We start from the raw sequence: 72089 nt of genomic DNA on the forward strand, positions 1-72089 counted from the left end.
TTTACCAAGATTCAACTGCTGAATTGCAAGAAAACAGCAGAATTCTGCACGAAATCATCAAAATTCTTAGAGAAAACCGCATATTTCGATGCAAAACGATGATTTCTCGCTGATTTTCGTTGTTTTCTGTCTTGAATTCGCAAAGAAGGGCACGAAATCTACAAAATCATGACTTTTCACCAAGATTCAACTGCTGAATTGCAAGTAAACAGCAGAATTCTGCACGAAATCGTCAAAATTCTTAGAGAAAACCGCATATTTCGATGCAAAACGACGATTTCTCGCCGATTTTCGTTGCTTTTTGGCTTGAATTCGCAAAGAAGAGCACGAAATCTACAAAATCATGACTTTTTACCAAGATTCAACGGCTGAATTGCAAGAAAACAGCAGAATTCTGCACGAAATCATCAAAATTCTTACAGAAAACCGCATATTTCGATGCAAAACGACGATTTCTCGCCGATTTTCGTTGTTTTCTGGCTTGAATTCGTAAAGAAGAGCACGAAATCTACAAAATCATGACTTTTTACCAAGATTCAACGGCTGAATTGCAAGAAAACAGCAGAATTCTGCACGAAATCATCAAAATTCTTAGAGAAAACTGCATATTTCGATGCAAAACAACGATTTCTCGCCGATTTTCGTTGTTTTCTATCTTGAATTCGCCAAGAAGAGCACGAAATCTACAAAATCATGACTTTTTACCTAGATTCAACGGCTGAATTGCAAGAAAACAGCAGAATTCTGCACGAAATCATCAAAATTCTTACAGAAAACCGCATATTTCGATGCAAAACGACGATTTCTCGCCGATTTTCGTTGTTTTCTGGCTTGAATTCGCAAAGAAAAGCACGAAATCTACAAAATCATGACTTTTTACCAAGATTCAACGGCTGAATTGCAAGAAAACAGCAGAATTCTGCACGAAATCATCAAAATTCTTACAGAAAACCGCATATTTCGATGCAAAACGACGATTTCTCGCCGATTTTCGTTGTTTTCTGGCTTGAATTCGCAAAGAAGAGCACGAAATCTACAAAATCATGACTTTTTACCAAGATTCAACGGCTGAATTGCAAGAAAACAGCAGAATTCTGCACGAAATCATCAAAATTCTTAGAGAAAACCGCATATTTCGATGAAAAACGACAATTTCTCGCCGATTTTCGTTGTTTTCTGGCTTGAATTCGCAAAGAAGAGCACGAAATCTACAAAATCATCACTTTTTACCAAGATTCAACGGCTGAATTGCAAGAAAACAGCAGAATTCTGCACGAAATCATCAAAATTCTTAGAGAAAACCGCATATTTCGATGCAAAACGACGATTTCTCGCCGATTTTCGTTGTTTTCTGGCTTGAATTCGCAAAGAAGAGCACGAAATCTACAAAATCATCACTTTTTACCAAGATTCAACGGCTGAATTGCAAGAAAACAGCAGAATTCTGCACGAAATCATCAAAATTCTTACAGAAAACCGCATTTTTCGATGCAAATCGACGATTTCTCACCGATTTTCGTTGTTTTCTGGCTTGAATTCGTAAAGAAGAGCACGAAATCTACAAAATCATGACTTTTTACCAAGATTCAACCGCTGAATTGCAAGAAAACAGCAGAATTCTGCACGAAATCATCAAAATTCTTACAGAAAACCGCATATTTCGGTGCAAAACAACGATTTCTCGCCGATTTTCGTTGTTTTCTGGCTTGAATTCGCAAAGAAAAGCACGAAATCTACAAAATCATCACTTTTTACCAAGAGTCTACGGCTGAACAGCAGAATTCTGCACGAAATCATCAAAATTCTTACAGAAAACCGCATATTTCGATGCAAAACGACGATTTCTCGCCGATTTTCGTTGTTTTCTGGCTTGAATTCGCAAAGAAGAGCACGAAATCTACAAAATCATAACTTTTTACCAAGATTCAACGGCTGAATTGCAAGAAAACAGCAGAATTCTGCCCGAAATGGTCAAAATTCTTAGAGAAAACTGCATATTTCGATGCAAAACAACGATTTCTCGCCGATTTTCGTTGTTTTCTATCTTGAATTCGCCAAGAAGAGCACGAAATCTACAAAATCATGACTTTTTACCTAGATTCAACGGCTGAATTGCAAGAAAACAGCAGAATTCTGCACGAAATCATCAAAATTCTTACAGAAAACCGCATATTTCGATGCAAAACAACGATTTCTCGCCGATTTTCGTTGTTTTCTCGCTTGAATTCGCAAAGAAGAGCACGAAATCTACAAAATCATGACTTTTTACCAAGATTCAACGGCTGAATTGCAAGAAAACAGCAGAATTCTGCACGAAATCATCAAAATTCTTACAGAAAACCGCATATTTCGATGCAAAACGACGATTTCTCGCCGATTTTCGTTGTTTTCTGGCATGAATTTGCAAAGAAGAGCACGAAATCTACAAAATCATGACTTTTTACCAAGATTCAACGGCTGAATTGCAAGAAAACAGCAGAATTCTGCACGAAATCATCAAAATTCTTATAGAAAACCGCATATTTCGATGAAAAACGACGATTTCTCGCTGATTTTCGTTGTTTTCTCGCTTGAATTCGCAAAGAAGAGCACGAAATGTACAAAATCATGACTTTTTACCAAGATTCAACGGCTGAATTGCAAGAAAACAGCAGAATTCTGCTCGAAATCATCAAAATTCTAACAGAAAACCGCATATTTTGATGCAAAACGACGATTTCTCGCCGATTTTCGTTGTTTTCTGGCATGAATATGCAAAGAAGAGCACGAAATCTACAAAATCATGACTTTTTACCAAGATTCAACGGCTGAATTGCAAGAAAACAGCAGAATCCTGCTCGAAATCATCAAAATTCTTAGAGAAAACCGCATATTTCGATGCAAAACGACGATTTCTCGCTGATTTTCGTTGTTTTCTATCTTGAATTCGCAAAGAAGAACACGAAATCTACAAAATCATGACTTTTTACCAAGATTCAACGGCTGAATTGCAAGTAAACAGCAGAATTCTGCACGAAATCGTCAAAATTCTTAGAGAAAACCGCATATTTCGATGCAAAACAACGATTTCTCGCCGATTTTCGTTGTTTTCTGGCTTGAGTTCGCAAAGAAGAGCACGAAATCTACAAAATCATGACTTTTTACCAAGATTCAACGGCTGAATTGCAAGAAAACAGCAGAATTCTGCACGAAATCATCAAAATTCTTAGAGAAAACTGCATATTTCGATGCAAAACAACGATTTCTCGCCGATTTTCGTTGTTTTCTATCTTGAATTCGCCAAGAAGAGCACGAAATCTACAAAATCATGACTTTTTACCTAGATTCAACGGCTGAATTGCAAGAAAACAGCAGAATTCTGCACGAAATCATCAAAATTCTTACAGAAAACCGCATATTTCGATGCAAAACGACGATTTCTCGCCGATTTTCGTTGTTTTCTGGCTTGAATTCGCAAAGAAAAGCACGAAATCTACAAAATCATGACTTTTTACCAAGATTCAACGGCTGAATTGCAAGAAAACAGCAGAATTCTGCACGAAATCATCAAAATTCTTACAGAAAACCGCATATTTCGATGCAAAACGACGATTTCTCGCCGATTTTCGTTGTTTTCTGGCTTGAATTCGCAAAGAAGAGCACGAAATCTACAAAATCATGACTTTTTACCAAGATTCAACGGCTGAATTGCAAGAAAACAGCAGAATTCTGCACGAAATCATCAAAATTCTTAGAGAAAACCGCATATTTCGATGCAAAACGACGATTTCTCGCTGATTTTCGTTGTTTTCTATCTTGAATTCGCAAAGAAGAGCACGAAATCTACAAAATCATGACTTTTTACCAAGATTCAACGGCTGAATTGCAAGTAAACAGCAGAATTCTGCACGAAATCGTTAAAATTCTTAGAGAAAACCGCATATTTCGATGAAAAACGACAATTTCTCGCCGATTTTCGTTGTTTTCTGGCTTGGATTCGCAAAGAAGAGCACGAAATCTACAAAATCATCACTTTTTACCAAGATTCAACGGCTGAATTGCAAGAAAACAGCAGAATTCTGCACGAAATCATCAAAATTCTTAGAGAAAACCGCATATTTCGATGCAAAACGACGATTTCTCGCCGATTTTCGTTGTTTTCTGGCTTGAATTCGCAAAGAAGAGCACGAAATCTACAAAATCATCACTTTTTACCAAGATTCAACGGCTGAATTGCAAGAAAACAGCAGAATTCTGCACGAAATCATCAAAATTCTTACAGAAAACCGCATTTTTCGATGCAAATCGACGATTTCTCACCGATTTTCGTTGTTTTCTGGCTTGAATTCGTAAAGAAGAGCACGAAATCTACAAAATCATGACTTTTTACCAAGATTCAACCGCTGAATTGCAAGAAAACAGCAGAATTCTGCACGAAATCATCAAAATTCTTACAGAAAACCGCATATTTCGGTGCAAAACAACGATTTCTCGCCGATTTTCGTTGTTTTCTGGCTTGAATTCGCAAAGAAAAGCACGAAATCTACAAAATCATCACTTTTTACCAAGAGTCTACGGCTGAACAGCAGAATTCTGCACGAAATCATCAAAATTCTTACAGAAAACCGCATATTTCGATGCAAAACGACGATTTCTCGCCGATTTTCGTTGTTTTCTGGCTTGAATTCGCAAAGAAGAGCACGAAATCTACAAAATCATGACTTTTTACCAAGATTCAACGGCTGAATTGCAAGAAAACAGCAGAATTCTGCCCGAAATGGTCAAAATTCTTAGAGAAAACTGCATATTTCGATGCAAAACAACGATTTCTCGCCGATTTTCGTTTTTTTCTATCTTGAATTCGCCAAGAAGAGCACGAAATCTACAAAATCATGACTTTTTACCTAGATTCAACCGCTGAATTGCAAGAAAACAGCAGAATTCTGCACGAAATCATCAAAATTCCTACAGAAAACCGCATATTTCGATGCAAAACAACGATTTCTCGCCGATTTTCGTTGTTTTCTGGCATGAATTTGCAAAGAAGAGCACGAAATCTACAAAATCATGACTTTTTACCAAGATTCAACGGCTGAATTGCAAGAAAATAGCAGAATTCTGCTCGAAATCATCAAAATTCTAACAGAAAACCGCATATTTCGATGCAAAACGACGATTTCTCGCCGATTTTCGTTGTTTTCTGGCATGAATTTGCAAAGAAGAGCACGAAATCTACAAAATCATGACTTTTTACCAAGATTCAACGGCTGAATTGCAAGAAAACAGCAGAATCCTGCTCGAAATCATCAAAATTCTTAGAGAAAACCGCATATTTCGATGCAAAACGACGATTTCTCGCTGATTTTCGTTGTTTTCTATCTTGAATTCGCAAAGAAGAACACGAAATCTACAAAATCATGACTTTTTACCAAGATTCAACGGCTGAATTGCAAGTAAACAGCAGAATTTTGCACGAAATCGTCAAAATTCTTAGAGAAAACCGCATATTTCCATGCAAAACAACGATTTCTCGCCGATTTTCGTTGTTTTCTGGCTTGAGTTCGCAAAGAAGAGCACGAAATCTACAAAATCATCACTTTTTACCAAGATTCTACGGCTGAATTGCAAGAAAACAGCAGAATTCTGCACGAAATCATCAAAATTCTTACAGAAAACCGCATATTTCGATGCAAAACGACAATTTCTCGACGATTTTCGTTGTTTTCTGGCTTGAATTCGCAAAGAAGAGCACGAAATCTACAAAATCATCACTTTTTACCAAGATTCTACGGCTGAATTGCAAGAAAACAGCAGAATTCTGCACGAAATCATCAAAATTCTTACAGAAAACCGCATATTTCGACGCATAACAACGATTTCTCGCCGATTTTCGTTGTTTTCTGGCTTGAATTCGCAAAGAATTGCACGAAATCTACAAAATCATCACTTTTTACCAAGATTCTACGGCTGAATTGCAAGAAAACAGCAGAATTCTGCACGAAATCATCAAAATTCTTACAGAAAACCGCATTTTTCGATGCAAAACGACGATTTCTCGCCGATTTTCGTTGTTTTCTGGCATGAATTTGCAAAGAAGAGCACGAAATCTACAAAATCATCACTTTTTACCAAGATTCAACGGCTGAATTGCAAGAAAACAGCAGAATTCTGCACGAAATCATCAAAATTCTTAGAGAAAACCGCATATTTCGATGCAAAACGACGATTTCTCGGCGATTTTCGTTGTTTTCTGGCTTGAATTCGCAAAGAAGAGCACGAAATCTACAAAATCATCACTTTTTACCAAGATTCAACGGCTGAATTGCAAGAAAACAGCAGAATTCTGCACGAAATTATCAAAATTCTTAGAGAAAACCGCATATTTCGATGCAAATCGACGATTTCTCGCCGATTTTCGTTGTTTTCTGGCTTGAATTCGCAAAGAAGAGCACGAAATCTACAAAATCATCACTTTTTACCAAGATTCAACGGCTGAATTGCAAGAAAACAGCAGAATCCTGCACGAAACCATCAAAATTCTTAGAGAAAACCGCATATTTCGATGCAAAACGACGATTTCTCGCCGATTTTCGTTGTTTTCTGGCTTGAATTCGCAAAGAAGAGCACGAAATCTACAAAATCATGACTTTTTACCAAGATTCAACGGCTGAATTGCAAGAAAACAGCAGAATTCTGCACGAAATCATCAAAATTCTTACAGAAAACCGCATATTTCGGTGCAAAACAACGATTTCTCGCCGATTTTCGTTGTTTTCTGGCTTGAATTCGCAAAGAAGAGCACGAAATCTAGAAAATCATGACTTTTTACCAAGATTCAACGGCTGAATTGCAAGAAAACAGCAGAATTCTGCACGAAATCATCAAAATTCTTACAGAAAACCGCATATTTCGATGCAAAACGACGATTTCTCGCCGATTTTCGTTGTTTTCTGGCTTGAATTCGCAAAGAAGAGCACGAAATCTACAAAATCATGACTTTTTACCAAGATTCAACGGCTGAATTGCAAGAAAACAGCAGAATTCTGCACGAAATCATCAAAATTCTAACAGAAAACCGCATATTTCGATGCAAAACGACAATTTCTCGACGATTTTCGTTGTTTTCTGGCTTGAATTCGCAAAGAAGAGCACGAAATCTACAAAATCATCACTTTTTACCAAGATTCTACGGCTGAATTGCAAGAAAACAGCAGAATTCTGCACGAAATCATCAAAATTCTTACAGAAAACCGCATATTTCGATGCAAAACGACGATTTCTCGCCGATTTTCGTTGTTTTCTGGCTTGAATTCGCAAAGAAGAGCACGAAATCTACAAAATCATGACTTTTTACCTAGATTCAACGGCTGAATTGCAAGAAAACAGCAGAATTCTGCACGAAATCATCAAAATTCTTACAGAAAACCGCATATTTCGATGCAAAACAACGATTTCTCGCCGATTTTCGTTGTTTTCTGGCATGAATTTGCAAAGAAGAGCACGAAATCTACAAAATCATGACTTTTTACCAAGATTCAACGGCTGAATTGCAAGAAAACAGCAGAATTCTGCACGAAATCATCAAAATTCTTAGAGAAAACCGCATATTTCGATGAAAAACGACGATTTCTCGCTGATTTTCGTTGTCTTCTCGCTTGAATTCGCAAAGAAGAGCACGAAATGTACAAAATCATGACTTTTTACCAAGATTCAACGGCTGAATTGCAAGAAAATAGCAGAATTCTGCTCGAAATCATCAAAATTCTAACAGAAAACCGCATATTTCGATGCAAAACGACGATTTCTCGCCGATTTTCGTTGTTTTCTGGCATGAATTTGCAAAGAAGAGCACGAAATCTACAAAATCATGACTTTTTACCAAGATTCAACGGCTGAATTGCAAGAAAACAGCAGAATCCTGCTCGAAATCATCAAAATTCTTAGAGAAAACCGCATATTTCGATGCAAAACGACGATTTCTCGCTGATTTTCGTTGTTTTCTATCTTGAATTCGCAAAGAAGAACACGAAATCTACAAAATCATGACTTTTTACCAAGATTCAACGGCTGAATTGCAAGTAAACAGCAGAATTTTGCACGAAATCGTCAAAATTCTTAGAGAAAACCGCATATTTCCATGCAAAACAACGATTTCTCGCCGATTTTCGTTGTTTTCTGGCTTGAGTTCGCAAAGAAGAGCACGAAATCTACAAAATCATCACTTTTTACCAAGATTCTACGGCTGAATTGCAAGAAAACAGCAGAATTCTGCACGAAATCATCAAAATTCTTACAGAAAACCGCATATTTCGATGCAAAACGACAATTTCTCGACGATTTTCGTTGTTTTCTGGCTTGAATTCGCAAAGAAGAGCACGAAATCTACAAAATCATCACTTTTTACCAAGATTCTACGGCTGAATTGCAAGAAAACAGCAGAATTCTGCACGAAATCATCAAAATTCTTACAGAAAACCGCATATTTCGACGCATAACAACGATTTCTCGCCGATTTTCGTTGTTTTCTGGCTTGAATTCGCAAAGAATTGCACGAAATCTACAAAATCATCACTTTTTACCAAGATTCTACGGCTGAATTGCAAGAAAACAGCAGAATTCTGCACGAAATCATCAAAATTCTTACAGAAAACCGCATTTTTCGATGCAAAACGACGATTTCTCGCCGATTTTCGTTGTTTTCTGGCATGAATTTGCAAAGAAGAGCACGAAATCTACAAAATCATCACTTTTTACCAAGATTCAACGGCTGAATTGCAAGAAAACAGCAGAATTCTGCACGAAATCATCAAAATTCTTAGAGAAAACCGCATATTTCGATGCAAAACGACGATTTCTCGGCGATTTTCGTTGTTTTCTGGCTTGAATTCGCAAAGAAGAGCACGAAATCTACAAAATCATCACTTTTTACCAAGATTCAACGGCTGAATTGCAAGAAAACAGCAGAATTCTGCACGAAATTATCAAAATTCTTAGAGAAAACCGCATATTTCGATGCAAATCGACGATTTCTCGCCGATTTTCGTTGTTTTCTGGCTTGAATTCGCAAAGAAGAGCACGAAATCTACAAAATCATCACTTTTTACCAAGATTCAACGGCTGAATTGCAAGAAAACAGCAGAATCCTGCACGAAACCATCAAAATTCTTAGAGAAAACCGCATATTTCGATGCAAAACGACGATTTCTCGCCGATTTTCGTTGTTTTCTGGCTTGAATTCGCAAAGAAGAGCACGAAATCTACAAAATCATGACTTTTTACAAAGATTCAACAGCTGAATTGCAAGAAAACAGCAGAATTCTGCACGAAATCATCAAAATTCTTACAGAAAACCGCATATTTCGGTGCAAAACAACGATTTCTCGCCGATTTTCGTTGTTTTCTGGCTTGAATTCGCAAAGAAGAGCACGAAATCTACAAAATCATGACTTTTTACCAAGATTCAACGGCTGAATTGCAAGAAAACAGCAGAATTCTGCACGAAATCATCAAAATTCTTACAGAAAACCGCATATTTCGATGCAAAACGACGATTTCTCGCCGATTTTCGTTGTTTTCTGGCTTGAATTCGCAAAGAAGAGCACGAAATCTACAAAATCATGACTTTTTACCAAGATTCAACGGCTGAATTGCAAGAAAACAGCAGAATTCTGCACGAAATCATCAAAATTCTTAGAGAAAACCGCATATTTCGATGCAAAACGACGATTTCTCGCTGATTTTCGTTGTTTTCTATCTTGAATTCGCAAAGAAGAGCACGAAATCTACAAAATCATCACTTTGTACCAAGATTCAACGGCTGAATTGCAAGAAAACAGCAGAATTCTGCACGAAATCATCAAAATTCTTAGACAAAACCGCATATTTCGATGCAAAACGACGATTTCTCGCCGATTTTCGTTGTTTTCTGGCTTGAATTCGCAAAGAAGAGCACGAAGTCTACAAAATCATCACTTTTTACCAAGATTCAACGGCTTAATTGCAAGAAAACAGCAGAATTCTGCACGAAATCATCAAAATTCTTACAGAAAACCGCATTTTTCGATGCAAATCGACGATTTCTCACCGATTTTCGTTGTTTTCTGGCTTGAATTCGTAAAGAAGAGCACGAAATCTACAAAATCATGACTTTTTACCAAGATTCAACCGCTGAATTGCAAGAAAACAGCAGAATTCTGCACGAAATCATCAAAATTCTTACAGAAAACCGCATATTTCGGTGCAAAACAACGATTTCTCGCCGATTTTCGTTGTTTTCTGGCTTGAATTTGCAAAGAAAAGCACGAAATCTACAAAATCATCACTTTTTACCAAGAGTCTACGGCTGAACAGCAGAATTCTGCACGAAATCATCAAAATTCTTACAGAAAACCGCATATTTCGATGCAAAACGACGATTTCTCGCCGATTTTCGTTGTTTTCTGGCTTGAACTCGCAAAGAAGAGCACGAAATCTACAAAATCATGACTTTTTACCAAGATTCAACGGCTGAATTGCAAGAAAACAGCAGAATTCTGCCCGAAATGGTCAAAATTCTTAGAGAAAACTGCATATTTCGATGCAAAACAACGATTTCTCGCCGATTTTCGTTGTTTTCTATCTTGAATTCGCCAAGAAGAGCACGAAATCTACAAAATCATGACTTTTTACCTAGATTCAACGGCTGAATTGCAAGAAAACAGCAGAATTCTGCACGAAATCATCAAAATTCTTATAGAAAACCGCATATTTCGATGCAAAACAACGATTTCTCGCCGATTTTCGTTGTTTTCTCGCTTGAATTCGCAAAGAAGAGCACGAAATCTACAAAATCATGACTTTTTACCAAGATTCAACGGCTGAATTACAAGAAAACAGCAGAATTCTGCACGAAATCATCAAAATTCTTACAGAAAACCGCATATTTCGATGCAAAACGACGATTTCTCGCCGATTTTCGTTGTTTTTTGGCATGAATTTGCAAAGAAGAGCACGAAATCTACAAAATCATGACTTTTTACCAAGATTCAACGGCTGAATTGCAAGAAAACAGCAGAACTCTGCACGAAATCATCAAAATTCTTACAGAAAACCGCATATTTCGATGCAAAACGACGATTTCTCGCCGATTTTCGTTGTTTTCTGGCTTGAACTCGCAAAGAAGAGCACGAAATCTACAAAATCATGACTTTTTACCAAGATTCAACGGCTGAATTGCAAGAAAACAGCAGAATTCTGCCCGAAATGGTCAAAATTCTTAGAGAAAACTGCATATTTCGATGCAAAACAACGATTTCTCGCCGATTTTCGTTGTTTTCTATCTTGAATTCGCCAAGAAGAGCACGAAATCTACAAAATCATGACTTTTTACCTAGATTCAACGGCTGAATTGCAAGAAAACAGCAGAATTCTGCACGAAATCATCAAAATTCTTACAGAAAACCGCATATTTCGATGCAAAACAACGATTTCTCGCCGATTTTCGTTGTTTTCTCGCTTGAATTCGCAAAGAAGAGCACGAAATCTACAAAATCATGACTTTTTACCAAGATTCAACGGCTGAATTGCAAGAAAACAGCAGAATTCTGCACGAAATCATCAAAATTCTTACAGAAAACCGCATATTTCGATGCAAAACGACGATTTCTCGCCGATTTTCGTTGTTTTCTGGCATGAATTTGCAAAGAAGAGCACGAAATCTACAAAATCATGACTTTTTACCAAGATTCAACGGCTGAATTGCAAGAAAACAGCAGAACTCTGCACGAAATCATCAAAATTCTTACAGAAAACCGCATTTTTCGATGCAAATCGACGATTTCTCACCGATTTTCGTTGTTTTCTGGCTTGAATTCGTAAAGAAGAGCACGAAATCTACAAAATCATGACTTTTTACCAAGATTCAACGGCTGAATTGCAAGAAAACAGCAGAATTTTGCTCGAAATCATCAAAATTCTTACAGAAAACCGCATATTTCGAAGCAAAACGACGATTTCTCGCCGATTTTCGTTGTTTTCTGGCATGAATTTGCAAAGAAGAGCACGAAATCTACAAAATCATGACTTTTTACCAAGATTCAACGGCTGAATTGCAAGAAAACAGCAGAATTCTGCACGAAATCATCAAAATTCTTACAGAAAACCGCATATTTCGATGCAAAACGACGATTTCTCGCCGATTTTCGTTGTTTTCTGGCATGAATTTGCAAAGAAGAGCACGAAATCTACAAAATCATGACTTTTTACCAAGATTCAACGGCTGAATTGCAAGAAAACAGCAGAATTCTGCACGAAATCATCAAAAATTCTTAGAGAAAACCGCATATTTCGATGCAAAACGACGATTTCTCGCTGATTTTCGTTGTTTTCTCGCTCGAATTCGCAAAGAAGAGCACGAAATGTACAAAATCATGACTTTTTACCAAGATTCAACGGCTGAATTGCAAGAAAACAGCAGAATTCTGCTCGAAATCATCAAAATTCTTACAGAAAACCGCATATTTCGATGCAAAACGACGATTTCTCGCCGATTTTCGTTGTTTTCTGGCATGAATTTGCAAAGAAGAGCACGAAATCTACAAAATCATGACTTTTTACCAAGATTCAACGGCTGAATTGCAAGAAAACAGCAGAATTCTGCACAAAATCATCAAAATTCTTAGAGAAAACCGCATATTTCGATGCAAAACGACGATTTCTCGCTGATTTTCGTTGTTTTCTATCTTGAATTCGCAAAGAAGAGCACGAAATCTACAAAATCATGACTTTTTACCAAGATTCAACGGCTGAATTGCAAGTAAACAGCAGAATTCTGCACGAAATTGTCAATATTCTTAGAGAAAACCGCATATTTCGATGCAAAACGACGATTTCTCGCCGATTTTCGTTGTTTTCTGGCTTGAATTCGCAAAGAAGAGCACGAAATCTACAAAATCATAACTTTTTACCAAGATTCAACGGCTGAATTGCAAGAAAACAGCAGAATTCTGCACGAAATCATCAAAATTCTTACAGAAAACCGCACATTTCGATGCAAAACAACGATTTCTCGCCGATTTTCGTTGTTTTCTGGCTTGAATTCGCAAAGAAGAGCACGAAATCTACAAAATCATCACTTTTTACCAAGATTCTACGGCTGAATTGCAAGAAAACAGCAGAATTCTGCACGAAATCATCAAAATTCTTACAGAAAACCGCATATTTCGATGCAAAACGACAATTTCTCGACGATTTTCGTTGTTTTCTGGCTTGAATTCGCAAAGAAGAGCACGAAATCTACAAAATCATCACTTTTTACCAAGATTCTACGGCTGAATTGCAAGAAAACAGCAGCATTCTGCACGAAATCATCAAAATTCTTACAGAAAACCGCATTTTTCGATGCAAAACGACGATTTCTCGCCGATTTTCGTTGTTTTCTGGCATGAATTTGCAAAGAAGAGCACGAAATCTACAAAATCATGACTTTTTACCAAGATTCAACGGCTGAATTGCAAGAAAACAGCAGAATTCTGCACGAAATCATCAAAATTCTTACAGAAAACCGCATTTTTCGATGCAAAACGACGATTTCTCGCCGATTTTCGTAGTTTTCTGGCTTGAATTCGCAAAGAAGAGCACGAAATCTACAAAATCATAACTTTTTACCAAGATTCAGCGGCTGAATTGCAAGAAAACAGCAGAATTCTGCACGAAATCATCAAAATTCTTACAGAAAACCGCATATTTCGATGCAAAACAACGATTTCTCGCCGATTTTGGTTGTTTTCTGGCTTGAATTCGCAAAGAAGAGCACGAAATCAACAAAATCATCACTTTTTACCAAGATTCTACGGCTGAATTGCAAGAAAACAGCAGAATTCTGCACGAAATCATCAAAATTCTTACAGAAAACTGCATATTTCGATGCAAAACGACGATTTCTCGCCGATTTTCGTTGTTTTCTGGCTTGAATTCGCAAAGAAGAGCACGAAATCTACAAAATCATGACTTTTTACCAAGATTCTACGGCTGAATTGCAAGAAAACAGCAGAATTCTGCACGAAATCATGAAAATTCTTAGAGAAAACTGCATATTTCGATGCAAAACAACGATTTCTCGCCGATTTTCGTTGTTTTCTATCTTGAATTCGCCAAGAAGAGCACGAGATCTACAAAATCATGACTTTTTTCCAAGATTCAACGGCTGAATTGCAAGAAAACAGCAGAATTTTGCACGAAATCATCAAAATTCTTACAGAAAACCGCATATTTCGATGCAAAACGATTATTTCTCGCCGATTTTCGTTGTTTTCTGGCTTGAATTCGCAAAGAATAGCACGAAATCTACAAAATCATGACTTTTTACCAAGATTCAACGGCTGAATTGCAAGAAAACAGCAGAATTCTGCACGAAATCATCAAAATTCTTACAGAAAACCGCATTATTCGATGCAAAACGACGATTTCTCGCCGATTTTCGTTGTTTTCTGGCTTGAATTCGCAAAGAAGAGCACGAAATCTACAAAATCATGACTTTTTACCAAGATTCAACGGCTGAATTGCAAGAAAACCGCAGATTTCTGCACGAAATCATCAAAATTCTTACAGAAAACCGCATTTTTCGATGCAAATCGACGATTTCTCGCCGATTTTCGTTGTTTTCTGGCTTGAATTCGCAAAGAAGAGCACGAAATCTACAAAATCATGACTTTTTACCAAGATTCAACGGCTGAATTGCAAGAAATCACCAGAATTCTGCACGAAATCATCAAAATTCTTACAGAAAACCGCATATTTCGATGCAAAACGACGATTTCTCGGCGATTTTCGTTGTTTTCAGGCATGAATTTGCAAAGAAGAGCACGAAATCTACAAAATCATGACTTTTTACAAAGATTCAACTGCTGAATTGCAAGAAAACAGCAGAATTCTGCACGAAATCATCAAAATTCTTAGAGAAAACCGCATATTTCGATGCAAAACGATGATTTCTCGCTGATTTTCGTTGTTTTCTGTCTTGAATTCGCAAAGAAGAGCACGAAATCTACAAAATCATGACTTTTTTCCAAGATTCAACGGCTGAATTGCAAGAAAACAGCAGAATTTTGCACGAAATCATCAAAATTCTTAGAGAAAACCGCATATTTCGATGCAAAACGATGATTTCTCGCTGATTTTCGTTGTTTTCTGTCTTGAATTCGCAAAGAAGAGCACGAGATCTACAAAATCATGACTTTTTTCCAAGATTCAACGGCTGAATTGCAAGAAAACAGCAGAATTTTGCACGAAATCATCAAAATTCTTACAGAAAACCGCATATTTCGATGCAAAACGATTATTTCTCGCCGATTTTCGTTGTTTTCTGGCTTGAATTCGCAAAGAATAGCACGAAATCTACAAAATCATGACTTTTTACCAAGATTCAACGGCTGAATTGCAAGAAAACAGCAGAATTCTGCACGAAATCATCAAAATTCTTACAGAAAACCGCATTATTCGATGCAAAACGACGATTTCTCGCCGATTTTCGTTGTTTTCTGGCTTGAATTCGCAAAGAAGAGCACGAAATCTACAAAATCATGACTTTTTACCAAGATTCAACGGCTGAATTGCAAGAAAACCGCAGATTTCTGCACGAAATCATCAAAATTCTTACAGAAAACCGCATTTTTCGATGCAAATCGACGATTTCTCGCCGATTTTCGTTGTTTTCTGGCTTGAATTCGCAAAGAAGAGCACGAAATCTACAAAATCATGACTTTTTACCAAGATTCAACGGCTGAATTGCAAGAAATCACCAGAATTCTGCACGAAATCATCAAAATTCTTACAGAAAACCGCATATTTCGATGCAAAACGACGATTTCTCGGCGATTTTCGTTGTTTTCAGGCATGAATTTGCAAAGAAGAGCACGAAATCTACAAAATCATGACTTTTTACAAAGATTCAACTGCTGAATTGCAAGAAAACAGCAGAATTCTGCACGAAATCATCAAAATTCTTAGAGAAAACCGCATATTTCGATGCAAAACGATGATTTCTCGCTGATTTTCGTTGTTTTCTGTCTTGAATTCGCAAAGAAGAGCACGAAATCTACAAAATCATGACTTTTTTCCAAGATTCAACGGCTGAATTGCAAGAAAACAGCAGAATTTTGCACGAAATCATCAAAATTCTTAGAGAAAACCGCATATTTCGATGCAAAACGATGATTTCTCGCTGATTTTCGTTGTTTTCTGTCTTGAATTCGCAAAGAAGAGCACGAAATCTACAAAATCATGACTTTTTACCAAGATTCAACGGCTGAATTGCAAGTAAACAGCAGAATTCTGCACGAAATCGTCAAAATTCTTAGAGAAAACCGCATATTTCGATGCAAAACGACGATTACTCGCCGATTTTCGTTGTTTTCTGGCTTGAATTCGCAAAGAAGAGCACGAAATCTACAAAATCATGACTTTTTACCAAGATTCAACAGCTGAATTGCAAGAAAACAGCAGAATTCTGCACGAAATCATCAAAATTCTTACAGAAAACCGCATATTTCGATGCAAAACGACGATTTCTCGCCGATTTTCGTTGTTTTCTGGCTTGAATTCGCAAAGAAGAGCACGAAATCTACAAAATCATGACATTTTACCAAGATTCAACGGCTGAACTGCAAGAAAACGGCAGAATTCTGCACGAAATCATCAAAATTCTTAGAGAAAACTGCATCTTTCGATGCAAAACAACGATTTCTCGCCGATTTTCGTTGTTTTCTATCTTGAATTCGCCAAGAAGAGCACGAAATCTACAAAATCATGACTTTTTACCTAGATTCAACGGCTGAATTGCAAGAAAACAGCAGAATTCTGCACGAAATCATCAAAATTCTTACAGAAAACCGCATATTTCGATGCAAAACGACGATTTCTCGCCGATTTTCGTTGTTTTCTGGCTTGAATTCGCAAAGAAGAGCACGAAATCTACAAAATCATGACTTTTTACCAAGATTCAACGGCTGAATTGCAAGAAAACAGCAGAATTCTGCACGAAATCTTCAAAATTCTTACAGAAAACCGCATATTTCGATGCAAAACGACGATTTCTCGCCGATTTTCGTTGTTTTCTGGCTTGAATTCGCAAAGAAGAGCACGAAATCTACAAAATCATGACTTTTTACCAAGATTCAACGGCTGAATTGCAAGAAAACAGCAGAATTCTGCACGAAATCATCAAAATTCTTAGAGAAAACCGCATATTTCGATGCAAAACGACGATTTCTCGCTGATTTTCGTTGTTTTCTATCTTGAATTCGCAAAGAAGAGCACGAAATCTACAAAATCATGACTTTTTACCAAGATTCAACGGCTGAATTGCAAGTAAACAGCAGAATTCTGCACGAAATCGTCAAAATTCTTAGAGAAAACCGCATATTTCGATGAAAAACGACGATTTCTCGCCGATTTTCGTTGTTTTCTGGCTTGAATTCGCAAAGAAGAGCACGAAATCTACAAAATCATCACTTTTTACCAAGATTCAACGGCTGAATTGCAAGAAAACAGCAGAATTCTGCACGAAATCATCAAAATTCCTAAAGAAAACCGCATATTTCGATGCAAAACGACGATTTCTCGCCGATTTTCGTTGTTTTCTGGCTTGAATTCGCAAAGAAGAGCACGAGATCTACAAAATCATCACTTTTTACCAAGATTCCACGGCTGAATTGCAAGAAAACAGCAGAATTCTGCACGAAATCATCAAAATTCTTACAGAAAACCGCATATTTCGATGCAAAACGACGATTTCTCGCCGATTTTCGTTGTTTTCTGGCTTGAATTCGCAAAGAAGAGCACGAAATCTACAAAATCATCACATTTTACCAAGATTCTACGGCTGAATTGCAAGAAAACAGCAGAATTCTGCACGAAATCATCAAAATTCTTACAGAAAACCGCATATTTCGATGCAAAACAACGATTTCTCGCCGATTTTCGTTGTTTTCTGGCTTGAATTCGCAAAGAAAAGCACGAAATCTACAAAAGCATCACTTTCTACCAAGATTCTACGGCTGAATTGCGAGAAAACAGCAGAATTCTGCACGAAATCATCAAAATTCTTACAGAAAACCGCATATTTCGATGCAAAACGACGATTTCTCGCCGATTTTCGGTGTTTTCTGGCTTGAATTCGCAAAGAAGAGCACGAAATCTACAAAATCATGCCTTTTTACCAAGATTCAACGGCTGAATTGCAAGAAAACAGCAGAATTCTGCACGAAATCATCAAAATTCTTAGAGAAACCCGCATATTTCGATGCAAAACGACGATTTCTCGCCGATTTTCGTTGTTTTCTGGCTTGAATTCGCAAAGAAAAGCACGAAATCTACAAAAGCATCACTTTCTACCAAGATTCTACGGCTGAATTGCAAGAAAACAGCAGAATTCTGCACGAAATCGTCAAAATTCTTACAGAAAACCGCATATTTCGATGCAAAACGACGATTTCTCGCCGATTTTCGTTGTTTTCTGGCTTGAATTCGCAAAGAAGAGCACGAAATCTACAAAATCATGCCATTTTACCAAGATTCAACGGCTGAATTGCAAGAAAACAGCAGAATTCTGCACGAAATCATCAAAATTCTTAGAGAAAACTGCATATTTCGATGCAAAACAACGATTTTTCGCCGATTTTCGTTGTTTTCTATCTTGAATTCGCCAAGAAGAGCACGAAATCTACAAAATCATGACTTTTTACCAAGATTCAACGGCTGAATTGCAAGAAAACAGCAGAATTCTGCACGAAATCGTCAACATTCTTAGAGAAAACCGCATATTTCGATGCAAAACGACGATTTCTCGCCGATTTTCGTTGTTTTTTGGCTTGAATTCGCAAAGAAGAGCACGAAATCTACAAAATCATCACTTTTTACCAAGATTCTACGGCTGAATTGCAAGAAAACAGCAGAATTCTGCACGAAATCATCAAAATTCTTAGAGAAAACCGCATATTTCGATGCAAAACGACGATTTCTCGCCGATTTTTGTGGTTTTCTGGCTTGAATTCGCAAGAAAGAGCACGAATTCTACAAAATCATGACTTTTTACCAAGATTCAACGGCAGAATTGCAAGAAAACAGCAGAATTCTGCACGAAATCATCAAAATTTTTACAGAAAACCGCATATTTCGATGCAAAACGATTATTTCTTTCCGATTTTCGTTGTTTTCTGGCTTGAATTCGAAAAGAAGAGCACGAAATCTACAAAATCATGACTTTTTACCAAGATTCAACGGCTGAATTGCAAGATAACAGCAGAATTCTGCACGAAATCATCAAAATTTTTACAGAAAACCGCATATTTCGATGCAAAACGATTATTTCTTGCCGATTTTCGTTGTTTTTTGGCTTGAATTCGAAAAGAAGAGCACGAAATCTACAAAATCATGACTTTTTACCAAGATTCAACGGCTGAATTGCAAGATAACAGCAGAATTCTGCACGAAATCATCAAAATTCTTACAGAAAACCGCATATTTTGATGCAAAACGACGATTTCTCGCCGATTTTCGTTGTTTTCTGGCTTGAATTCGCAAAGAAGAGCACGAAATCTACTAAATCATGACTTTTTACCAAGATTCAACGGCTGAATTGCAAGAAAACAGCAGAATTCTGCAGGAAATCATCAAAATTCTTACAGAAAACCGCATATTTCGATGCAAAACGATTATTTCTCGCCGATTTTCGTTGTTTTTTGGCTTGATTTCGCAAAGAAGAGCACGAAATCTACAAAATCATGACTTTTTACCAAGATTCAACGGCTGAATTGCAAGATAACAGCAGAATTCTGCACGAAATCATCAAAATTCTTACAGAAAACCGCATATTTCGATGCAAAACGACGATTTCTCGCCGATTTTCGTTGTTTTCTGGCTTGAATTCGCAAAGAGGAGCACGAAATCTACAAAATCATGACTTTTTACCAAGATTCAACGGCTGAATTGCAAGAAAACAGCAGAATTCTGCACGAAATCATCAAAATTCTTACAGAAAACCGCATATTTCGATGCAAAACAAAGATTTCTCGCCGATTTTCGTTGTTTTCTGGCTTGAATTCGCAAAGAAGAGCACGAAATCTACAAAATCATCACTTTTTACCACGATTCTACGGCTGAATTGCAAGAAAACAGCAGAATTCTGCACGAAATCGTCAAAATTCTTAGAGAAAACCGCATATTTCGATGCAAAACGACGATTTCTCGCCGATTTTCGTTGTTTTCTGGCTTGAATTTGCAAAGAAGAGCACGAAATCTACAAAATCATCATTTTTTACCAAGATTCTACGGCTGAATTGCAAGAAAACAGCAGAATTCTGCACGAAATCATCAACATTTTTACAGAAAACCGCATATTTCGATGCAAAACGACGATTTCTCGCCGATTTTCGTTGATTTCTGGCTTGAATTCGCAAAGAAGAGCACGAAATCTACAAAATCATGACTTTTTACCAAGATTCAACGGCTGAATTGCAAGAAAACAGCAGAATTCTGCACGAAATCATCAAAATGCTTAGAGAAAACTGCATATTTCGATGCAAAACAACGATTTCTCGCCGATTTTCGTTGTTTTCTATCTTGAATTCGCCAAGAAGAGCACGAAATCTACAAAATCATGACTTTTTACCAAAATTCAACGGCTGACTTGCAAGAAAACAGCAGAATTCTGCACGAAATCATCAAAATTCTTACAGAAAACCGCATATTTCGATGCAAAACGATTATTTCTCGCCGATTTTCGTTGTTTTCTGGCTTGAATTCGCAAAGAAGAGCACGAAATCTACAAAATCATGACTTTTTACCAAGATTCAACGGCTGAATTGCAAGAAAACAGCAGAATTCTGCACGAAATCATCAAAATTCTTACAGAAAACCGCATATTTCGATGCAAAACGATTATTTCTCGCCGATTTTCGTTGTTTTCTGGCTTGAATTCGCAAAGGAGAGCACGAAATCTACAAAATCATGACTTTTTACCAAGATTCAATGGCTAAATTGCAAGATAACAGCAGAATTCTGCACGAAATCATCAAAATTCTTACATAAAACCGCATATTTCCATGCAAAACGACGATTTCTCGCCGATTTTCGTTGTTTTCTGGCTTGAATTCGCAAAGAAGAGCTCGAAATCTACAAAATTATGACTTTTTACCAAGATTCAACAGCTGAATTGCAAGAAAACAGCAGAATTCTGCACGAAATCGTCAAAATTCTTACAGAAAACCGCATATTTCGATGAAAAACAACGATTTCTCGCCGATTTTCGTTGTTTTCTATCTTGAATTCGCCAAGAAGAGCACGAAATCTATAAAACCATGACTTTTTACCTAGATTCAACGGCTGAATTGGAAGAAAACAGCAGAATTCTGCACGAAATCATCAAAATTCTTAAAGAAAATCGCATATTTCGATGCAAAACGACGATTTCTCGCCGATTTTCGTTGTTTTCTGGCTTGAATTTGCAAAGAAGAGCACAAAATCTACAAAATCATGACTTTTTACCAAGATTCAACGGCTGAATTGCAAGAAAACAGCAGAATTCTGCACGAAATCATCAAAATTCTTACAGAAAACCGCATATTTCGATGCAAAACGACGATTTCTCGGCGATTTTCGTTGTTTTCTGGCATGAATTTGCAAAGAAGAGCACAAAATCTACAAAATCATGACTTTTTACCAAGATTCAACTGCTGAATTGCAAGAAAACAGCAGAATTCTGCACTAAATCATCAAAATTCTTAGAGAAAACCGCATATTTCGATGCAAAACGACGATTTCTCGCTGATTTTCGTTGTTTTCTATCTTGAATTCGCAAAGAAGAGCACGAAATCTACAAAATCATGACTTTTTACCAAGATTCAACGGCTGAATTGCAAGTAAACAGCAGAATTCTGCACGAAATCGTCAAAATTCTTAGAGAAAACCGCATATTTCGATGCAAAACGACTATTTCTCGCCGATTTTCGTTGTTTTCTGGCTTGAATTCGCAAAGAAGAGCACGAAATCTACAAAATCATGACTTTTTACCAAGATTCAACGGCTGAATTGCAAGATAACAGCAGAATTCTGCACGAAATCATCAAAATTCTTACAGAAAACCGCATATTTCGATGCAAAACGACGATTTCTCGCCGATTTTCGTTGTTTTCTGGCTTGAATTCGCAAAGAAGAGCACGAAATCTACGAAATCATGACTTTTTACCAAGATTCAACGGCTGAATTGCAAGAAAACAGCAGAATTCTGCAGGAAATCATCAAAATTCTTATAGAAAACCGCATATTTCGATGCAAAACGACGATTTCTCGCCGATTTTCGTTGTTTTCTGGCTTGAATTCGCAAAGAAGAGCACGAAATCTACAAAATCATGACTTTTTACCAAGATTCAACGGCTGAATTGCAAGAAAACAGCAAAATTCTGCACAAAATCTTCAAAATTCTTACAGAAAACCGCATATTTCGATGCAAAACAACGATTTCTTGCCGATTTTCGTTGTTTTCTGGCTTGAATGCGCAAAGATGAGCACGAAATCTACAAAATCATCACTTTTTACCAAGATTCTACGGCTGAATTGCAAGAAAACAGCAGAATTCTGCACGAAATCATCAAAATTCTTACAGAAAACCGCATATTTCGATGCAAAACGACGATTTCTCGGCGATTTTCGTTGTTTTCTGGCATGAATTTGCAAAGAAGAGCACAAAATCTACAAAATCATGACTTTTTACCAAGATTCAACTGCTGAATTGCAAGAAAACAGCAGAATTCTGCACTAAATCATCAAAATTCTTAGAGAAAACCGCATATTTCGATGCAAAACGACGATTTCTCGCTGATTTTCGTTGTTTTCTATCTTGAATTCGCAAAGAAGAGCACGAAATCTACAAAATCATGACTTTTTACCAAGATTCAACGGCTGAATTGCAAGTAAACAGCAGAATTCTGCACGAAATCGTCAAAATTCTTAGAGAAAACCGCATATTTCGATGCAAAACGACTATTTCTCGCCGATTTTCGTTGTTTTCTGGCTTGAATTCGCAAAGAAGAGCACGAAATCTACAAAATCATGACTTTTTACCAAGATTCAACAGCTGAATTGCAAGATAACAGCAGAATTCTGCACGAAATCATCAAAATTCTTACAGAAAACCGCATATTTCGATGCAAAACGACGATTTCTCGCCGATTTTCGTTGTTTTCTGGCTTGAATTCGCAAAGAAGAGCACGAAATCTACGAAATCATGACTTTTTACCAAGATTCAACGGCTGAATTGCAAGAAAACAGCAGAATTCTGCAGGAAATCATCAAAATTCTTACAGAAAACCGCATATTTCGATGCAAAACGACGATTTCTCGCCGATTTTCGTTGTTTTCTGGCTTGAATTCGCAAAGAAGAGCACGAAATCTACAAAATCATGACTTTTTACCAAGATTCAACGGCTGAATTGCAATAAAACAGCAAAATTCTGCACGAAATCATCAAAATTCTTACAGAAAACCGCATATTTCGATGCAAAACAACGATTTCTTGCCGATTTTCGTTGTTTTCTGGCTTGAATTCGCAATGATGAGCACGAAATCTACAAAATCATCACTTTTTACCAAGATTCTACGGCTGAATTGCAAGAAAACAGCAGAATTCTGCACGAAATCATCAAAATTCTTACAGAAAACCGCATATTTCGATGCAAAACGACGATTTCTCGCCGATTTTCGTTGTTTTCTGGCTTGAATTCGCAAAGAAGAGCACGAAATCTACAAAATCATCACTTTTTACCAAGATTCTACGGCTGAATTGCAAGAAAACAGCAGAATTCTGCACGAAATCGTCAAAATTCTTAGAGAAAACCGCATATTTCGATGCAAAACGACAATTTCTCGCCGATTTTCGTTGTTTTCTGGCTTGAATTCGCAAAGAAGAGCACGAAATCTACAAAATCATCATTTTTTACCAAGATTCTACGGCTGAATTGCAAGAAAACAGCAGAATTCTGCACGAAATCATCAAAATTTTTACAGAAAACCGCATATTTCGATGCAAAACGACGATTTCTCGCCGATTTTCGTTGTTTTCTGGCTTGAATTCGCAAAGAAGAGCACGAAATCTACAAAATCATGACTTTTTACCAAGATTCAACGGCTGAATTGCAAGAAAACAGCAGAATTCTGCACGAAATCATCAAAATGCTTAGAGAAAACTGCATATTTCGATGCAAAACAACGATTTCTCGCCGATTTTCGTTGTTTTCTATCTTGAATTCGCCAAGAAGAGCACGAAATCTACAAAATCATGACCTTTTACCAAGATTCAACGGCTGAATTGCAAGAAAACAGCAGAATTCTGCACGAAATCGTCAAAATTCTTAGAGAAAACCGCATATTTCGATGCAAAACGACGATTTCTCGCCGATTTTCGTTGTTTTCTGGCTTGAATTCGCAAAGAAGAGCACGAAATCTACAAAATCATCACTTTTTACCAAGATTCAACGGCTGAATTGCAAGAAAACAGCAGAATTCTGCACGAAATCATCAAAATTCTTAGAGAAAACCGCATATTTCGATGCAAAACGACGATTTCTCGCCGATTTTTGTGGTTTTCTGGCTTGAATTCGCAAAAAAGAGCACGAAATCTACAAAATCATGACTTTTTACCAAGATTCAACGGCTGAATTGCAAGAAAACAGCAGAATTCTGCACGAAATCATCAAAATTCTTACAGAAAACCGCATATTTCGATGCAAAACGATTATTTCTCGCCGATTTTCGTTGTTTTCTGGCTTGAATTCGCAAAGAAGAGCACGAAATCTACAAAATCATGACTTTTTACCAAGATTCAACGGCTGAATTGCAAGATAACAGCAGAATTCTGCACGAAATCATCAAAATTCTTACAGAAAATCGCATATTTCGATGCAAAACGACGATTTCTCGCCGATTTTCGTTGTTTTCTGGCTTGAATTCGCAAAGAAGAGCACGAAATCTACAAAATCATGACTTTTTACCAAGATTCAACGGCTGAATTGCAAGAAAACAGCAGAATTCTGCACGAAATCATCAAAATTCTTAAAGAAAATCGCATATTTCGATGCAAAACGACGATTTCTCGCCGATTTTCGTTGTTTTCTGGCTTGAATTTGCAAAGAAGAGCACAAAATCTACAAAATCATGACTTTTTACCAAGATTCAACGGCTGAATTGCAAGAAAACAGCAGAATTCTGCACGAAATCATCAAAATTCTTACAGAAAACCGCATATTTCGATGCAAAACGACGATTTCTCGGCGATTTTCGTTGTTTTCTGGCATGAATTTGCAAAGAAGAGCACAAAATCTACAAAATCATGACTTTTTACCAAGATTCAACTGCTGAATTGCAAGAAAACAGCAGAATTCTGCACTAAATCATCAAAATTCTTAGAGAAAACCGCATATTTCGATGCAAAACGACGACTTCTCGCTGATTTTCGTTGTTTTCTATCTTGAATTCGCAAAGAAGAGCACGAAATCTACAAAATCATGACTTTTTACCAAGATTCAACGGCTGAATTGCAAGTAAACAGCAGAATTCTGCACGAAATCGTCAAAATTCTTAGAGAAAACCGCATATTTCGATGCAAAACGACTATTTCTCGCCGATTTTCGTTGTTTTCTGGCTTGAATTCGCAAAGAAGAGCACGAAATCTACAAAATCATGACTTTTTACCAAGATTCAACGGCTGAATTGCAAGATAACAGCAGAATTCTGCACGAAATCATCAAAATTCTTACAGAAAACCGCATATTTCGATGCAAAACGACGATTTCTCGCCGATTTTCGTTGTTTTCTGGCTTGAATTCGCAAAGAAGAGCACGAAATCTACAAAATCATGACTTTTTACCAAGATTCAACGGCTGAATTGCAAGAAAACAGCAAAATTCTGCACGAAATCATCAAAATTCTTACAGAAAACCGCATATTTCGATGCAAAACGACAATTTCTCGCCGATTTTCGTTGTTTTCTGGCTTGAATTCGCAAAGAAGAGCACGAAATCTACAAAATCATCATTTTTTACCAAGATTCTACGGCTGAATTGCAAGAAAACAGCAGAATTCTGCACGAAATCATCAAAATTTTTACAGAAAACCGCATATTTCGATGCAAAACGACGATTTCTCGCCGATTTTCGTTGTTTTCTGGCTTGAATTCGCAAAGAAGAGCACGAAATCTACAAAATCATGACTTTTTACCAAGATTCAACGGCTGAATTGCAAGAAAACAGCAGAATTCTGCACGAAATCATCAAAATGCTTAGAGAAAACTGCATATTTCGATGCAAAACAACGATTTCTCGCCGATTTTCGTTGTTTTCTATCTTGAATTCGCCAAGAAGAGCACGAAATCTACAAAATCATGACCTTTTACCAAGATTCAACGGCTGAATTGCAAGAAAACAGCAGAATTCTGCACGAAATCGTCAAAATTCTTAGAGAAAACCGCATATTTCGATGCAAAACGACGATTTCTCGCCGATTTTCGTTGTTTTCTGGCTTGAATTCGCAAAGAAGAGCACGAAATCTACAAAATCATCACTTTTTACCAAGATTCAACGGCTGAATTGCAAGAAAACAGCAGAATTCTGCACGAAATCATCAAAATTCTTAGAGAAAACCGCATATTTCGATGCAAAACGACGATTTCTCGCCGATTTTTGTGGTTTTCTGGCTTGAATTCGCAAAAAAGAGCACGAAATCTACAAAATCATGACTTTTTACCAAGATTCAACGGCTGAATTGCAAGAAAACAGCAGAATTCTGCACGAAATCATCAAAATTCTTACAGAAAACCGCATATTTCGATGCAAAACGATTATTTCTCGCCGATTTTCGTTGTTTTCTGGCTTGAATTCGCAAAGAAGAGCACGAAATCTACAAAATCATGACTTTTTACCAAGATTCAACGGCTGAATTGCAAGATAACAGCAGAATTCTGCACGAAATCATCAAAATTCTTACAGAAAATCGCATATTTCGATGCAAAACGACGATTTCTCGCCGATTTTCGTTGTTTTCTGGCTTGAATTCGCAAAGAAGAGCACGAAATCTACAAAATCATGACTTTTTACCAAGATTCAACGGCTGAATTGCAAGAAAACAGCAGAATTCTGCACGAAATCATCAAAATTCTTAAAGAAAATCGCATATTTCGATGCAAAACGACGATTTCTCGCCGATTTTCGTTGTTTTCTGGCTTGAATTTGCAAAGAAGAGCACAAAATCTACAAAATCATGACTTTTTACCAAGATTCAACGGCTGAATTGCAAGAAAACAGCAGAATTCTGCACGAAATCATCAAAATTCTTACAGAAAACCGCATATTTCGATGCAAAACGACGATTTCTCGGCGATTTTCGTTGTTTTCTGGCATGAATTTGCAAAGAAGAGCACAAAATCTACAAAATCATGACTTTTTACCAAGATTCAACTGCTGAATTGCAAGAAAACAGCAGAATTCTGCACTAAATCATCAAAATTCTTAGAGAAAACCGCATATTTCGATGCAAAACGACGATTTCTCGCTGATTTTCGTTGTTTTCTATCTTGAATTCGCAAAGAAGAGCACGAAATCTACAAAATCATGACTTTTTACCAAGATTCAACGGCTGAATTGCAAGTAAACAGCAGAATTCTGCACGAAATCGTCAAAATTCTTAGAGAAAACCGCATATTTCGATGCAAAACGACTATTTCTCGCCGATTTTCGTTGTTTTCTGGCTTGAATTCGCAAAGAAGAGCACGAAATCTACAAAATCATGACTTTTTACCAAGATTCAACGGCTGAATTGCAAGATAACAGCAGAATTCTGCACGAAATCATCAAAATTCTTACAGAAAACCGCATATTTCGATGCAAAACGACGATTTCTCGCCGATTTTCGTTGTTTTCTGGCTTGAATTCGCAAAGAAGAGCACGAAATCTACGAAATCATGACTTTTTACCAAGATTCAACGGCTGAATTGCAAGAAAACAGCAGAATTCTGCAGGAAATCATCAAAATTCTTATAGAAAACCGCATATTTCGATGCAAAACGACGATTTCTCGCCGATTTTCGTTGTTTTCTGGCTTGAATTCGCAAAGAAGAGCACGAAATCTACAAAATCATGACTTTTTACCAAGATTCAACGGCTGAATTGCAAGAAAACAGCAAAATTCTGCACGAAATCATCAAAATTCTTACAGAAAACCGCATATTTCGATGCAAAACAACGATTTCTTGCCGATTTTCGTTGTTTTCTGGCTTGAATTCGCAAAGATGAGCACGAAATCTACAAAATCATCACTTTTTACCAAGATTCTACGGCTGAATTGCAAGAAAACAGCAGAATTCTGCACGAAATCATCAAAATTCTTACAGAAAACCGCATATTTCGATGCAAAACGACGATTTCTCGGCGATCTTCGTTGTTTTCTGGCATGAATTTGCAAAGAAGAGCACAAAATCTACAAAATCATGACTTTTTACCAAGATTCAACTGCTGAATTGCAAGAAAACAGCAGAATTCTGCACTAAATCATCAAAATTCTTAGAGAAAACCGCATATTTCGATGCAAAACGACGATTTCTCGCCGATTTTCGTTGTTTTCTGGCTTGAATTCGCAAAGATGAGCACGAAATCTACAAAATCATCACTTTTTACCAAGATTCTACGGCTGAATTGCAAGAAAACAGCAGAATTCTGCACGAAATCATCAAAATTCTTACAGAAAACCGCATATTTCGATGCAAAACGACTATTTCTCGCCGATTTCCGTTGTTTTCTGGCTTGAATTCGCAAAGAAGAGCACGAAATCTACAAAATCATGACTTTTTACCAAGATTCAACGGCTGAATTGCAAGATAACAGCAGAATTCTGCACGAAATCATCAAAATTCTTACAGAAAACCGCATATTTCGATGCAAAACGACGATTTCTCGCCGATTTTCGTTGTTTTCTGGCTTGAATTCGCAAAGAAGAGCACGAAATCTACGAAATCATGACTTTTTACCAAGATTCAACGGCTGAATTGCAAGAAAACAGCAGAATTCTGCAGGAAATCATCAAAATTCTTACAGAAAACCGCATATTTCGATGCAAAACGACGATTTCTCGCCGATTTTCGTTGTTTTCTGGCTTGAATTCGCAAAGAAGAGCACGAAATCTACAAAATCATGACTTTTTACCAAGATTCAGCGGCTGAATTGCAAGAAAACAGCAGAATTCTGCACGAAATCATCAAAATGCTTAGAGAAAACTGCATATTTCGATGCAAAACAACGATTTCTCGCCGATTTTCGTTGTTTTCTATCTTGAATTCGCCAAGAAGAGCACGAAATCTACAAAATCATGACCTTTTACCAAGATTCAACGGCTGAATTGCAAGAAAACAGCAGAATTCTGCACGAAATCGTCAAAATTCTTAGAGAAAACCGCATATTTCGATGCAAAACGACGATTTCTCGCCGATTTTCGTTGTTTTCTGGCTTGAATTCGCAAAGAAGAGCACGAAATCTACAAAATCATCACTTTTTACCAAGATTCAACGGCTGAATTGCAAGAAAACAGCAGAATTCTGCACGAAATCATCAAAATTCTTAGAGAAAACCGCATATTTCGATGCAAAACGACGATTTCTCGCCGATTTTTGTGGTTTTCTGGCTTGAATTCGCAAAAAAGAGCACGAAATCTACAAAATCATGACTTTTTACCAAGATTGAACGGCTGAATTGCAAGAAAACAGCAGAATTCTGCACGAAATCATCAAAATTCTTCCAGAAAACCGCATATTTCGATGCAAAACGATTATTTCTCGCCGATTTTCTTTGTTTTCTGGCTTGAATTCGCAAAGAAGAGCACGAAATCTACAAAATCATGACTTTTTACCAAGATTCAACGGCTGAATTGCAAGATAACAGCAGAATTCTGCACGAAATCATCAAAATTCTTACAGAAAACCGCATATTTCGATGCAAAACGACGATTTCTCGCCGATTTTCGTTGTTTTCTGGCTTGAATTCGCAAAGAAGAGCACGAAATCTACAAAATCATGACTTTTTACCAAGATTCAACGGCTGAATTGCAAGAAAACAGCAGAATTCTGCACGAAATCATCAAAATTCTTACAGAAAACCGCATATTTCGATGCAAAACAACGATTTCTTGCCGATTTTCGTTGTTTTCTGGCTTGAATTCGCAAAGATGAGCACGAAATCTACAAAATCATCACTTTTTACCAAGATTCTACGGCTGAATTGCAAGAAAACAGCAGAATTCTGCACGAAATCATCAAAATTCTTACAGAAAACCGCATATTTCGATGCAAAACGACGATTTCTCGGCGATCTTCGTTGTTTTCTGGCATGAATTTGCAAAGAAGAGCACAAAATCTACAAAATCATGACTTTTTACCAAGATTCAACTGCTGAATTGCAAGAAAACAGCAGAATTCTGCACGAAATCATCAAAATTCTTACAGAAAACCGCATATTTCGATGCAAAACGATTATTTCTCGCCGATTTTCGTTGTTTTCTGGCTTGAGTTCGCAAAGGAGAGCACGAAATCTACAAAATCATGACTTTTTACCAAGATTCAACGGCTGAATTGCAAGATAACAGCAGAATTCTGCACGAAATCATCAAAATTCTTACATAAAACCGCATATTTCGATGCAAAACGACGATTTCTCGCCGATTTTCGTTGTTTTCTGGCTTGAATTCGCAAAGAAGTGCTCGAAATCTACAAAATCATGACTTTTTACCAAGATTCAACGGCTGAATTGCAAGAAAACAGCAGAATTCTGCACGAAATCATCAAAATTCTTACAGAAAACCGCATATTTCGATGCAAAACAACGATTTCTCGCCGATTTTCGTTGTTTTCTGGCTTGAATTCGCAAAGAAGAGCACGAAATCTACAAAATCATCACTTTTTACCAAGATTCTACGGCTGAATAGCAAGAAAACAGCAGAATTCTGCACGAAATCATCAAAATTCTCACAGAAAACCGCATATTTCGATGCAAAACGACGATTTCTCGCCGATTTTCGTTGTTTTCTGGCTTGAATTCGCAAAGAAGAGCACAAAATCTACAAAATCATGACTTTTTACCAAGATTCAACAACTGAATTGCAAGAAAACAGCAGAATTCTGCACGAAATCATCAAAATTCTTAGAGAAAACTGCATATTTCGATGCAAAACAACGATTTCTCGCCGATTTTCGTTGTTTTCTATCTTGAATTCGCCAAGAAGAGCACGAAATCTACAAAATCATGACTTTTTACCTAGATTCAACGGCTGAATTGCAAGAAAACGGCAGAATTCTGCACGAAATCATCAAAATTCTTACAGAAAACCGCATATTTCGATGCAAAACAACGATTTCTCGCCGATTTTCGTTGTTTTCTATCTTGAATTCGCCAAGAAGAGCACGAAATCTATAAAATCATGACTTTTTACCTAGATTCAACGGCTGAATTGCAAGAAAACAGCAGAATTCTGCACGAAATCGTCAAAATTCTTACAGAAAATCGCATATTTCGATGCAAAACGACGATTTCTCGCCGATTTTCGTTGTTTTCTGGCTTGAATTTGCAAAGAAGAGCACAAAATCTACAAAATCATGACTTTTTACCAAGATTCAACGGCTGAATTGCAAGAAAACAGCAGAGTTCTGCACGAAATCATCAAAATTCTTACAGAAAACCGCATATTTCGATGCAAAACAACGATTTTTCGCCGATTTTCGTTGTTTTCTGGCTTGAATTCGCAAAGAAGAGCACGAAATCTACAAAATCATCACTTTTTACCAAGATTCTACGGCTGAATTGCAAGAAAACAGCAGAATTCTGCACGAAATCATCAAAATTCTTACAGAAAACCGCATATTTCGATGCAAAACGACGATTTCTCGCCGATTTTCGTTGTTTTCTGGCTTGAATTCGCAAAGAAGAGCACGAAATCTACAAAATCATGACTTTTTACCAAGATTCAACAACTGAATTGCAAGAAAACAGCAGAATTCTGCACGAAATCATCAAAATTCTTAGAGAAAACTGCATATTTCGATGCAAAACAACGATTTCTCGCCGATTTTCGTTGTTTTCTATCTTGAATTCGCCAAGAAAAGCACGAAATCTACAAAATCATGACTTTTTGCCTAGATTCAACGGCTGAATTGCAAGAAAACAGCAGAATTCTGCACGAAATCATCAAAATTCTTACAGAAAACCGCATATTTCGATGCAAAACAACGATTTCTCGCCGATTTTCGTTGTTTTCTATCTTGAATTCGCCAAGAAGAGCACGAAATCTATAAAATCATGACTTTTTACCTAGATTCAACGGCTGAATTGCAAGAAAACAGCAGAATTCTGCACGAAATCATCAAAATTCTTACAGAAAATCGCATATTTCGATGCAAAACGACGATTTCTCGCCGATTTTCGTTGTTTTCTGGCTTGAATTTGCAAAGAAGAGCACAATATCTACAAAATCATGACTTTTTACCAAGATTCAACGGCTGAATTGCAAGAAAACAGCAGAATTCTGCACGAAATTATCAAAATTCTTACAGATAACCGCATATTTCGATGCAAAACGACGATTTCTCGGCGATTTTCGTTGTTTTCTGGCATGAATTTGCAAAGAAGAGCACAAAATCTACAAAATCATGACTTTTTACCAAGATTCAACTGCTGAATTGCAAGAAAACAGCAGAATTCTGCACTAAATCATCAAAATTCTTAGAGAAAACCGCATATTTCGATGCAAAACGACGATTTCTCGCTGATTTTCGTTGTTTTCTATCTTGAATTCGCAAAGAAGAGCACGAAATCTACAAAATCATGACTTTTTACCAAGATTCAACGGCTGAATTGCAAGTAAACAGCAGAATTCTGCACGAAATCGTCAAAATTCTTAGAGAATACCATATATTTCGATGCAAAACGACTATTTCTCGCCGATTTTCGTTGTTTTCTGGCTTAAATTCGCAAAGAAGAGCACGAAATCTACAAAATCATCACTTTTTACCAAGATTCAACAGCTGAATTGCAAGAAAACAGCAGAATTCTGCACGAAATCATCAAAATTCTTAGAGAAAACCGCATATTTCGATGCAAAACGACGATTTCTCGCCGGTTTTCATTGTTTTCTGGCTTGAATTCGCAAAGAAGAGCACGAAATCTACAAAATCATGACTTTTTACCAAGATTCAACGGCTAAATTGCAAGAAAACATCAGAATTCTGCACGAAATCATCAAAATTCTTACAGAAAACCGCATATTTCGATGCAAAACGACGATTTCTCGCCGATTTTCGTTGTTTTCTGGCTTGAATCCGCAAAGAAGAGCACGAGATCTACAAAATCGTGACTTTTAACCAAGATTCAACGGCTGAATTGCAAGAAAACAGCAAAATTCTGCACGAAATCATCAAAATTCTTACAGAAAACCGCATATTTCGATGCAAAACGACGATTTCTCGCCGATTTTCGTTGTTTTCTGGCTTGAATTCGCAAAGAAGAGCACGAAATCTACAAAATCATGACTTTTTACTAAGATTCAACGGCTGAATTGCAAGAAAACCGCAGAATTCTGCACGAAATCATCAAAATTCTTACAGAAAACCGCATTTTTCGATGCAAATCGACGATTTCTCACCGATTTTCGTTGTTTTCTGGCTTGAATTCGCAAAGAAGAGCACGAAATCTACAAAATCATGACTTTTTACCAAGATTCAACCGCTGAATTGCAAGAAAACAGCAGAATTCTGCACGAAATCATCAAAATTCTTACAGAAAACCGCATATTTCGATGCAAAACAACGATTTCTCGCCGATTTTCGTTGTTTTTGTAGAATTCGTGCTCTTCTTTGCGAATTCAAGCCAGAAAACAACGAAAATCGGCGAGAAATCGTCGTTTTGCATCGAAATATGCGGTTTTCTGTAAGAATTTTGATGATTTCGTGCAGAATTCTGCTGTTTTCTGGCAATTCAGCCGTAGAATCTTGATAAAAAGTGATGATTTTGTAGATTTCGTGCTCTTCTTTGCGAATTCAAGCCAAGGAAAACCGCAGAATTCTGCACGAAATCATCAAAATTCTTACAGAAAACCGCATTTTTCGATGCAAATCGACGATTTCTCACTGATTTTCGTTGTTTTCTGGCTTGAATTCGCAAAGAAGAGCACGAAATCTACAAAATCATGACTTTTACCAAGATTCAACGGCTGAATTGCAAGAAAACAGCAGAATTCTGCACAAAATCATCAAAATTCTTACAGAAAACCGCATATTTCGATGCAAAACAACGATTTCTCGCCGATTTTCGTTGTTTTCTGGCTTGAATTCGCAAAGAAGAGCACGAAATCTACAAAACCATGACTTTTTACCAAGATTCAACGGCTGAATTGCAAGAAAACAGAAGAATTCTGCACGAAATCATCAAAATTCTTACAGAAAACCGCATATTTCGATGCAAAACGACGATTTCTCGCCGATTTTCGTTGTTTTCTGGCTTGAATTCGCAAAGAAGAGCACGAAATCTACAAAATCATTACTTTTTACCAAGATTCTACGGCTGAATTGCAAGAAAACAGCAGAATTCTGCACGAAATCATCAATATTCTTACAGAAAACCGCATATTTCGATGCAAAACAACGATTTCTCGCCGATTTTCGTTATTTTCTGGCTTGAATTCGCAAAGAAGAGCACGAAATCTACAAAATCATCACTTTTTACCAAGATTCTACGGCTGAATTGCAAGAAAACAGCAGAATTCTGCACGAAATCATCAATATTCTTACAGAAAAACGCATATTTCGATGCAAAACGACGATTTCTCGCCGATTTTCGTTGTTTTCTGGCTTGAATTCGCAAAGAAGAGCACGAAATCTACAAAATCATGACTTTTTACCAAGATTCAACGGCTGAATTGCAAGAAAACAGCAGAATTCTGCACGAAATCATCAAAATTCTTAGAGAAAACTGCATATTTCGATGCAAAACAACGATTTCTCGCCGATTTTCGTTGTTTTCTATCTTGAATTCGCCAAGAAGAGCACGAAATCTACAAAATCATGACTTTTTACCAAGATTCAACGGCTGAATTGCAAGAAAACAGCAGAATTCTGCACGAAATCGTCAAAATTCTTAGAGAAAACCGCATATTTCGATGCAAAACGACGATTTCTCGCCGATTTTCGTTGTTTTCTGGCTTGAATTCGCAAAGAAGAGCACGAAATCTACAAAATCATCACTTTTTACCAAGATTCAACGGCTGAATTGCAAGAAAACAGCAGAATTCTGCACGAAATCATCAAAATTCTGAAAGAAAACCGCATATTTCGATGCAAAACGACGATTTCTCGCCGATTTTCGTTGTTTTCTATCTTGAATTTGCAAAGAAGAGCACGGAATCTACAAAATCATGATTTTTACCAAGATTCAACGGCTGAATTGCAAGAAAACAGCAGAATTCTGCACGAAATCATCAAAATTCTTACAGAAAACTGCATATTTCGATGCAAAACGACGATTTCTCGCCGATTTTCGTTGTTTTCTGGCTTGAATTTGCAAAGAAGAGCACGAAATCTACAAAATCATGACTTTTTACCAAGATTCAACGGCTGAATTGCAAGAAAACAGCAGAATTCTGCACGAAATCATCAAAATTCTTACAGAAAACCGCATTTTTCGATGCAAAACGACGATTTCTCGCCGATTTTCGTTGTTTTCTGGCTTGAATTCGCAAAGAAGAGCACGAAATCTACAAAATCATGACTTTTTACCAAGATTCAACGGCTGAATTGCAAGAAAACAGCAAAATTCTGCACGAAATCATCAAAATTCTTACAGAAAACCGCATATTTCGATGCAAAACAACGATTTCTTGCCGATTTTCGTTGTTTTCTGGCTTGAATTCGCAAAGAAGAGCACGAAATCTACAAAATCATCACTTTTTACCAAGATTCTACGGCTGAATTGCAAGAAAACAGCAGAATTCTGCACGAAATCATCAAAATTCTTACAGAAAACCGCATATTTCGATGCAAAACGACAATTTCTCGCCGATTTTCGTTGTTTTCTGGCTTGAATTCGCAAAGAAGAGCACGAAATCTACAAAATCATCACTTTTTACCAAGATTCTACGGCTGAATTGCAAGAAAACAGCAGAATTCTGCACGAAATCATCAAAATTCTTACAGAAAACCGCATATTTCAATGCAAAACAACGATTTCTCGCCGATTTTCGTTGTTTTCTGGCTTGAATTCGCAAAGAAGAGCACGAAATCTACAAAATCATCACTTTTTACCAAGATTCTACGGCTGAATTGCAAGAAAACAGCAGAATTCTGCACGAAATCATCAAAATTCTTACAGAAAACCGCATATTTCGATGCAAAACGACGATTTCTCGCCGATTTTCGTTGTTTTCTGGCTTGAATTCGCAAAGAAGAGCACGAAATCTACAAAATCATGACTTTTTGCCAAGCTTCAACGGCTGAATTGCAAGATAACTGCAGAATTCTGCACGAAATCATCAAAATTCTTACAGAAAACCGCATATTTCGATGCAAAACGACGATTTCTCGCCGATTTTCGTTGTTTTCTGGCTTGAATTCGCAAAGAAGAGCACGAAATCTACAAAATCATGACTTTTTACCAAGATTTAACGGCTGAATTGCAAGAAAACAGCAGAATTCTGCACGAAATCATCAAAATTTTTACAGAAAACCGCATATTTCGATGCAAAACGACGATTTCTCGCCGATTTTCGTTGTTTTCTGGCTTGAATTCGCAAAGAAGAGCACGAAATCTACAAAATCATGACTTTTTACCAAGATTCAACGGCTGAATTGCAAGAAAACAGCAGAATTCTGCACGAAATCATCAAAATTCTTACAGAAAACCGCATTTTTCGATGCAAAACGACGATTTCTCGCCGATTTTCGTTGTTTTCTGGCTTGAATTCGCAAAGAAGAGCACGAAATCTACAAAATCATGACTTTTTACCAAGATTCAACGGCTGAATTGCAAGAAAACAGCAAAATTCTGCACGAAATCATCAAAATTCTTACAGAAAACCGCATATTTCGATGCAAAACAACGATTTCTTGCCGATTTTCGTTGTTTTCTGGCTTGAATTCGCAAAGAAGAGCACGAAATCTACAAAATCATCACTTTTTACCAAGATTCTACGGCTGAGTTGCAAGAAAACAGCAGAATTCTGCACGAAATCATCAAAATTCTTACAGAAAACCGCATATTTCGATGCAAAACGACGATTTCTCGCCGATTTTCGTTGTTTTCTGGCTTGAATTCGCAAAGAAGAGCACGAAATCTACAAAATCATGACTTTTTGCCAAGCTTCAACGGCTGAATTGCAAGATAACAGCAGAATTCTGCACGAAATCATCAAAATTCTTACAGAAAACCGCATATTTCGATGCAAAACGACGATTTCTCGCCGATTTTCGTTGTTTTCTGGCTTGAATTCGCAAAGAAGAACACGAAATCTACAAAATCATCACTTTTTACCAAGATTCAACGGCTGAATTGCAAGAAAACAGCAGAATTCTGCACGAAATCATCAAAATTCTGAAAGAAAACTGCATATTTCGATGCAAAACGACGATTTCTCGCCGATTTTCGTTGTTTTCTATCTTGAATTTGCAAAGAAGAGCACGGAATCTACAAAATCATGACTTTTTACCAAGATTCAACAGCTGAATTGCAAGAAAACAGCAGAATTCTGCACGAAATCATCAAAATTCTTACAGAAAACCGCATTTTTCGATGCAAAACGACGATTTCTCGCCGATTTTCGTTGTTTTCTGGCTTGAGTTCGCAAAGAAGAGCACGAAATCTACAAAATCATGACTTTTTACCAAGATTCAACGGCTGAATTGCAAGAAAACAGCAAAATTCTGCACGAAATCATCAAAATTCTTACAGAAAACCGCATATTTCGATGCAAAACAACGATTTCTTGCCGATTTTCGTTGTTTTCTGGCTTGAATTCGCAAAGAAGAGCACGAAATCTACAAAATCATCACTTTTTACCAAGATTCTACGGCTGAGTTGCAAGAAAACAGCAGAATTCTGCACGAAATCATCAAAATTCTTACAGAAAACCGCATATTTCGATGCAAAACGACGATTTCTCGCCGATTTTCGTTGTTTTCTGGCTTGAATTCGCAAAGAAGAGCACGAAATCTACAAAATCATGACTTTTTGCCAAGCTTCAATGGCTGAATTGCAAGATAACAGCAGAATTCTGCACGAAATAATCAAAATTCTTACAGAAAACCGCATATTTCGATGCAAAACGACGATTTCTCGCCGATTTTCGTTGTTTTCTGGCTTGAATTCGCAAAGAGGAGCACGAAATCTACAAATTCATGACTTTTTACCAAGATTCAACAGCTGAATGCAAGAAAACAGCAGAATTCTGCACGAAATCATCAAAATTCTTACAGAAAACCGCATATTTCGATGCAAAACGACGATTTCTCGCCGATTTTCGTTGTTTTCTATCTTGAATTCGCAAAGAAGAGCACGAAATCTACAAAATCATCACTTTTTACCAAGATTCTACGGCTGAATTGCAAGAAAACAGCAGAATTCTGCACGAAATCATCAAAATTCTTACAGAAAACCGCATATTTCGATGCAAAACGACGATTTCTCGCCGATTTTCGTTGTTTTCTGGCTTGAATTCGCAAAGAAGAGCACGAAATCTACAAAATCATGACTTTTTGCCAAGCTTCAACGGCTGAATTGCAAGATAACTGCAGAATTCTGCACGAAATCATCAAAATTCTTACAGAAAACCGCATATTTCGATGCAAAACGACGATTTCTCGCCGATTTTCGTTGTTTTCTGGCTTGAATTCGCAAAGAAGAGCACGAAATCTACAAAATCATGACTTTTTACCAAGATTTAACGGCTGAATTGCAAGAAAACAGCAGAATTCTGCACGAAATCATCAAAATTTTTACAGAAAACCGCATATTTCGATGCAAAACGACGATTTCTCGCCGATTTTCGTTGTTTTCTGGCTTGAATTCGCAAAGAAGAGCACGAAATCTACAAAATCATGACTTTTTACCAAGATTCAACGGCTGAATTGCAAGAAAACAGCAGAATTCTGCACGAAATCATCAAAATTCTTACAGAAAACCGCATTTTTCGATGCAAAACGACGATTTCTCGCCGATTTTCGTTGTTTTCTGGCTTGAATTCGCAAAGAAGAGCACGAAATCTACAAAATCATGACTTTTTACCAAGATTCAACGGCTGAATTGCAAGAAAACAGCAAAATTCTGCACGAAATCATCAAAATTCTTACAGAAAACCGCATATTTCGATGCAAAACAACGATTTCTTGCCGATTTTCGTTGTTTTCTGGCTTGAATTCGCAAAGAAGAGCACGAAATCTACAAAATCATCACTTTTTACCAAGATTCTACGGCTGAGTTGCAAGAAAACAGCAGAATTCTGCACGAAATCATCAAAATTCTTACAGAAAACCGCATATTTCGATGCAAAACGACGATTTCTCGCCGATTTTCGTTGTTTTCTGGCTTGAATTCGCAAAGAAGAGCACGAAATCTACAAAATCATGACTTTTTGCCAAGCTTCAACGGCTGAATTGCAAGATAACAGCAGAATTCTGCACGAAATCATCAAAATTCTTACAGAAAACCGCATATTTCGATGCAAAACGACGATTTCTCGCCGATTTTCGTTGTTTTCTGGCTTGAATTCGCAAAGAAGAACACGAAATCTACAAAATCATCACTTTTTACCAAGATTCAACGGCTGAATTGCAAGAAAACAGCAGAATTCTGCACGAAATCATCAAAATTCTGAAAGAAAACTGCATATTTCGATGCAAAACGACGATTTCTCGCCGATTTTCGTTGTTTTCTATCTTGAATTTGCAAAGAAGAGCACGGAATCTACAAAATCATGACTTTTTACCAAGATTCAACAGCTGAATTGCAAGAAAACAGCAGAATTCTGCACGAAATCATCAAAATTCTTACAGAAAACCGCATTTTTCGATGCAAAACGACGATTTCTCGCCGATTTTCGTTGTTTTCTGGCTTGAGTTCGCAAAGAAGAGCACGAAATCTACAAAATCATGACTTTTTACCAAGATTCAACGGCTGAATTGCAAGAAAACAGCAAAATTCTGCACGAAATCATCAAAATTCTTACAGAAAACCGCATATTTCGATGCAAAACAACGATTTCTTGCCGATTTTCGTTGTTTTCTGGCTTGAATTCGCAAAGAAGAGCACGAAATCTACAAAATCATCACTTTTTACCAAGATTCTACGGCTGAGTTGCAAGAAAACAGCAGAATTCTGCACGAAATCATCAAAATTCTTACAGAAAACCGCATATTTCGATGCAAAACGACGATTTCTCGCCGATTTTCGTTGTTTTCTGGCTTGAATTCGCAAAGAAGAGCACGAAATCTACAAAATCATGACTTTTTGCCAAGCTTCAATGGCTGAATTGCAAGATAACAGCAGAATTCTGCACGAAATAATCAAAATTCTTACAGAAAACCGCATATTTCGATGCAAAACGACGATTTCTCGCCGATTTTCGTTGTTTTCTGGCTTGAATTCGCAAAGAGGAGCACGAAATCTACAAATTCATGACTTTTTACCAAGATTCAACAGCTGAATGCAAGAAAACAGCAGAATTCTGCACGAAATCATCAAAATTCTTACAGAAAACCGCATATTTCGATGCAAAACGACGATTTCTCGCCGATTTTCGTTGTTTTCTGGCTTGAATTCGCAATGAAGAGCACGAAATCTACAAAATCATGACTTTTTACCAAGATTCAACGGCTGAATTGCAAGAAAACAGCAGAATTCTGCACGAAATCATCAAAATTCTTACAGAAAACCGCATTTTTCGATGCAAAACGACGATTTCTCGCCGATTTTCGTTGTTTTCTGGCTTGAATTCGCAAAGAAGAGCACGAAATCGACAAAATCATGACTTTTTGCCAAGATTCAACGGCTGAATTGCAAGAAAACAGCAAAATTCTGCACGAAATCATCAAAATTCTTACAGAAAACCGCATATTTCGATGCAAAACAACGATTTCTTGCCGATTTTCGTTGTTTTCTGGCTTGAATTCGCAAAGAAGAGCACGAAATCTACAAAATCATCACTTTTTACCAAGATTCTACGGCTGAATTGCAAGAAAACAACAGAATTCTGCACGAAATCATCAAAATTCTTACAGAAAACCGCATATTTCGATGCAAAACGACAATTTCTCGCCGATTTTCGTTGTTTTCTGGCTTGAATTCGCAAAGAAGAGCACGAAATCTACAAAATCATCACTTTTTACCAAGATTCTACGGCTGAATTGCAAGAAAACAGCAGAATTCTGCACGAAATCATCAAAATTCTTACAGAAAACCGCATATTTCGATGCAAAACAACGATTTCTCGCCGATTTTCGTTGTTTTCTGGCTTGAATTCGCAAAGAAGAGCACGAAATCTACAAAATCATCACTTTTTACCAAGATTCTACGGCTGAATTGCAAGAAAACAGCAGAATTCTGCACGAAATCATCAAAATTCTTACAGAAAACCGCATATTTCGATGCAAAACGACGATTTCTCGCCGATTTTCGTTGTTTTCTGGCTTGAATTCGCAAAGAAGAGCACGAAATCTACAAAATCATGACTTTTTGCCAAGCTTCAACGGCTGAATTGCAAGATAACAGCAGAATTCTGCACGAAATCATCAAAATTCTTACAGAAAACCGCATATTTCGATGCAAAACGACGATTTCTCGCCGATTTTCGTTGTTTTCTGGCTTGAATTCGCAAAGAAGAGCACGAAATCTACAAAATCATGACTTTTTACCAAGATTTAACGGCTGAATTGCAAGAAAACAGCAGAATTCTGCACGAAATCATCAAAATTCTTACAGAAAACCGCATATTTCGATGCAAAACGACGATTTCTCGCCGATTTTCGTTGTTTTCTGGCTTGAATTCGCAAAGAAGAGCACGAAATCTACAAAATCATGACTTTTTACCAAGATTCAACGGCTGAATTGCAAGAAAACAGCAAAATTCTGCACGAAATCATCAAAATTCTTACAGAAAACCGCATATTTCGATGCAAAACAACGATTTCTTGCCGATTTTCGTTGTTTTCTGGCTTGAATTCGCAAAGAAGAGCACGAAATCTACAAAATCATCACTTTTTACCAAGATTCTACGGCTGAATTGCAAGAAAACAGCAGAATTCTGCACGAAATCATCAAAATTCTTACAGAAAACCGCATATTTCGATGCAAAACGACAATTTCTCGCCGATTTTCGTTGTTTTCTGGCTTGAATTCGCAAAGAAGAGCACGAAATCTACAAAATCATCACTTTTTACCAAGATTCTACGGCTGAATTGCAAGAAAACAGCAGAATTCTGCACGAAATCATCAAAATTCTTACAGAAAACCGCATATTTCAATGCAAAACAACGATTTCTCGCCGATTTTCGTTGTTTTCTGGCTTGAATTCGCAAAGAAGAGCACGAAATCTACAAAATCATCACTTTTTACCAAGATTCTACGGCTGAATTGCAAGAAAACAGCAGAATTCTGCACGAAATCATCAAAATTCTTACAGAAAACCGCATATTTCGATGCAAAACGACGATTTCTCGCCGATTTTCGTTGTTTTCTGGCTTGAATTCGCAAAGAAGAGCACGAAATCTACAAAATCATGACTTTTTGCCAAGCTTCAACGGCTGAATTGCAAGATAACTGCAGAATTCTGCACGAAATCATCAAAATTCTTACAGAAAACCGCATATTTCGATGCAAAACGACGATTTCTCGCCGATTTTCGTTGTTTTCTGGCTTGAATTCGCAAAGAAGAGCACGAAATCTACAAAATCATGACTTTTTACCAAGATTTAACGGCTGAATTGCAAGAAAACAGCAGAATTCTGCACGAAATCATCAAAATTTTTACAGAAAACCGCATATTTCGATGCAAAACGACGATTTCTCGCCGATTTTCGTTGTTTTCTGGCTTGAATTCGCAAAGAAGAGCACGAAATCTACAAAATCATGACTTTTTACCAAGATTCAACGGCTGAATTGCAAGAAAACAGCAGAATTCTGCACGAAATCATCAAAATTCTTACAGAAAACCGCATTTTTCGATGCAAAACGACGATTTCTCGCCGATTTTCGTTGTTTTCTGGCTTGAATTCGCAAAGAAGAGCACGAAATCTACAAAATCATGACTTTTTACCAAGATTCAACGGCTGAATTGCAAGAAAACAGCAAAATTCTGCACGAAATCATCAAAATTCTTACAGAAAACCGCATATTTCGATGCAAAACAACGATTTCTTGCCGATTTTCGTTGTTTTCTGGCTTGAATTCGCAAAGAAGAGCACGAAATCTACAAAATCATCACTTTTTACCAAGATTCTACGGCTGAGTTGCAAGAAAACAGCAGAATTCTGCACGAAATCATCAAAATTCTTACAGAAAACCGCATATTTCGATGCAAAACGACGATTTCTCGCCGATTTTCGTTGTTTTCTGGCTTGAATTCGCAAAGAAGAGCACGAAATCTACAAAATCATGACTTTTTGCCAAGCTTCAACGGCTGAATTGCAAGATAACAGCGGAATTCTGCACGAAATCATCAAAATTCTTACAGAAAACCGCATATTTCGATGCAAAACGACGATTTCTCGCCGATTTTCGTTGTTTTCTGGCTTGAATTCGCAAAGAAGAACACGAAATCTACAAAATCATCACTTTTTACCAAGATTCAACGGCTGAATTGCCAGAAAACAGCAGAATTCTGCACGAAATCATCAAAATTCTGAAAGAAAACTGCATATTTCGATGCAAAACGACGATTTCTCGCCGATTTTCGTTGTTTTCTATCTTGAATTTGCAAAGAAGAGCACGGAATCTACAAAATCATGACTTTTTACCAAGATTCAACAGCTGAATTGCAAGAAAACAGCAGAATTCTGCACGAAATCATCAAAATTCTTACAGAAAACCGCATTTTTCGATGCAAAACGACGATTTCTCGCCGATTTTCGTTGTTTTCTGGCTTGAGTTCGCAAAGAAGAGCACGAAATCTACAAAATCATGACTTTTTACCAAGATTCAACGGCTGAATTGCAAGAAAACAGCAAAATTCTGCACGAAATCATCAAAATTCTTACAGAAAACCGCATATTTCGATGCAAAACAACGATTTCTTGCCGATTTTCGTTGTTTTCTGGCTTGAATTCGCAAAGAAGAGCACGAAATCTACAAAATCATCACTTTTTACCAAGATTCTACGGCTGAGTTGCAAGAAAACAGCAGAATTCTGCACGAAATCATCAAAATTCTTACAGAAAACCGCATATTTCGATGCAAAACGACGATTTCTCGCCGATTTTCGTTGTTTTCTGGCTTGAATTCGCAAAGAAGAGCACGAAATCTACAAAATCATGACTTTTTGCCAAGCTTCAATGGCTGAATTGCAAGATAACAGCAGAATTCTGCACGAAATAATCAAAATTCTTACAGAAAACCGCATATTTCGATGCAAAACGACGATTTCTCGCCGATTTTCGTTGTTTTCTGGCTTGAATTCGCAAAGAGGAGCACGAAATCTACAAATTCATGACTTTTTACCAAGATTCAACGGCTGAATGCAAGAAAACAGCAGAATTCTGCACGAAATCATCAAAATTCTTACAGAAAACCGCATATTTCGATGCAAAACGACGATTTCTCGCCGATTTTCGTTGTTTTCTGGCTTGAATTCGCAATGAAGAGCACGAAATCTACAAAATCATGACTTTTTACCAAGATTCAACGGCTGAATTGCAAGAAAACAGCAGAATTCTGCACGAAATCATCAAAATTCTTACAGAAAACCGCATTTTTCGATGCAAAACGACGATTTCTCGCCGATTTTCGTTGTTTTCTGGCTTGAATTCGCAAAGAAGAGCACGAAATCTACAAAATCATGACTTTTTGCCAAGATTCAACGGCTGAATTGCAAGAAAACAGCAAAATTCTGCACGAAATCATCAAAATTCTTACAGAAAACCGCATATTTCGATGCAAAACAACGATTTCTTGCCGATTTTCGTTGTTTTCTGGCTTGAATTCGCAAAGAAGAGCACGAAATCTACAAAATCATCACTTTTTACCAAGATTCTACGGCTGAATTGCAAGAAAACAACAGAATTCTGCACGAAATCATCAAAATTCTTACAGAAAACCGCATATTTCGATGCCAAACGACAATTTCTCGCCGATTTTCGTTGTTTTCTGGCTTGAATTCGCAAAGAAGAGCACGAAATCTACAAAATCATCACTTTTTACCAAGATTCTACGGCTGAATTGCAAGAAAACAGCAGAATTCTGCACGAAATCATCAAAATTCTTACAGAAAACCGCATATTTCGATGCAAAACAACGATTTCTCGCCGATTTTCGTTGTTTTCTGGCTTGAATTCGCAAAGAAGAGCACGAAATCTACAAAATCATCACTTTTTACCAAGATTCTACGGCTGAATTGCAAGAAAACAGCAGAATTCTGCACGAAATCATCAAAATTCTTACAGAAAACCGCATATTTCGATGCAAAACGACGATTTCTCGCCGATTTTCGTTGTTTTCTGGCTTGAATTCGCAAAGAAGAGCACGAAATCTACAAAATCATGACTTTTTGCCAAGCTTCAACGGCTGAATTGCAAGATAACAGCAGAATTCTGCACGAAATCATCAAAATTCTTACAGAAAACCGCATATTTCGATGCAAAACGACGATTTCTCGCCGATTTTCGTTGTTTTCTGGCTTGAATTCGCAAAGAAGAGCACGAAATCTACAAAATCATGACTTTTTACCAAGATTTAACGGCTGAATTGCAAGAAAACAGCAGAATTCTGCACGAAATCATCAAAATTCTTACAGAAAACCGCATATTTCGATGCAAAACGACGATTTCTCGCCGATTTTCGTTGTTTTCTGGCTTGAATTTGCAAAGAAGAGCGCGAAATCTACAAAATCATGACTTTTTACCAAGATTCAACGGCTGAATTGCAAGAAAACAGCAGAATTCTGCACGAAATCATCAAAATTCTTACAGAAAACCGCATTTTTCGATGCAAAACGACGATTTCTCGCCGATTTTCGTTGTTTTCTGGCTTGAATTCGCAAAGAAGAGCACGAAATCTACAAAATCATGACTTTTTTCCAAGATTCAACGGCTGAATTGCAAGAAAACAGCAAAATTCTGCACGAAATCATCAAAATTCTTACAGAAAACCGCATATTTCGATGCAAAACAACGATTTCTTGCCGATTTTCGTTGTTTTCTGGCTTGAATTCGCAAAGAAGAGCACAAAATCTACAAAATCATCACTTTTTACCAAGATTCTACGGCTGAGTTGCAAGAAAACAGCAGAATTCTGCACGAAATCATCAAAATTCTTACAGAAAACCGCATATTTCGATGCAAAACGACGATTTCTCGCCGATTTTCGTTGTTTTCTGGCTTGAATTCGCAAAGAAGAGCACGAAATCTACAAAATCATGACTTTTTGCCAAGCTTTAACGGCTGAATTGCAAGATAACAGCAGAATTCTGCACGAAATCATCAAAATTCTTACAGAAAACCGCATATTTCGATGCAAAACGACGATTTCTCGCCGATTTTCGTTGTTTTCTGGCTTGAATTCGCAAAGAAGAGCACGAAATCTACAAAATCATGACTTTTTACCAAGATTCAACGGCTGAATTGCAAGAAAACAGCAGAATTCTGCACGAAATCATCAAAATTCTTACAGAAAACCGCATATTTCGATGCAAAACGATTATTTCTCGCCGATTTTCGTTGTTTTCTGGCTTGAATTCGCAAAGAAGAGCACGAAATCTACAAAATCATCACTTTTTACCAAGATTCTACGGCTGAATTGCAAGAAAACAGCAGAATTCTGCACGAAATCATCAAAATTCTTACAGAAAACCGCATATTTCGATGCAAAACAACGATTTCTCGCCGATTTTTGTTGTTTTCTGGCTTGAATTCGCAAAGAAGAGCACGAAATCTACAAAATCATCACTTTTTACCAAGATTCTACGGCTGAATTGCAAGAAAACAGCAGAATTCTGCACGAAATCATCAAAATTCTTACAGAAAACCGCATATTTCGATGCAAAACGACGATTTCTCGCCGATTTTCGTTGTTTTCTGGCTTGAATTCGCAAAGAGGAGCACGAAATCTACAAAATCATGACTTTTTACCAAGATTCAACGGCTGAATGCAAGAAAACAGCAGAATTCTGCACGAAATCATCAAAATTCTTACAGAAAACCGCATATTTCGATGCAAAACGACGATTTCTCGCCGATTTTCGTTGTTTTCTGGCTTGAATTCGCAAAGAAGAGCACGAAATCTACAAAATCATGACTTTTTACCAAGATTCAACGGCTGAATTGCAAGAAAACAGCAGAATTCTGCACGAAATCATCAAAATTCTTACAGAAAACCGCATTTTTCGATGCAAAACGACGATTTCTCGCCGATTTTCGTTGTTTTCTGGCTTGAATTCGCAAAGAAGAGCACGAAATCTACAAAATCATGACTTTTTGCCAAGATTCAACGGCTGAATTGCAAGAAAACAGCAAAATTCTGCACGAAATCATCAAAATTCTTACAGAAAACCGCATATTTCGATGCAAAACAACGATTTCTTGCCGATTTTCGTTGTTTTCTGGCTTGAATTCGCAAAGAAGAGCACGAAATCTACAAAATCATCACTTTTTACCAAGATTCTACGGCTGAATTGCAAGAAAACAACAGAATTCTGCACGAAATCATCAAAATTCTTACAGAAAACCGCATATTTCGATGCAAAACGACAATTTCTCGCCGATTTTCGTTGTTTTCTGGCTTGAATTCGCAAAGAAGAGCACGAAATCTACAAAATCATCACTTTTTACCAAGATTCTACGGCTGAATTGCAAGAAAACAGCAGAATTCTGCACGAAATCATCAAAATTCTCACAGAAAACCGCATATTTCGATGCAAAACAACGATTTCTCGCCGATTTTCGTTGTTTTCTGGCTTGAATTCGCAAAGAAGAGCACGAAATCTACAAAATCATCACTTTTTACCAAGATTCTACGGCTGAATTGCAAGAAAACAGCAGAATTCTGCACGAAATCATCAAAATTCTTACAGAAAACCGCATATTTCGATGCAAAACGACGATTTCTCGCCGATTTTCGTTGTCTTCTGGCTTGAATTCGCAAAGAAGAGCACGAAATCTACAAAATCATGACTTTTTGCCAAGCTTCAACGGCTGAATTGCAAGATAACAGCAGAATTCTGCACGAAATCATCAAAATTCTTACAGAAAATCGCATATTTCGATGCAAAACGACGATTTCTCGCCGATTTTCGTTGTTTTCTGGCTTGAATTCGCAAAGAAGAGCACGAAATCTACAAAATCATGACTTTTTACCAAGATTTAACGGCTGAATTGCAAGAAAACAGCAGAATTCTGCACGAAATCATCAAAATTCTTACAGAAAACCGCATATTTCGATGCAAAACGACGATTTCTCGCCGATTTTCGTTGTTTTCTGGCTTGAATTTGCAAAGAAGAGCGCGAAATCTACAAAATCATGACTTTTTACCAAGATTCAACGGCTGAATTGCAAGAAAACAGCAGAATTCTGCACGAAATCATCAAAATTCTTACAGAAAACCGCATTTTTCGATGCAAAACGACGATTTCTCGCCGATTTTCGTTGTTTTCTGGCTTGAATTCGCAAAGAAGAGCACGAAATCTACAAAATCATGACTTTTTTCCAAGATTCAACGGCTGAATTGCAAGAAAACAGCAAAATTCTGCACGAAATCATCAAAATTCTTACAGAAAACCGCATATTTCGATGCAAAACAACGATTTCTTGCCGATTTTCGTTGTTTTCTGGCTTGAATTCGCAAAGAAGAGCACAAAATCTACAAAATCATCACTTTTTACCAAGATTCTACGGCTGAGTTGCAAGAAAACAGCAGAATTCTGCACGAAATCATCAAAATTCTTACAGAAAACCGCATATTTCGATGCAAAACGACGATTTCTCGCCGATTTTCGTTGTTTTCTGGCTTGAATTCGCAAAGAAGAGCACGAAATCTACAAAATCATGACTTTTTGCCAAGCTTCAACGGCTGAATTGCAAGATAACAGCAGAATTCTGCACGAAATCATCAAAATTCTTACAGAAAACCGCATATTTCGATGCAAAACGACGATTTCTCGCCGATTTTCGTTGTTTTCTGGCTTGAATTCGCAAAGAAGAGCACGAAATCTACAAAATCATGACTTTTTACCAAGATTCAACGGCTGAATTGCAAGAAAACAGCAGAATTCTGCACGAAATCATCAAAATTCTTACAGAAAACCGCATATTTCGATGCAAAACGATTATTTCTCGCCGATTTTCGTTGTTTTCTGGCTTGAATTCGCAAAGAAGAGCACGAAATCTACAAAATCATCACTTTTTACCAAGATTCTACGGCTGAATTGCAAGAAAACAGCAGAATTCTGCACGAAATCATCAAAATTCTTACAGAAAACCGCATATTTCGATGCAAAACAACGATTTCTCGCCGATTTTCGTTGTTTTCTGGCTTGAATTCGCAAAGAAGAGCACGAAATCTACAAAATCATCACTTTTTACCAAGATTCTACGGCTGAATTGCAAGAAAACAGCAGAATTCTGCACGAAATCATCAAAATTCTTACAGAAAACCGCATATTTCGATGCAAAACGACGATTTCTCGCCGATTTTCGTTGTTTTCTGGCTTGAATTCGCAAAGAGGAGCACGAAATCTACAAAATCATGACTTTTTACCAAGATTCAACGGCTGAATTGCAAGATAACAGCAGAATTCTGCACGAAATCATCAAAATTCTTACAGAAAACCGCATATTTCGATGCAAAACGACGATTTCTCGCCGATTTTCGTTGTTTTCTGGCTTGAATTCGCAAAGAAGAGCACGAAATCTACAAAATCATGACTTTTTACCAAGATTCAACGGCTGAATTGCAAGAAAACAGCAGAATTCTGCACGAAATCATCAAAATTCTTACAGAAAACCGCATATTTCGATGCAAAACGATTATTTCTCGCCGATTTTCGTTGTTTTCTGGCTTGAATTCGCAAAGAAGAGCACGAAATCTACAAAATCATCACTTTTTACCAAGATTCTACGGCTGAATTGCAAGAAAACAGCAGAATTCTGCACGAAATCATCAAAATTCTTACAGAAAACCGCATATTTCGATGCAAAACAACGATTTCTCGCCGATTTTCGTTGTTTTCTGGCTTGAATTCGCAAAGAAGAGCACGAAATCTACAAAATCATCACTTTTTACCAAGATTCTACGGCTGAATTGCAAGAAAACAGCAGAATTCTGCACGAAATCATCAAAATTCTTACAGAAAACCGCATATTTCGATGCAAAACGACGATTTCTCGCCGATTTTCGTTGTTTTCTGGCTTGAATTCGCAAAGAGGAGCACGAAATCTACAAAATCATGACTTTTTACCAAGATTCAACGGCTGAATGCAAGAAAACAGCAGAATTCTTCACGAAATCATCAAAATTCTTACAGAAAACCGCATATTTCGATGCAAAACGACGATTTCTCGCCGATTTTCGTTGTTTTCTGGCTTGAATTCGCAAAGAAGAGCACGAAATCTACAAAATCATGACTTTTTACCAAGATTCAACGGCTGAATTGCAAGAAAACAGCAGAATTCTGCACGAAATCATCAAAATTCTTACAGAAAACCGCATTTTTCGATGCAAAACGACGATTTCTCGCCGATTTTCGTTGTTTTCTGGCTTGAATTCGCAAAGAAGAGCACGAAATCTACAAAATCATGACTTTTTACCAAGATTTAACGGCTGAATTGCAAGAAAACAGCAGAATTCTGCACGAAATCATCAAAATTCTTACAGAAAACCGCATATTTCGATGCAAAACGACGATTTCTCGCCGATTTTCGTTGTTTTCTGGCTTGAATTTGCAAAGAAGAGCGCGAAATCTACAAAATCATGACTTTTTACCAAGATTCAACGGCTGAATTGCAAGAAAACAGCAGAATTCTGCACGAAATCATCAAAATTCTTACAGAAAACCGCATTTTTCGATGCAAAACGACGATTTCTCGCCGATTTTCGTTGTTTTCTGGCTTGAATTCGCAAAGAAGAGCACGAAATCTACAAAATCATGACTTTTTGCCAAGCTTCAACGGCTGAATTGCAAGATAACAGCAGAATTCTGCACGAAATCATCAAAATTCTTACAGAAAACCGCATATTTCGATGCAAAACGACGATTTCTCGCCGATTTTCGTTGTTTTCTGGCTTGAATTCGCAAAGAAGAGCACGAAATCTACAAAATCATCACTTTTTACCAAGATTCTACGGCTGAATTGCAAGAAAACAGCAGAATTCTGCACGAAATCATCAAAATTCTTACAGAAAACCGCATATTTCGATGCAAAACGATTATTTCTCGCCGATTTTCGTTGTTTTCTGGCTTGAATTCGCAAAGAAGAGCACGAAATCTACAAAATCATCACTTTTTACCAAGATTCTACGGCTGAATTGCAAGAAAACAGCAGAATTCTGCACGAAATCATCAAAATTCTTACAGAAAACCGCATATTTCGATGCAAAACAACGATTTCTCGCCGATCTTCGTTGTTTTCTGGCTTGAATTCGCAAAGAAGAGCACGAAATCTACAAAATCATCACTTTTTACCAAGATTCTACGGCTGAATTGCAAGAAAACAGCAGAATTCTGCACGAAATCATCAAAATTCTTACAGAAAACCGCATATTTCGATGCAAAACGACGATTTCTCGCCGATTTTCGTTGTTTTCTGGCTTGAATTCGCAAAGAGGAGCACGAAATCTACAAAATCATGACTTTTTACCAAGATTCAACGGCTGAATGCAAGAAAACAGCAGAATTCTGCACGAAATCATCAAAATTCTTACAGAAAACCGCATATTTCGATGCAAAACGACGATTTCTCGCCGATTTTCGTTGTTTTCTGGCTTGAATTCGCGAAGAAGAGCACGAAATCTACAAAATCATGACTTTTTACCAAGATTCAACGGCTGAATTGCAAGAAAACAGCAGAATTCTGCACGAAATCATCAAAATTCTTACAGAAAACCGCATTTTTCGATGCAAAACGACGATTTCTCGCCGATTTTCGTTGTTTTCTGGCTTGAATTCGCAAAGAAGAGCACGAAATCTACAAAATCATGACTTTTTGCCAAGATTCAACGGCTGAATTGCAAGAAAACAGCAAAATTCTGCACGAAATCATCAAAATTCTTACAGAAAACCGCATATTTCGATGCAAAACAACGATTTCTTGCCGATTTTCGTTGTTTTCTGGCTTGAATTCGCAAAGAAGAGCACGAAATCTACAAAATCATCACTTTTTACCAAGATTCTACGGCTGAATTGCAAGAAAACAACAGAATTCTGCACGAAATCATCAAAATTCTTACAGAAAACCGCATATTTCGATGCAAAACGACAATTTCTCGCCGATTTTCGTTGTTTTCTGGCTTGAATTCGCAAAGAAGAGCACGAAATCTACAAAATCATCACTTTTTACCAAGATTCTACGGCTGAATTGCAAGAAAACAGCAGAATTCTGCACGAAATCATCAAAATTCTTACAGAAAACCGCATATTTCGATGCAAAACAACGATTTCTCGCCGATTTTCGTTGTTTTCTGGCTTGAATTCGCAAAGAAGAGCACGAAATCTACAAAATCATCACTTTTTACCAAGATTCTACGGCTGAATTGCAAGAAAACAGCAGAATTCTGCACGAAATCATCAAAATTCTTACAGAAAACCGCATATTTCGATGCAAAACGACAATTTCTCGCCGATTTTCGTTGTTTTCTGGCTTGAATTCGCAAAGAAGAGCACGAAATCTACAAAATCATCACTTTTTACCAAGATTCTACGGCTGAATTGCAAGAAAACAGCAGAATTCTGCACGAAATCATCAAAATTTTTACAGAAAACCGCATATTTCGATGCAAAACAACGATTTCTCGCCGATTTTCGTTGTTTTCTGGCTTGAATTCGCAAAGAAGAGCACGAAATCTACAAAATCATCACTTTTTACCAAGATTCTACGGCTGAATTGCAAGAAAACAGCAGAATTCTGCACGAAATCATCAAAATTCTTACAGAAAACCGCATATTTCGATGCAAAACGACGATTTCTCGCCGATTTTCGTTGTTTTCTGGCTTGAATTCGCAAAGAAGAGCACGAAATCTACAAAATCATGACTTTTTGCCAAGCTTCAACGGCTGAATTGCAAGATAACAGCAGAATTCTGCACGAAATCATCAAAATTCTTACAGAAAACCGCATATTTCGATGCAAAACGACGATTTCTCGCCGATTTTCGTTGTTTTCTGGCTTGAATTCGCAAAGAAGAGCACGAAATCTACAAAATCATGACTTTTTACCAAGATTTAACGGCTGAATTGCAAGAAAACAGCAGAATTCTGCACGAAATCATCAAAATTCTTACAGAAAACCGCATATTTCGATGCAAAACGACGATTTCTCGCCGATTTTCGTTGTTTTCTGGCTTGAATTTGCAAAGAAGAGCGCGAAATCTACAAAATCATGACTTTTTACCAAGATTCAACGGCTGAATTGCAAGAAAACAGCAGAATTCTGCACGAAATCATCAAAATTCTTACAGAAAACCGCATTTTTCGATGCAAAACGACGATTTCTCGCCGATTTTCGTTGTTTTCTGGCTTGAATTCGCAAAGAAGAGCACGAAATCTACAAAATCATGACTTTTTGCCAAGCTTCAACGGCTGAATTGCAAGATAACAGCAGAATTCTGCACGAAATCATCAAAATTCTTACAGAAAACCGCATATTTCGATGCAAAACGACGATTTCTCGCCGATTTTCGTTGTTTTCTGGCTTGAATTCGCAAAGAAGAGCACGAAATCTACAAAATCATGACTTTTTACCAAGATTCAACGGCTGAATTGCAAGAAAACAGCAGAATTCTGCACGAAATCATCAAAATTCTTACAGAAAACCGCATATTTCGATGCAAAACGATTATTTCTCGCCGATTTTCGTTGTTTTCTGGCTTGAATTCGCAAAGAAGAGCACGAAATCTACAAAATCATCACTTTTTACCAAGATTCTACGGCTGAATTGCAAGAAAACAGCAGAATTCTGCACGAAATCATCAAAATTCTTACAGAAAACCGCATATTTCGATGCAAAACGACAATTTCTCGCCGATTTTCGTTGTTTTCTGGCTTGAATTCGCAAAGAAGAGCACGAAATCTACAAAATCATCACTTTTTACCAAGATTCTACGGCTGAATTGCAAGAAAACAGCAGAATTCTGCACGAAATCATCAAAATTCTTACAGAAAGCCGCATATTTCGATGCAAAACAACGATTTCTCGCCGATTTTCGTTGTTTTCTGGCTTGAATTCGCAAAGAAGAGCACGAAATCTACAAAATCATCACTTTTTACCAAGATTCTACGGCTGAATTGCAAGAAAACAGCAGAATTCTGCACGAAATCATCAAAATTCTTACAGAAAACCGCATATTTCGATGCAAAACGACGATTTCTCGCCGATTTTCGTTGTTTTCTGGCTTGAATTCGCAAAGAAGAGCACGAAATCTACAAAATCATGACTTTTTGCCATGCTTCAACGGCTGAATTGCAAGATAACAGCAGAATTCTGCACGAAATCATCAAAATTCTTACAGAAAACCGCATATTTCGATGCAAAACGACGATTTCTCGCCGATTTTCGTTGTTTTCTGGCTTGAATTCGCAAAGAAGAGCACGAAATCTACAAAATCATGACTTTTTGCCAAGCTTCAACGGCTGAATTGCAAGATAACAGCAGAATTCTGCACGAAATCATCAAAATTCTTACAGAAAACCGCATATTTCGATGCAAAACGACGATTTCTCGCCGATTTTCGTTGTTTTCTGGCTTGAATTCGCAAAGAAGAGCACGAAATCTACAAAATCATGACTTTTTACCAAGATTTAACGGCTGAATTGCAAGAAAACAGCAGAATTCTGCACGAAATCATCAAAATTCTTACAGAAAACCGCATATTTCGATGCAAAACGACGATTTCTCGCCGATTTTCGTTGTTTTCTGGCTTGAATTTGCAAAGAAGAGCGCGAAATCTACAAAATCATGACTTTTTACCAAGATTCAACGGCTGAATTGCAAGAAAACAGCAGAATTCTGCACGAAATCATCAAAATTCTTACAGAAAACCGCATTTTTCGATGCAAAACGACGATTTCTCGCCGATTTTCGTTGTTTTCTGGCTTGAATTCGCAAAGAAGAGCACGAAATCTACAAAATCATGACTTTTTGCCACGCTTCAACGGCTGAATTGCAAGATAACAGCAGAATTCTGCACGAAATCATCAAAATTCTTACAGAAAACCGCATATTTCGATGCAAAACGACGATTTCTCGCCGATTTTCGTTGTTTTCTGGCTTGAATTCGCAAAGAAGAGCACGAAATCTACAAAATCATGACTTTTTACCAAGATTCAACGGCTGAATTGCAAGAAAACAGCAGAATTCTGCACGAAATCATCAAAATTCTTACAGAAAACCGCATATTTCGATGCAAAACGATTATTTCTCGCCGATTTTCGTTGTTTTCTGGCTTGAATTCGCAAAGAAGAGCACGAAATCTACAAAATCATCACTTTTTACCAAGATTCTACGGCTGAATTGCAAGAAAACAGCAGAATTCTGCACGAAATCATCAAAATTCTTACAGAAAACCGCATATTTCGATGCAAAACGACAATTTCTCGCCGATTTTCGTTGTTTTCTGGCTTGAATTCGCAAAGAAGAGCACGAAATCTACAAAATCATCACTTTTTACCAAGATTCTACGGCTGAATTGCAAGAAAACAGCAGAATTCTGCACGAAATCATCAAAATTCTTACAGAAAGCCGCATATTTCGATGCAAAACAACGATTTCTCGCCGATTTTCGTTGTTTTCTGGCTTGAATTCGCAAAGAAGAGCACGAAATCTACAAAATCATCACTTTTTACCAAGATTCTACGGCTGAATTGCAAGAAAACAGCAGAATTCTGCACGAAATCATCAAAATTCTTACAGAAAACCGCATATTTCGATGCAAAACGACGATTTCTCGCCGATTTTCGTTGTTTTCTGGCTTGAATTCGCAAAGAAGAGCACGAAATCTACAAAATCATGACTTTTTGCCATGCTTCAACGGCTGAATTGCAAGATAACAGCAGAATTCTGCACGAAATCATCAAAATTCTTACAGAAAACCGCATATTTCGATGCAAAACGACGATTTCTCGCCGATTTTCGTTGTTTTCTGGCTTGAATTCGCAAAGAAGAGCACGAAATCTACAAAATCATGACTTTTTACCAAGATTTAACGGCTGAATTGCAAGAAAACAGCAGAATTCTGCACGAAATCATCAAAATTCTTACAGAAAACCGCATATTTCGATGCAAAACGACGATTTCTCGCCGATTTTCGTTGTTTTCTGGCTTGAATTCGCAAAGAAGAGCACGAAATCTACAAAATCATGACTTTTTGCCAAGCTTCAACGGCTGAATTGCAAGATAACAGCAGAATTCTGCACGAAATCATCAAAATTCTTACAGAAAACCGCATATTTCGATGCAAAACGACGATTTCTCGCCGATTTTCGTTGTTTTCTGGCTTGAATTCGCAAAGAAGAGCACGAAATCTACAAAATCATGACTTTTTACCAAGATTCAACGGCTGAATTGCAAGAAAACAGCAGAATTCTGCACGAAATCATCAAAATTCTTACAGAAAACCGCATATTTCGATGCAAAACGATTATTTCTCGCCGATTTTCGTTGTTTTCTGGCTTGAATTCGCAAAGAAGAGCACGAAATCTACAAAATCATCACTTTTTACCAAGATTCTACGGCTGAATTGCAAGAAAACAGCAGAATTCTGCACGAAATCATCAAAATTCTTACAGAAAACCGCATATTTCGATGCAAAACGACAATTTCTCGCCGATTTTCGTTGTTTTCTGGCTTGAATTCGCAAAGAAGAGCACGAAATCTACAAAATCATCACTTTTTACCAAGATTCTACGGCTGAATTGCAAGAAAACAGCAGAATTCTGCACGAAATCATCAAAATTCTTACAGAAAGCCGCATATTTCGATGCAAAACAACGATTTCTCGCCGATTTTCGTTGTTTTCTGGCTTGAATTCGCAAAGAAGAGCACGAAATCTACAAAATCATCACTTTTTACCAAGATTCTACGGCTGAATTGCAAGAAAACAGCAGAATTCTGCACGAAATCATCAAAATTCTTACAGAAAACCGCATATTTCGATGCAAAACGACGATTTCTCGCCGATTTTCGTTGTTTTCTGGCTTGAATTCGCAAAGAAGAGCACGAAATCTACAAAATCATGACTTTTTGCCATGCTTCAACGGCTGAATTGCAAGATAACAGCAGAATTCTGCACGAAATCATCAAAATTCTTACAGAAAACCGCATATTTCGATGCAAAACGACGATTTCTCGCCGATTTTCGTTGTTTTCTGGCTTGAATTCGCAAAGAAGAGCACGAAATCTACAAAATCATGACTTTTTGCCAAGCTTCAACGGCTGAATTGCAAGATAACAGCAGAATTCTGCACGAAATCATCAAAATTCTTACAGAAAACCGCATATTTCGATGCAAAACGACGATTTCTCGCCGATTTTCGTTGTTTTCTGGCTTGAATTCGCAAAGAAGAGCACGAAATCTACAAAATCATGACTTTTTACCAAGATTTAACGGCTGAATTGCAAGAAAACAGCAGAATTCTGCACGAAATCATCAAAATTCTTACAGAAAACCGCATATTTCGATGCAAAACGACGATTTCTCGCCGATTTTCGTTGTTTTCTGGCTTGAATTTGCAAAGAAGAGCGCGAAATCTACAAAATCATGACTTTTTACCAAGATTCAACGGCTGAATTGCAAGAAAACAGCAGAATTCTGCACGAAATCATCAAAATTCTTACAGAAAACCGCATTTTTCGATGCAAAACGACGATTTCTCGCCGATTTTCGTTGTTTTCTGGCTTGAATTCGCAAAGAAGAGCACGAAATCTACAAAATCATGACTTTTTGCCACGCTTCAACGGCTGAATTGCAAGATAACAGCAGAATTCTGCACGAAATCATCAAAATTCTTACAGAAAACCGCATATTTCGATGCAAAACGACGATTTCTCGCCGATTTTCGTTGTTTTCTGGCTTGAATTCGCAAAGAAGAGCACGAAATCTACAAAATCATGACTTTTTACCAAGATTCAACGGCTGAATTGCAAGAAAACAGCAGAATTCTGCACGAAATCATCAAAATTCTTACAGAAAACCGCATATTTCGATGCAAAACGATTATTTCTCGCCGATTTTCGTTGTTTTCTGGCTTGAATTCGCAAAGAAGAGCACGAAATCTACAAAATCATCACTTTTTACCAAGATTCTACGGCTGAATTGCAAGAAAACAGCAGAATTCTGCACGAAATCATCAAAATTCTTACAGAAAACCGCATATTTCGATGCAAAACGACAATTTCTCGCCGATTTTCGTTGTTTTCTGGCTTGAATTCGCAAAGAAGAGCACGAAATCTACAAAATCATCACTTTTTACCAAGATTCTACGGCTGAATTGCAAGAAAACAGCAGAATTCTGCACGAAATCATCAAAATTCTTACAGAAAGCCGCATATTTCGATGCAAAACAACGATTTCTCGCCGATTTTCGTTGTTTTCTGGCTTGAATTCGCAAAGAAGAGCACGAAATCTACAAAATCATCACTTTTTACCAAGATTCTACGGCTGAATTGCAAGAAAACAGCAGAATTCTGCACGAAATCATCAAAATTCTTACAGAAAACCGCATATTTCGATGCAAAACGACGATTTCTCGCCGATTTTCGTTGTTTTCTGGCTTGAATTCGCAAAGAAGAGCACGAAATCTACAAAATCATGACTTTTTGCCATGCTTCAACGGCTGAATTGCAAGATAACAGCAGAATTCTGCACGAAATCATCAAAATTCTTACAGAAAACCGCATATTTCGATGCAAAACGACGATTTCTCGCCGATTTTCGTTGTTTTCTGGCTTGAATTCGCAAAGAAGAGCACGAAATCTACAAAATCATGACTTTTTACCAAGATTTAACGGCTGAATTGCAAGAAAACAGCAGAATTCTGCACGAAATCATCAAAATTCTTACAGAAAACCGCATATTTCGATGCAAAACGACGATTTCTCGCCGATTTTCGTTGTTTTCTGGCTTGAATTCGCAAAGAAGAGCACGAAATCTACAAAATCATGACTTTTTACCAAGATTCAACGGCTGAATTGCAAGAAAACAGCAGAATTCTGCACGAAATCATCAAAATTCTTACAGAAAACCGCATTTTTCGATGCAAAACGACGATTTCTCGCCGATTTTCGTTGTTTTCTGGCTTGAATTCGCAAAGAAGAGCACGAAATCTACAAAATCATGACTTTTTACCAAGATTCAACGGCTGAATTGCAAGAAAACAGCAAAATTCTGCACGAAATCATCAAAATTCTTACAGAAAACCGCATATTTCGATGCAAAACAACGATTTCTTGCCGATTTTCGTTGTTTTCTGGCTTGAATTCGCAAAGAAGAGCACAAAATCTACAAAATCATCACTTTTTACCAAGATTCTACGGCTGAGTTGCAAGAAAACAGCAGAATTCTGCACGAAATCATCAAAATTCTTACAGAAAACCGCATATTTCGATGCAAAACGACGATTTCTCGCCGATTTTCGTTGTTTTCTGGCTTGAATTCGCAAAGAAGAGCACGAAATCTACAAAATCATGACTTTTTGCCAAGCTTCAACGGCTGAATTGCAAGATAACAGCAGAATTCTGCACGAAATCATCAAAATTCTTACAGAAAACCGCATATTTCGATGCAAAACGACGATTTCTCGCCGATTTTCGTTGTTTTCTGGCTTGAATTCGCAAAGAAGAGCACGAAATCTACAAAATCATGACTTTTTACCAAGATTCAACGGCTGAATTGCAAGAAAACAGCAGAATTCTGCACGAAATCATCAAAATTCTTACAGAAAACCGCATATTTCGATGCAAAACGATTATTTCTCGCCGATTTTCGTTGTTTTCTGGCTTGAATTCGCAAAGAAGAGCACGAAATCTACAAAATCATGACTTTTTACCAAGATTTAACGGCTGAATTGCAAGAAAACAGCAGAATTCTGCACGAAATCATCAAAATTCTTACAGAAAACCGCATATTTCGATGCAAAACGACGATTTCTCGCCGATTTTCGTTGTTTTCTGGCTTGAATTCGCAAAGAAGAGCACGAAATCTACAAAATCATGACTTTTTGCCATGCTTCAACGGCTGAATTGCAAGATAACAGCAGAATTCTGCACGAAATCATCAAAATTCTTACAGAAAACCGCATATTTCGATGCAAAACGACGATTTCTCGCCGATTTTCGTTGTTTTCTGGCTTGAATTCGCAAAGAAGAGCACGAAATCTACAAAATCATGACTTTTTACCAAGATTTAACGGCTGAATTGCAAGAAAACAGCAGAATTCTGCACGAAATCATCAAAATTCTTACAGAAAACCGCATATTTCGATGCAAAACGACGATTTCTCGCCGATTTTCGTTGTTTTCTGGCTTGAATTCGCAAAGAAGAGCACGAAATCTACAAAATCATGACTTTTTACCAAGATTCAACGGCTGAATTGCAAGAAAACAGCAGAATTCTGCACGAAATCATCAAAATTCTTACAGAAAACCGCATTTTTCGATGCAAAACGACGATTTCTCGCCGATTTTCGTTGTTTTCTGGCTTGAATTCGCAAAGAAGAGCACGAAATCTACAAAATCATGACTTTTTACCAAGATTCAACGGCTGAATTGCAAGAAAACAGCAAAATTCTGCACGAAATCATCAAAATTCTTACAGAAAACCGCATATTTCGATGCAAAACAACGATTTCTTGCCGATTTTCGTTGTTTTCTGGCTTGAATTCGCAAAGAAGAGCACAAAATCTACAAAATCATCACTTTTTACCAAGATTCTACGGCTGAGTTGCAAGAAAACAGCAGAATTCTGCACGAAATCATCAAAATTCTTACAGAAAACCGCATATTTCGATGCAAAACGACGATTTCTCGCCGATTTTCGTTGTTTTCTGGCTTGAATTCGCAAAGAAGAGCACGAAATCTACAAAATCATGACTTTTTGCCAAGCTTCAACGGCTGAATTGCAAGATAACAGCAGAATTCTGCACGAAATCATCAAAATTCTTACAGAAAACCGCATATTTCGATGCAAAACGACGATTTCTCGCCGATTTTCGTTGTTTTCTGGCTTGAATTCGCAAAGAAGAGCACGAAATCTACAAAATCATGACTTTTTACCAAGATTCAACGGCTGAATTGCAAGAAAACAGCAGAATTCTGCACGAAATCATCAAAATTCTTACAGAAAACCGCATATTTCGATGCAAAACGATTATTTCTCGCCGATTTTCGTTGTTTTCTGGCTTGAATTCGCAAAGAAGAGCACGAAATCTACAAAATCATCACTTTTTACCAAGATTCTACGGCTGAATTGCAAGAAAACAGCAGAATTCTGCACGAAATCATCAAAATTCTTACAGAAAACCGCATATTTCGATGCAAAACGACAATTTCTCGCCGATTTTCGTTGTTTTCTGGCTTGAATTCGCAAAGAAGAGCACGAAATCTACAAAATCATCACTTTTTACCAAGATTCTACGGCTGAATTGCAAGAAAACAGCAGAATTCTGCACGAAATCATCAAAATTCTTACAGAAAGCCGCATATTTCGATGCAAAACAACGATTTCTCGCCGATTTTCGTTGTTTTCTGGCTTGAATTCGCAAAGAAGAGCACGAAATCTACAAAATCATCACTTTTTACCAAGATTCTACGGCTGAATTGCAGGAAAACAGCAGAATTCTGCACGAAATCATCAAAATTCTTACAGAAAACCGCATATTTCGATGCAAAACGACGATTTCTCGCCGATTTTCGTTGTTTTCTGGCTTGAATTCGCAAAGAAGAGCACGAAATCTACAAAATCATGACTTTTTGCCAAGCTTCAACGGCTGAATTGCAAGATAACAGCAGAATTCTGCACGAAATCATCAAAATTCTTACAGAAAACCGCATATTTCGATGCAAAACGACGATTTCTCGCCGATTTTCGTTGTTTTCTGGCTTGAATTCGCAAAGAAGAGCACGAAATCTACAAAATCATGACTTTTTACCAAGATTTAACGGCTGAATTGCAAGAAAACAGCAGAATTCTGCACGAAATCATCAAAATTCTTACAGAAAACCGCATATTTCGATGCAAAACGACGATTTCTCGCCGATTTTCGTTGTTTTCTGGCTTGAATTCGCAAAGAAGAGCACGAAATCTACAAAATCATGACTTTTTACCAAGATTCAACGGCTGAATTGCAAGAAAACAGCAGAATTCTGCACGAAATCATCAAAATTCTTACAGAAAACCGCATTTTTCGATGCAAAACGACGATTTCTCGCCGATTTTCGTTGTTTTCTGGCTTGAATTCGCAAAGAAGAGCACGAAATCTACAAAATCATGACTTTTTACCAAGATTCAACGGCTGAATTGCAAGAAAACAGCAAAATTCTGCACGAAATCATCAAAATTCTTACAGAAAACCGCATATTTCGATGCAAAACGACGATTTCTCGCCGATTTTCGTTGTTTTCTGGCTTGAATTCCCAAAGAAGAGCACGAAATCTACAAAATCATGACTTTTTACCAAGATTCAACGGCTGAATGCAAGAAAACAGCAGAATTCTGCACGAAATCATCAAAATTCTTACAGAAAACCGCATATTTCGATGCAAAACAACGATTTCTCGCCGATTTTCGTTGTTTTCTGGCTTGAATTTGCAAAGAAGAGCACGAAATCTACAAAATCATCACTTTTTACCAAGATTCTACGGCTGAATTGCAAGAAAACAGCAGAATTCTGCACGAAATCATCAAAATTCTTACAGAAAACCGCATATTTCGATGCAAAACGATTATTTCTCGCCGATTTTCGTTGTTTTCTGGCTTGAATTCGCAAAGAAGAGCCCGAAATCTACAAAATCATGACTTTTTACCAAGCTTCAACGGCTGAATTGCAAGATAACAGCAGAATTCTGCACGAAATCATCAAAATTCTTACAGAAAACCGCATATTTCGATGCAAAACGACGATTTCTCCCCGATTTTCGTTGTTTTCTGGCTTGAATTCCCAAAGAAGAGCACGAAATCTACAAAATCATGACTTTTTACCAAGATTCAACGGCTGAATTGCAAGAAAACAGCAGAATTCTGCACGAAATCATCAAAATTCTTACAAAAAACCGCATATTTCGATGCAAAACGACGATTTCTCCCCGATTTTCGTTGTTTTCTGGCTTGAATTCCCAAAGAAGAGCACGAAATCTACAAAATCATGACTTTTTACCAAGATTCAACGGCTGAATTGCAAGAAAACAGCAGAATTCTGCACGAAATCATCAAAATTCTTACAGAAAACCGCATATTTCGATGCAAAACGATTATTTCTCGCCGATTTTCGTTGTTTTCTGGCTTGAATTCGCAAAGAAGAGCACGAAATCTACAAAATCATGACTTTTTACCAAGATTCAACGGCTGAATTGCAAGATAACAGCAGAATTCTGCACGAAATCATCAAAATTCTTACAGAAAACCGCATATTTCGATGCAAAACGACGATTTCTCGCCGATTTTCGTTGTTTTCTGGCTTGAATTCCCAAAGAAGAGCACGAAATCTACAAAATCATGACTTTTTACCAAGATTCAACGGCTGAATTGCAAGAAAACAGCAGAATTCTGCACGAAATCATCAAAATTCTTACAGAAAACCGCATATTTCGATGCAAAACGATTATTTCTCGCCGATTTTCGTTGTTTTCTGGCTTGAATTCGCAAAGAAGAGCACGAAATCTACAAAATCATGACTTTTTACCAAGATTCAACGGCTGAATTGCAAGATAACAGCAGAATTCTGCACGAAATCATCAAAATTCTTACAGAAAACCGCATATTTCGATGCAAAACGACGATTTCTCGCCGATTTTCGTTGTTTTCTGGCTTGAATTCGCAAAGAAGAGCACGAAATCTACAAAATCATCACTTTTTACCAAGATTCTACGGCTGAATTGCAAGAAAACAGCAGAATTCTGCACGAAATCATCAAAATTCTTACAGAAAACCGCATATTTCGATGCAAAACAACGATTTCTCGCCGATTTTCGTTGTTTTCTGGCTTGAATTCGCAAAGAAGAGCACGAAATCTACAAAATCATCACTTTTTACCAAGATTCTACGGCTGAATTGCAAGAAAACAGCAGAATTCTGCACGAAATCATCAAAATTCTTACAGAAAACCGCATATTTCGATGCAAAACGACGATTTCTCGCCGATTTTCGTTGTTTTCTGGCTTGAATTCGCAAAGAAGAGCACGAAATCTACAAAATCATGACTTTTTGCCAAGCTTCAACGGCTGAATTGCAAGATAACAGCAGAATTCTGCACGAAATCATCAAAATTCTTACAGAAAACCGCATATTTCGATGCAAAACGACGATTTCTCGCCGATTTTCGTTGTTTTCTGGCTTGAATTCGCAAAGAAGAGCACGAAATCTACAAAATCATCACTTTTTACCAAGATTCTACGGCTGAATTGCAAGAAAACAGCAGAATTCTGCACGAAATCATCAAAATTCTTACAGAAAACCGCATATTTCGATGCAAAACGACGATTTCTCGCCGATTTTCGTTGATTTCTGGCTTGAATTCGCAAAGAATAGCACGAAATCTACAAAATCATCACTTTTTACCAAGATTCAACGGCTGAATTGCAAGAAAACAGCAGAATTCTGCACGAAATCATCAAAATTCTTACAGAAAACCGCATTTTTCGATGCAAAACGACGATTTCTCGCCGATTTTCGTTGTTTTCTGGCTTGAATTCGCAAAGAAGAGCACGAAATCTACAAAATCATGACTTTTTACCAAGATTCAACGGCTGAATTGCAAGAAAACAGCAAAATTCTGCACGAAATCATCAAAATTCTTACAGAAAACCGCATATTTCGATGCAAAACAACGATTTCTTGCCGATTTTCGTTGTTTTCTGGCTTGAATTCGCAAAGAAGAACACGAAATCTACAAAATCATCACTTTTTACCAAGATTCTACGGCTGAATTGCAAGAAAACAGCAGAATTCTGCACGAAATCATCAAAATTCTTACAGAAAACCGCATATTTCGATGCAAAACGACGATTTCTCGCCGATTTTCGTTGTTTTCTGGCTTGAATTCGCAAAGAAGAGCACGAAATCTACAAAATCATCACTTTTTACCAAGATTCTACGGCTGAATTGCAAGAAAACAGCAGAATTCTGCACGAAATCATCAAAATTCTTACAGAAAACCGCATATTTCGATGCAAAACAACGATTTCTCGCCGATTTTCGTTGTTTTCTGGCTTGAATTCGCAAAGAAGAGCACGAAATCTACAAAATCATCACTTTTTACCAAGATTCTACGGCTGAATTGCAAGAAAACAGCAGAATTCTGCACGAAATCATCAAAATTCTTACAGAAAACCGCATATTTCGATGCAAAACGACGATTTCTCGCCGATTTTCGTTGTTTTCTGGCTTGAATTCGCAAAGAAGAGCACGAAATCTACAAAATCATGACTTTTTGCCAAGCTTCAACGGCTGAATTGCAAGATAACAGCAGAATTCTGCACGAAATCATCAAAATTCTTACAGAAAACCGCATATTTCGATGCAAAACGACGATTTCTCGCCGATTTTCGTTGTTTTCTGGCTTGAATTCGCAAAGAAGAGCACGAAATCTACAAAATCATCACTTTTTACCAAGATTCTACGGCTGAATTGCAAGAAAACAGCAGAATTCTGCACGAAATCATCAAAATTCTTACAGAAAACCGCATATTTCGATGCAAAACGACGATTTCTCGCCGATTTTCGTTGATTTCTGGCTTGAATTCGCAAAGAATAGCACGAAATCTACAAAATCATCACTTTTTACCAAGATTCAACGGCTGAATTGCAAGAAAACAGCAGAATTCTGCACGAAATCATCAAAATTCTTAGAGAAAACCGCATATTTCGATGCAAAACGACGATTTCTCGCTGATTTTCGTTGTTTTCTATCTTGAATTCGCAAAGAAGAGCACGGAATCTACAAAATCATGATTTTTACCAAGATTCAACGGCTGAATTGCAAGAAAACAGCAGAATTCTGCACGAAATCATCAAAATTCTTACAGAAAACCGCATATTTCGATGCAAAACGACGATTTCTCGCCGATTTTCGTTGTTTTCTGGCTTGAATTCGCAAAGAAGAGCACGAAATCTACAAAATCATCACTTTTTACCAAGATTCTACGGCTGAATTGCAAGAAAACAGCAGAATTCTGCACGAAATCATCAAAATTCTTACAGAAAACCGCATATTTCGATGCAAAACGACGATTTCTCGCCGATTTTCGTTGTTTTCTGGCTTGAATTCGCAAAGAAGAGCACGAAATCTACAAAATCATGACTTTTTGCCAAGCTTCAACGGCTGAATTGCAAGATAACAGCAGAATTCTGCACGAAATCATCAAAATTCTTACAGAAAACCGCATATTTCGATGCAAAACGACGATTTCTCGCCGATTTTCGTTGTTTTCTGGCTTGAATTCGCAAAGAAGAGCACGAAATCTACAAAATCATGACTTTTTACCAAGATTCAACGGCTGAATTGCAAGAAAACAGCAGAATTCTGCACGAAATCATCAAAATTCTTACAGAAAACCATATTTCGATGCAAAACGATTATTTCTCGCCGATTTTCGTTGTTTTCTGGCTTGAATTCGCAAAGAAGAGCACGAAATCTACAAAATCATGACTTTTTACCAAGATTCAACGGCTGAATTGCAAGATAACAGCAGAATTCTGCACGAAATCATCAAAATTCTTACAGAAAACCGCATATTTCGATGCAAAACGACGATTTCTCGCCGATTTTCGTTGTTTTCTGACTTGAATTCGCAAAGAAGAGCACGAAATCTACAAAATCATCACTTTTTACCAAGATTCTACGGCTGAATTGCAAGAAAACAGCAGAATTCTGCACGAAATCATCAAAATTCTTACAGAAAACCGCATATTTCGATGCAAAACGACGATTTCTCGCCGATTTTCGTTGTTTTCTGGCTTGAATTCGCAAAGAAGAGCACGAAATCTACAAAATCATGACTTTTTGCCAAGCTTCAACGGCTGAATTGCAAGATAACAGCAGAATTCTGCACGAAATCATCAAAATTCTTACAGAAAACCGCATATTTCGATGCAAAACGACGATTTCTCGCCGATTTTCGTTGTTTTCTGGCTTGAATTCGCAAAGAAGAGCACGAAATCTACAAAATCATGACTTTTTACCAAGATTCAACGGCTGAATTGCAAGAAAACAGCAGAATTCTGCACGAAATCATCAAAATTCTTACAGAAAACCGCATATTTCGATGCAAAACGATTATTTCTCGCCGATTTTCGTTGTTTTCTGGCTTGAATTCGCAAAGAAGAGCACGAAATCTACAAAATCATGACTTTTTACCAAGATTCAACGGCTGAATTGCAAGATAACAGCAGAATTCTGCACGAAATCATCAAAATTCTTACAGAAAACCGCATATTTCGATGCAAAACGACGATTTCTCGCCGATTTTCGTTGTTTTCTGGCTTGAATTCGCAAAGCGGAGCACGAAATCTACAAAATCATGACTTTTTACCAAGATTCAACGGCTGAATGCAAGAAAACAGCAGAATTCTGCACGAAATCATCAAAATTCTTACAGAAAACCGCATATTTCGATGCAAAACGACGATTTCTCGCCGATTTTCGTTGTTTTCTGGCTTGAATTCGCAAAGAAGAGCACGAAATCTACAAAATCATGACTTTTTGCCAAGCTTCAACGGCTGAATTGCAAGATAACAGCAGAATTCTGCACGAAATCATCAAAATTCTTACAGAAAACCGCATATTTCGATGCAAAACGACGATTTCTCGCCGATTTTCGTTGTTTTCTGGCTTGAATTCGCAAAGAAGAGCACGAAATCTACAAAATCATGACTTTTTACCAAGATTTAACGGCTGAATTGCAAGAAAACAGCAGAATTCTGCACGAAATCATCAAAATTCTTACAGAAAACCGCATATTCCGATGCAAAACGACGATTTCTCGCCGATTTTCGTTGTTTTCTGGCTTGAATTCGCAAAGAAGAGCACGAAATCTACAAAATCATGACTTTTTACCAAGATTCAACGGCTGAATTGCAAGAAAACAGCAGAATTCTGCACGAAATCATCAAAATTCTTACAGAAAACCGCATTTTTCGATGCAAAACGACGATTTCTCGCCGATTTTCGTTGTTTTCTGGCTTGAATTCGCAAAGAAGAGCACGAAATCTACAAAATCATGACTTTTTACCAAGATTCAACGGCTGAATTGCAAGAAAACAGCAAAATTCTGCACGAAATCATCAAAATTCTTACAGAAAACCGCATATTTCGATGCAAAACAACGATTTCTTGCCGATTTTCGTTGTTTTCTGGCTTGAATTCGCAAAGAAGAACACGAAATCTACAAAATCATCACTTTTTACCAAGATTCTACGGCTGAATTGCAAGAAAACAGCAGAATTCTGCACGAAATCATCAAAATTCTTACAGAAAACCGCATATTTCGATGCAAAACGACGATTTCTCGCCGATTTTCGTTGTTTTCTGGCTTGAATTCGCAAAGAAGAGCACGAAATCTACAAAATCATCACTTTTTACCAAGATTCTACGGCTGAATTGCAAGAAAACAGCAGAATTCTGCACGAAATCATCAAAATTCTTACAGAAAACCGCATATTTCGATGCAAAACAACGATTTCTCGCCGATTTTCGTTGTTTTCTGGCTTGAATTCGCAAAGAAGAGCACGAAATCTACAAAATCATCACTTTTTACCAAGATTCTACGGCTGAATTGCAAGAAAACAGCAGAATTCTGCACGAAATCATCAAAATTCTTACAGAAAACCGCATATTTCGATGCAAAACGACGATTTCTCGCCGATTTTCGTTGATTTCTGGCTTGAATTCGCAAAGAATAGCACGAAATCTACAAAATCATCACTTTTTACCAAGATTCAACGGCTGAATTGCAAGAAAACAGCAGAATTCTGCACGAAATCATCAAAATTCTTAGAGAAAACCGCATATTTCGATGCAAAACGACGATTTCTCGCTGATTTTCGTTGTTTTCTATCTTGAATTCGCAAAGAAGAGCACGGAATCTACAAAATCATGATTTTTACCAAGATTCAACGGCTGAATTGCAAGAAAACAGCAGAATTCTGCACGAAATCATCAAAATTCTTACAGAAAACCGCATATTTCGATGCAAAACGACGATTTCTCGCCGATTTTCGTTGTTTTCTGGCTTGAATTCGCAAAGAAGAGCACGAAATCTACAAAATCATGACTTTTTACCAAGATTCAACGGCTGAATTGCAAGAAAACAGCAGAATTCTGCACGAAATCATCAAAATTCTTAGAGAAAACCGCATTTTTCGATGCAAAACGACGATTTCTCGCCGATTTTCGGTGTTTTCTGGCTTGAATTCGCAAAGAAGAGCACGAAATCTACAAAATCATGACTTTTTACCAAGATTCAACGGCTGAATTGCAAGAAAACAGCAAAATTCTGCACGAAATCATCAAAATTCTTACAGAAAACCGCATATTTCGATGCAAAACAACGATTTCTCGCCGATTTTCGTTGTTTTCTGGCTTGAATTCGCAAAGAAGAGCACGAAATCTACAAAATCATGACTTTTTGCCAAGCTTCAACGGCTGAATTGCAAGATAACAGCAGAATTCTGCACGAAATCATCAAAATTCTTACAGAAAACCGCATATTTCGATGCAAAACGACGATTTCTCGCCGATTTTCGTTGTTTTCTGGCTTGAATTCGCAAAGAAGAGCACGAAATCTACAAAATCATGACTTTTTACCAAGATTCAACGGCTGAATTGCAAGAAAACAGCAGAATTCTGCACGAAATCATCAAAATTCTTACAGAAAACCATATTTCGATGCAAAACGATTATTTCTCGCCGATTTTCGTTGTTTTCTGGCTTGAATTCGCAAAGAAGAGCACGAAATCTACAAAATCATGACTTTTTACCAAGATTCAACGGCTGAATTGCAAGATAACAGCAGAATTCTGCACGAAATCATCAAAATTCTTACAGAAAACCGCATATTTCGATGCAAAACGACGATTTCTCGCCGATTTTCGTTGTTTTCTGACTTGAATTCGCAAAGAAGAGCACGAAATCTACAAAATCATCACTTTTTACCAAGATTCTACGGCTGAATTGCAAGAAAACAGCAGAATTCTGCACGAAATCATCAAAATTCTTACAGAAAACCGCATATTTCGATGCAAAACGACGATTTCTCGCCGATTTTCGTTGTTTTCTGGCTTGAATTCGCAAAGAAGAGCACGAAATCTACAAAATCATGACTTTTTGCCAAGCTTCAACGGCTGAATTGCAAGATAACAGCAGAATTCTGCACGAAATCATCAAAATTCTTACAGAAAACCGCATATTTCGATGCAAAACGACGATTTCTCGCCGATTTTCGTTGTTTTCCGGCTTGAATTCGCAAAGAAGAGCACGAAATCTACAAAATCATGACTTTTTACCAAGATTCAACGGCTGAATTGCAAGAAAACAGCAGAATTCTGCACGAAATCATCAAAATTCTTACAGAAAACCGCATATTTCGATGCAAAACGATTATTTCTCGCCGATTTTCGTTGTTTTCTGGCTTGAATTCGCAAAGAAGAGCACGAAATCTACAAAATCATGACTTTTTACCAAGATTCAACGGCTGAATTGCAAGATAACAGCAGAATTCTGCACGAAATCATCAAAATTCTTACAGAAAACCGCATATTTCGATGCAAAACGACGATTTCTCGCCGATTTTCGTTGTTTTCTGGCTTGAATTCGCAAAGCGGAGCACGAAATCTACAAAATCATGACTTTTTACCAAGATTCAACGGCTGAATGCAAGAAAACAGCAGAATTCTGCACGAAATCATCAAAATTCTTACAGAAAACCGCATATTTCGATGCAAAACGACGATTTCTCGCCGATTTTCGTTGTTTTCTGGCTTGAATTCGCAAAGAAAAGCACGAAATCTACAAAATCATGACTTTTTACCAAGATTCAACGGCTGAATTGCAAGAAAACAGCAGAATTCTGCACGAAATCATCAAAATTCTTACAGAAAACCGCATTTTTCGATGCAAAACGACGATTTCTCGCCGATTTTCGTTGTTTTCTGGCTTGAATTCGCAAAGAAGAGCACGAAATCTACAAAATCATGACTTTTTACTAAGATTCAACGGCTGAATTGCAAGAAAACAGCAAAATTCTGCACGAAATCATCAAAATTCTTACAGAAAACCGCATATTTCGATGCAAAACAACGATTTCTTGCCGATTTTCGTTGTTTTCTGGCTTGAATTCGCAAAGAAGAGCACGAAATCTACAAAATCATCACTTTTTACCAAGATTCTACGGCTGAATTGCAAGAAAACAGCAGAATTCTGCCCGAAATCATCAAAATTCTTACAGAAAACC

This window comes from Gnatocerus cornutus, chromosome 1 (assembly GCF_029298725.1).
Source record: "Gnatocerus cornutus isolate USDA-ARS CGAHR chromosome 1, icGnaCorn1.1, whole genome shotgun sequence".
Taxonomy (NCBI): Eukaryota; Metazoa; Arthropoda; class Insecta; order Coleoptera; family Tenebrionidae; genus Gnatocerus; species Gnatocerus cornutus.